Genomic DNA, 72,089 nt, shown 5'->3' with positions numbered 1-72,089 from the left:
GAGCATCCTGCAGTGTCGATCGTGAGCGCAAGAGGCTTCCTCGACTGCAGGTGATGACATCCCGAGCCCGAGCTCGGGTTGCCCTCCAACATCGACCGCGAGCCCAAGAGGCTCCCTCAACCGCAAGTGATGATGTCTCGGGCCCGAGCTCAGGGTGCCTTGTAGCATTGACTGTGAGCCCAAGAGGCTCCCTCAACCATAGGTGATAATGTCCCGGGCCTGAGCTTAGAGCACCCTGCACCATTGACCACGAGCCCAAGAGGCTCCTTCGACCGTAGGTGATGACATCTCGAGCCCAAGCTTAGGGCGCCTTGCAGTGTCGACCACGAGTCGAAGAGGCTCCCTCGACTGCAGGTATAAGGATGTTCCGGGCCCGAGCTTGGGGCGCCCTGCTGCATCGACCGCAAGCCCAAGAAGCTCCCTCGACCGTAGGTATCCGAGCATAAGGCGCCCTACAACATCGACTGTGAGCCCAAGAGGCTCTCTCGACCGTTGGTAATGACGTCCTGGGCCCAAGCTTGAGGCGCCCTGCAATGTAGACCGCGAGCCAAAGAGGCTCCCTCGACCGCAGGTATAATGACATCTCGGACCCAAGTTTAGGGCACCCTGCAGTGTTGACCACGAGCCGAAGAGGCTTTCTCGACCGCAGGTACAATGACGCCCCGATCCGAGCTTGGGGTGACGTGCAGCGTCGACCGTAAACCGAAGAGGCTCCCTTGACCGCAGGTAATGATATCTCGGGCCTGAGTTCGGGGTGCCCTGCAGTGTCGCCCACGAGCCGAAGAAGCTCCCTCGACCACAGGTACAATGACGCCCCAACTCGAGCTCGGGGCACCCTACAGCGTCGATCGCGGGCCGAAGAGGCCCCTTCGACCGCAGGTACAATGACACTCCGACTCGAACTCGGGGCGCCCTGCAGTGTCGACCGCGAGCCGAAGAGGCTCCCTCAGCCACAGGTACAATGATGCCCCGACCCGAGCTTGGGGCATCCTGCAGAAGAGGCTTCTTTGACTGCAAGAATATGCAATGACGCCTTGGCCTGAGCTCGGGGCGCCCTGCTGCGTCGACCGCAAGCCGAAGAGACTCCCTCGACCTTAGAAAAAATTTTAGGGTGCGTCTACCTTAGTTCAAACGCCCAAGTTAAAGCCTAAAAAGATCTACAAGGCCAAAGGCCGAGTACAAAATGTGCCGACCTTGAGGTCGGATTGAATGCAAAAATGGTCGAGTACAAAAAAGCCTAAGTGGCCGACCTGATAAGTATGACAAGAAAAGAAAAAAAAAAAACAGGACGATCGACAACTCGATTACTTCCTTCGCTCGAGCTAAATAACGACTCGAACTCGACAGTCGGAGGGTGAATGATGGGAGGCAAAATTGGATCGTTCTACTCTAGCGTGAGGCCACCCAATTCCTGCCAAGCAGACCTCAGAGCCGAGCAGGCCAGACCTCAGTCCCGCTAAGACCTCAGAGCCACGAAATATTGCTTGCTGGCCATGCCATAACATGTCAACCAAAGACCATGCCTTGCTGCCCTAGCCATGTTTGCTGCCAAGAGCCATACTCTGCCACACCTGCCAACATTATGTCGTGCACAAAGACTGCCCAAACCATATATCTCATGCGAGCCCTGGCACAATGGCAGATTATTGTTATTATTATTATTATGAACTTTCTCTAATGGCGGATTCATCTGCTTCTCGATTAAAGCATTCTACACTAGCACTCCTCAATACTTGATGGGGGGCAAAATGGATCGTCCTGCTCACAACATGAGACCACCCAATTTCAGCCAAATAGACATCAGCACCGAGCAGGCCAGACCTCGGTGCCGCCGAGCACCAGTCCGACTCCGGACCTTACAAAAGGCCGAGCTGACCTCAGCCAAACATCTCCGCTCGGGGCATCCTGCAGGATCGACCAAGAGCCGAAGAGGCCCCGTTGACCGCAGGTATCTACAATGATGCCCCTCGAGCCGGGCTCAGGGCACCCTGCAGGATCGACCAAGAGCCGAAGAGGCTCCGTCGACCGCAAGTATCCACAATGATGCCCCGGCCCAAGCTCGGGGCCTCCTACCGAGTTGACTTCAGAGCCGAGGAGGTTGGGCCAACCTTAGGGTCCTCCGAGCCGACCTCACCAAATGTATGTCGCGGCCTCCCAAGTCGGCCCAACCTCAATGCTCATCAAGCTGACTTCACCAAGTAAAGGTTGCGGCCTCCAAGCGAGTCCGATCTTGCCTACGGCCGTATACACGTGAGCGCCTATGCGCGCTCCTACGCCCGCATATATGGCCGTACATTACAACCTTACTGTGTCATGCTTTGCTTGCTGGCCACTCTACGACATGACAACCAGGGGCCATACCTTGCTGCCAAGGGCCATATCCTGGTAACATTTGCAACGCCATACTGTGCACAGAAACAGCTCGAAACCTGTGCCTTAAGCAAGCTGGGGCCACACGCCACCTGGGCACCTCCGCAGGGACTATAAATAGCCTCATCAGGTAACGCCTAAGGATTTTTGGCTGGACCATCTAAGATCCACTCTAACTTAATCATCGGAGGACTCTCACCGAAATCTCACCGGCAAGACTTTATGCAGGTCCGCGGTGCGCAGGAAGCGGCATCCCTACTCCATCTCGATTGGTAGCTCCCCCGACTCCTCCGGCAAGGTTACCCTCGGGCCGAATTTAAACCATAACAATACTGATTCAGAAGACACTCTTTTCACCTAAAAGATACATGAGTTTAATTCTTTTACAAACTCACAGGAAGATGGCAGTCACTAACTGATTCCATCCAGGTCGAAGCTTCGCTGAGAGATTTCTTCATGCTGGATCGGCTCCGTCGAGAGCACGCAAACTGCAGTAGCTCTTAAAATTTTCACAGTTGTGCTCAAGGTAAACCAAATATTTCTTGTGAATGGGCAGTTTAAGAAGAGGAAGGCAATTTGCATGTCCGGCCAGACTTAATTTATTCACTAAGTTATACCATATGAACTCTATTCTTCAATACCAACCAGACGCAGATCTTCCCCTTGACAGATGCTTGCTTTCCACGTAGCATTGCACAATGGAAACATTGCAAAGGTTAAAAAAAAAAATGAAATAATAATATTATAATGAAAAAAAGCAGCAGTAATCTTGTTGGAAAAGCTTGAGCTCCGTCTGAGCTCGGAGGATACAGACATCTTATTCCCCTCTCTCATTCAAGGTTAGCCTTTGTACCCTTTCTCTTTACGTAGAAGTTGTCCTATAAAATAATTCATATGGCTGACCAAAGATCAACAGAATCCCCAGTAAAACCGCAGCTATGAAGCATTTTTTTGACCTCCCTTCCCAAGCTCCAACAAGGTGAATGCCTGCAGAGATAAATCTCAGTGAGCATGAATGAGCCTGTGGTCCTCTCCGTGCCTACACTGTGATGGCTGGTGGGCTCGTGGTTCTCTCGCAAAAACACCTTGGCTGGCTCATGTTCATGCCGTTTTGCTAACCGAAACATTTAAAATTTCTTGAAACAACAGCACAAATATTTCTTTTAAATTCCAAACGACGTTTTGCTTAAGTATGCTGCAAATTTACATGACAACGGTTATTGTAATATTTGATGGTAAATTGAGAATTTGGGCGTTGTCCTCACGAGAGATGGATGCAGTGCTTGACGCAATCACCTACAGACCATCTCCATTAGCATGTCAACGTGTGATCAGAACATTGTGAGGAGATTGTCCGATTCATTTGTTTTGATTCTACTTTCTTGTCCTACAACGGGAACAACTCATGTGAGGCAGCAATGTAGAGTTCTAGGCATATTGCTCGTAACTCTCATATATTTTTTTTTTTTTGCTGAAAACGGGTATTCATACAGTACGTGTGTGAATACATCCAATAAAGTCAAAAAAGACTAACTCACGGAGAGCCAGTGGCAGCTCCCCCTCCCCCACCCAAAAAGTATACCCTGAGTGATGAGCCGCAAAGGCAGCCACCCAGTCGGCTGCCCCATTGGCTTCTCTGAATACATGCTTGGCCTGGATGGCCACCCCAACCCCACACATCATCCCTATATCCCGAACCAAGGGGTGGTCTGGGCCCTCACCCCTCAGCTCCTCCTGGATCCAGCTGATAACTGTGGCTGAGTCGCCCTCCAAGACAATCGCCTCGGCCTGCAGTACCTGCCTCGCATAGCGAAGACCCGCCCAGGCAGCTCGTAGCTCTGCCCCGGGGACCGACGTGCCGAAAACCTGACAGCCTCCTGCTGCCACCACTCTGGAATGCGAATCCCGTATCACGAAACCCGCACCTCCTCGCGCACCTGCATCCATGACCGATCCGTCGAAGTTGACCTTGAGGAAACTCGGGGGTGGGGGTTCCCAGGTGAAAAACACCTGCTGAGGAGCTGCCGGAGCAGAGAGGGAACCCCAGGTGTCCCGAGCTATCAGAGGTCCATCTGAAGAAGGTCTGATCTCCAATGCCTGGGCTCGCGCGAACTCCGCAACAAACCTCGGTGACACCCTGCGCTCACCGAAGGTGCGGGCGTTCCTCGCCAGCCAGATCTGATGTGCTGTGCAGGTCGCTCGGATAGCCTCCTGGCCTGTCCGAGGCCGGGCCAGCCACTGCTGCATCATCTGCACAAACTGAGGCCTCCCACACCAAACCTCCTGCGGGAATCCTGCCCACAGCCATGCCGACCTCGCCCACGTACACTGGAAAAGCACGTGGTCGATCGACTCCTCAACACCACATGTCCCGCACTCCGCAGGGATCCCCCAAGCTCGCCTGCTCAGCACTGCTCTCGTCGGGAGGCGGTCCCATGCCACCTTCCATAAGAAAAGTGCCGCCCTCGGGTGAAGCCCCGACCTCCAGATCCAAGTGTAGTCCAGCCCCGGCTCGTGCTCCTGCAGAATAACACCGGCGAGATCTCTCAGACTGACCCTGGACCGGCAAGAGGTGCCCCAAACCCTGACATCAGGCCCCCCCAACCTGGCACCGGGAGGGACCGGATCCTCTCAGCTAGGTATCCTCCGAACAGCTGACATAGCCTAGCGTCATCCCATGCTGACTCCCCTGGGGAAAGAAGATCGAAGACCCGCAACCCCTCCGCTGCCTCGGCATCAAACATGGTCGGCCAGCACCTCAATGGAACAGTATCCACCCATGGGTCCGCAGTCACATCAATGCTCCGCCCATCACCAATCAGCCACCTGGTATTTGCTGACACAGTCGGCAAATACCTCCCAATCTCACGCCACATGAAGGAGACTCGTCGCGCCCTCCGGGCCGCCTCTGAGCCCCCACGGCCATATCTGGCTGCCATCACCTGACTCCACAGCCCGTGTGGCTCTAACAAAAACCGAGCTGCATGCCGAGCAATGAAAAGCTCGCGCCGCTCCAGAAGGGACTGTATCCCGAGGCCGCCCTCACTAGTAGGTCGGCATACATGCTCCCAGGCCACCAAGTGCACCCCGTGGCCTCCGCCATATGACCCCCACAGGAAACATCGCAGCAGTCGCTCGATCCTCAGCAGGGTCGTCTTCGGAACCACGGTGTTGGCCATGAGGTATACTGGCATGGACCCCAACACCGATCTAATCAAGGTCAGTCTCCCCATCATAGACAGGGAGGCCGCTCTCCAACCCTCCAACCTGCTCTCCACCCGCTGCACCAGATAGGAGCACTCTGCCATCCGCAGTCTGCGACCTGTGATAGGAACTCCCAGGTAGGTCAATGTCTCCTCCTGCTGAGGTATCTGTAGAATCTCACGGATCTCCTGTCTGACCCTGCTCTCTGTACTCGGGCTGAAGTGGACTGCTGACTTGTGGAAGTTAACTCTCTGACCTGACGCCGCACAATAATCCGCGACTACTCTCCGAAGTACCCGCGCATCAGAAACCCGCGCCCTGGCCAAAAGAAGGCAATCATCAGCGAAAAGTAAATGGGAAAGAGGACTAGCCCCCGGGGCGGGAACATAGGCCTCAAGCTCTCTGCGGGCACACACCCTCTGCAAATCACGAGACAAAATGTCAGCACAAAGAATAAACAAATAAGGTGATAGAGGACATCCCTGACGCAGCCCCATGGTGGACTCGAAGAAAGGGGAAGGCGTGCCGTTGACCAAGATAGAAAACCTTGGACCCCTGACACACCCCATGATCCAACTGATCCACTGTCTGTGGAAGCCAAACGCCTCGAGTACCTGCTGAAGAAATCTCCATCTGATCCTGTCGTAAGCTCTCTCCATATCCAGCTTAATGGCCATCAAGCTACGCCGCTTCGATGCTCGCTGCAGATCCCACATCATCTCCTGGGCCAACAGAACATTATGGGAGATGTTTCTGCCGGCTATAAAGGCCCCCTGCTCCGGACTGATAATGCCAGACAGTAAGGGCTTCATCCTACGGACCATTATTCTAGCCACAACCTTATACAAGGTTGTGCACAAACTAATGGGTCTGAAGTGGCCGGGCTCCGCCGCCCCCTGACGCTTCGGAATGAGTGTGATGAAGGTAGCCTTCCAGTCATCCGGCATCCTCTCCTGAGAGAAGAAGCACTGAATAGCCTCTACCACTGCTATCCGAATGATACCCCAATACTGTCGGAAGAAGAACGGGGGGAACCCATCCGGACCCGGGGCCTTGTCTGGAGCCAAAGCCCAGACTGCCTCCTGACCTCCTGTGCGGACACTGGTCGGACCAGGGCTGCGTTCTCAATATCCTCGATCCTCGCATCCAACCTCAAGGGATGGTCGCTGTCGCCGGGCTCCTCATCCGCCGTCCATCTGTCGCGGAAGAAGTCCAACAAGACCTGGCGAATGGCAGGCTCGCCTTCCACCCGATATCCAGACCCGTCCCGCAGCGAGTGGATAGTGCTACGCTGCCTACGGATAATCGTAGACCGGTGGAAGAAACTAGTATTGCGGTCACCCTCATGTACCCACTGAACCCGATATTTCTGTCGCCAGAAGATCTCGTGCTGCCGTAGCAGTGAGTGGTGGGTCGCTAGAAGCCCCCGGAGATCACCCATCTCATCCACCGAGAGCTCACCCTCTAGGTCTTCCTTCCGCTGCAACTCAGAGATCGCGGTCTCTACCCCCTCTACTCTCCGAAAGATGTCACCCACAGTCTCACGGTTCCACCGCCGAAGGCGCCTCTTAGCCAATTCTAGTTTGCGCGATACCCGGTGCATGGCATCTCCACGTACCGGGATGCGCCAAGCCTCACGGACAATGTCCCAGGACTGGGGGTATGATAGCCAAACCTTCTCAAAACGGAAGGGGCTATGATGATTGGGGCCCGATGATGTGGAGATCAGCAGGGGGCAATGGTCTGAGGCAATCCGAGGTAGGTGACTAACCCTGCAAGTGGGGAAACGAAGGATCCAGTCCGGAGACGCAAAGGCCCTATCTAGACGCTCCCAAACCCTAGCACTGCCGAGCTGATTATTGCACCAGGTAAAGTGAGGTCCAGAGAAACCTAAGTCCACCAGGCCAGTACGTGACACAAAATCGCGAAACTCCCTCCTGTCCGCTCTATCCATAAAGGCTGCCCCGCCCCTCTTGTCGCCCGAGCTCAAGATGCAATTAAAGTCACCAACTACAACTGTCGGGACACCCTGGGCAGTAAGGCTGGCGATCTCCTGCCAGAGGACTCTCCTGACCCTATAATCCGTGCTCGCGTACACCCCACACATAACCCATGGGGCAGCATCCGGCGCCGAAGTGACCATAACTACCTGCTGGGGGCAGTTGTGGAAAACATCAAAGGTCGCCACCCCTCGCCTCCACAATAGCAAGATACCTCCCGACAGCCCTCGGGAATCGACTGCGTATGACTCCCAGTCCCTCCCCAAACGCCGTCTCAAACGTACAAGCCCCTCACCAGATAGCCGGGTCTCGCTAATGAAGCAGATCTCCGGACAATGAACTTGCACTAACCGTTTGAAGGATGACATGAAGGACGGCTTGGCCGCCCCCCTACAATTCCAGGCTAGGATCCTCATGGATCACAGTCCACGTAGTCGGCCTCTGACCCATCCTCCCCCGGGGCTGCGGGGCCAGCCTCAAGTGTGCTACCTGGGCCCTCCCGCAGCTCAGCAGGTGCGACCTGCATGACTGCCGCCCTAATGCGCTGCACAGCAGTCGTGTGGTCAGTGTCCTCTCCCGTCACCATCGGTGCGGCCTGACCCCCCTGCGAAGGCGGCACGATGTAGTCCCTAGCCTCGCTCCCACTGGGCGCGTCCTCCCGCTGCTCATCTTCGGCCGGAGGCCAAGGGCCAAACCGAAAGACGCCATCATGGTCAGTGCCCACCCGCACGTCCCCAGGCAGAACCCCACTCGTCACACCCAAAGTGAGAGGAGCATGATCGCCGTGTGCGGGGGGACCCGGCTCCGAAGCTACTTCCTGATGAGGACGCGTAAACCGGAAAGGCCCGGCTAGCTCCTCGCTCGGGCCCTGCCATGCTAGTCCAGACCGACCCCCCAGGCCCATATGTGAGTGGGCCTGTGGGCCCGAAGAAATGTGGCCCAAGGGAGCAACCGCGGGCTGGGCCTGAGGGCCCAGCTCCCGCGATACCTCGGCTGACCGCGCGGCCTCTTGGCCGCGCGCATCATCGCGCGGGCCCAGCAAATCCTGGGCCCGCACGATCGCGTCACCGGGCGCTTTCAGCGCGCCCGGCGCGTCCCCTAGCTCCGACGCGCTGCTGGCGCAGAGCGCGCCAACAGCTCGGGCCGCGCCGGTGACATGGGCCGCGCCCGCGTCGCGGATCGCGCCCCGGCCCGCCCCCACCGGCCTGCGACCCCGGCGCCCGGCCCCGTGGGCCCGGCCGCGCTGGGTGGGCTCGGTTGGGTTCCCTCGGCCCACAGGAACGAGGGCCAGTTGGGCCTCTCGCCCGGTACCCCCCGATGGGCCAAGGCCCGCCTGCGGCCTGGGCCGCTTCTGGGTTTTGGCCCGGCCTGTGGCAGCTCGGCTGGGCTCGGGATCGGCCCCGATCGGAGCCTTGCCGAGTCGTCGGCTCGGTCCCGGGTCCCCCGACTCGGCCAACAGGTCGTCAGCCGAGTCCACCAGGAAGGGGCCGAGGGAGATGTCCCGGTGGCCATCCCCCCCAACGGCGAGTGGGGACCGGCGGCGAGCCACCTTCGCCGGCTTCTGCCAGCCCTCGGAGTCCACCGGGGACGCCGGCGTAGCCGGTCGAGGCGCCGGGGACAGCGGCCGGGTCGAGGGCAACTCGGGCCCCTGGTGCGCCTCGGTCGTCTTCCCCGGCCGCGACGGCCGATCCTCCCGCGAGGCTCGTTGCCGAGTCGCCACCATCCAGGGACCGTAGATCGGTCCCTGTGCGCTCACCCCGACGCCCGGAGCTGGCTGGGCAGACCCGCCCCCCGGGTCCACCGCAGCCGCCGAAGCCGAAGCCGTTGCCGAACCGGTGCTCCCCTCAGCGCTAGCAGTCGCCGGCGAGCGGCAAGCCGCTGCCTGGTGGCCCAAACGCCCACACCGGGAGCACACCGGGGCATTTTCGAAGACGAAGGGCTGCCATCGCACCTTCGTCTTCCCCTGGATCAACACTCCCGGCCGCAGAGGTTTGGTGGTGTCAACCACCACCCTGACCCGAGCGAAGCCCATCGCCTGCCTCTGTTCGGTGAAACTGTCCAGGGCAACCGGCCGTCCCGCCCGAGCAGCTATGCAGAAAATGGTCGGCGTCGACCAATATTCCGGCGGCAGGCGAGGCAAACGGAGCCACACCGTTGCCGTCTGCACGGCCTCTTCACCGGGTTCGAAGTCCGGCACCCAAGGGGTCATGGCGAGCAATTGCCCAGCCACCACCCACGGCCCCTGGCTCAGCGCCCGGTCCCGGTCCTCCGTCGACCGGAACCTCAGGGCGAGGTAGCCGTCCGCAAGCGGGACGGCCACCACCTCTGTCAGCTTTGTCCGGGCGGCGACCTCCTTCGCCACCCACTCGGCTGGGACACGGCGTCCGAAGCTCCGGACCACCGCTGCCCGCCCTTCCCATTCGAGCCGCGCCGCCGCGATCGGCTCCTCCGGAGGATGCAGCACCTCCGGGAAACAGCGGCTCAGCCGCTCGATCTCCGCGGCCGTGGGCCATTGAGTCACCCACGGCCCCGGCCTCGTCCAGGCTCCAGAGCTCTTACCACTGCCTCTCGCCGCTCCCTCCGTTGCCGTCCCGGTCGACTGCTTCTCCCTCCGATCCATGGGCGCCCTGCAAGGAAGAAGACAGTAAGAAATCGCTGTTCCGTCGAGCTGTTAGCAGATCCCGTCGCAAGTCCCGCCACCCGGATGGACGGCCGGCCTCCCGCGACGCTGGAAACCACTTCGCCTAGGCCGGCGTTGACACCGACGGGGAGTTCTCCGGCGGAAACTATCCGTTGGAAGTTTCCCCAGAGCACTGTTCCGTTGGAACTTCTTTTGATGCCTCGAACTTTTCCACATCGTAACTCTCATATTAGCAAAGCAAAAATCATTATAAGAAAAGGAGGGGATTGCTGAGGACCACATGCCTACGCTTGCTTATTTAATTCCTTCTTTTTTTCCCATGCATACGTCAATTCTGCTGCTCAAACTCATGACGCAATACGACACCGCATGGGACTTCCCCACGCTTAACAACATGCAGATATATATATATATTATGTTTTTACTTTCTTTTTTTGCAAAAAATGGTACCTAGACACTAATCGTTTTAGTGATATAAAGAACAATACGATGTGTTTTCTTTGTTATTACCACCATCATTTAGCAAGGTTCTTAGATATAATTCATTTGCTCAAGTAAATGGGTAGACGACATCCTTCATTTGAGCACCACCGGACCCATGCTGGCTTTCTGTGTTTTGATCTTATATGCTGATGTAGGCAAGCATAATTATGCACAAGAAAATGGAGTGGTTATATAGGAATTAGTGTAACACAAGAACAAACTGCCTCTTATATGCCACCTCATCAGCTCTAAAAAGGTCATAGTATATATATCATTTGTGTTATAAAATTTTTCCCTCCCTTCGATCGTAAACATGCTTTTTGATTTCAAAAGTCGAGTGTTAATAATTAGTAATTACCCAAGTATTCTAGTCTAATTTAGCTGGCAAAACAATAGCATATCTTTTGAGATCATCTGCTATTGAGATCTCCACCATCAATCACAATAGCATAATGTTGTCGAATTGTGGGATAAAGAAAAAATTTGTAAAATTGTCTCTATGGCTGGAACACCCCTATTCCTGGATGAGTGGACTGAATCATCAACCAGGAAAGGTCTTGCCCGAGTTTGTGGGCTCATCAATACAATGAAGAGAGCAACTCGGATCCGGGTGAAGGACAATTTCATATGGCCGCAATTCATCTATGAGGAGCTATCGGATATCAATTATTTCTGTGGTCATATTGGAAAAATCTTGGAATCCTATGGTTGTGCTCTGATCCAGGAGGCTAGATACGTGTATGGACGCTGGATCCGTGCAACCAGGGTACTTGTTTCATCATCGATGACTCAGGAGTGTTAGATATATGCCCTAGAAGCCAATCTGGCTGACACATTGTTAATTCTAGGGACATAATTTTGTACTTGACTATTTATTATTGAATAAATAAAAGGCATCTTTTCATTCATATTATTTATGTGTCTATGAATCGTCCAAGAAATTAATAAGATGATGATGCATATTCTCAAGAGTTGAGAATTTGAGCCATGTATCATTGGTGATTAATTTCTAAATGCTCCTGATCAATAGATCATCACGAGGACGGTGATCGATCCGATCAGTGCACAGATCACTTTCCTTCTGGATGGACGAGACTTGAGTCCACAGTGTAGGGACACTGAAGTGATAGTGCAGGTGCTTGTTAGAGAACAAGAGTACTGAGCGTGATCAAGACAAGAAGTCACTTGGATGTCTATCCACTCGTCAGTGACTTGCTTGATGTTGCAGTAGTATGACTGGTCCTTTGACCTGCGGTGCTTCAGCTACTCACAGTGAGGTTATTGTAGTTTGACACACGTATACATGGTCTCTAGTCATATGGGTCCTTGTAGTGTAGATTGGCTGCAGTAAGTTCACTGTAGGAGTAGGGTATGCACTTACATGGAATCTATCGACCTTGATAGAAGAGGAGTGATCCTACGTGATTTGTTAGACTGAGTTCTAAGACCTTGGCCAGGGCAGTAATATAAAGTGGAGAAAGAGTTTTCTACTATCGAACTCGAGTCGAATAAATCTTGACATATGACAGACGAAGGGGTTTGACGAGTTATCCATGACCTCCGTCCTGTAGGGATCCACGATAGTAGGACTGTATCACACGATAACTGCACCTAGAGGTTCATCATTCTATTCTACTGGATAGCCACTACATGCTGCTAGGTGTCACTGGTGGATGGTGGGACTCACAGGGATTATCTCGATGATCGATAAACCCTAAAGAGTAGAGTTGGAATCGTTCCAATCCATTGAAAGGAGTTTTCAATGATATTGTGATAGAGATCATAATATATCTCACTACCAGTCAGAGTAGAACCTATGGGATCACACACACTAGAAGTAATGACCGATCCGATGGTTGAATCGTGATTAGGAATCACAAGTAATCAATTTGATTGATAATAAGTTGAAGAAGGAACAAAGGGAATTGATTAATTGGACTTAAAACAAGAGTCCTACTTGAAGTAGGATTCATAGAGTCCTAATTGGATTAGGACTAGAAATCCTACTTGGACTGAGATTCCTACTTGGACTGGAAATCCTATTTGGAGTAGGACTAGGAGTCCTACTTGGAGTAGGATTCATAGAGTCCTAATTGGATTAGGACAGGAATACTACTTGGACTGGAATTCCTACTTGGACTGGGAATCCTATTAGGAGTAGGACTAGAATTTCTACTTGGAGTAGGATTCCTATAATCCTAATTAGATTAGGAGTTTTGAATTAAATTTGGATTCCTACTTAGAGTAGGATTCCTAGAGTCCTAATCGGATTTGGACTTCGAATTCAAATTAGAGTCCTAATTGGATTAGGACTAGAATTAAACAAGTCCTAATTGGATTAGGATTTCTTAAGTCCCAATTAATTATTAATCCAATGAATCAAGATGGCTCCTAATTAGATTAGGATTGAAGAGTTCAATTGAGTCATGGTTCATTCAAGTTCTAATTGGATTAGGACTAGCATAGATTGAACCCAATTGATTCATGATTTGGACTAAACCAAATAGGAGCCCTAGATGCTATTTAAGAGGAGGCTTGGGGGCTGACCTAATTTCATAAGAAGCTCTCCCCTTGTGGCCGTATGCCCCCTTTTCTCCTCTCCTCTTGGATCAGCCGCAAGCAAGAAAGAAAATGATCCATGGTGGTCTCCTTCTTCCTCCTCCGTTTGGGATTCAACGCAAGGAAAGGAAAGGCTGCATCTAGCTTTTTGGATCTTCTTCCTTGATCCTTTCATCTTCTTCCTCCTCCCTCTAGCATTCAAGAGTTGAAAGAAAGGGAGGTGATCAGCCATCAAAACCAATCTTTGCAAGGGAGCTAGCACCCCGGGGAGATTAGAGCGATTGTATCGGTCCTCTGCTTCATGTGGATACCCGTAGAGGCCGGGCACTTGAACGGCTTCAAGCGAACCTTCATCCTAAACCACGAATTTCAGTTTGCGGTGATCATCTACCCGCACAAGGTGAAGATCTGATCTTCCTAAAGTTATTAAAAGTTTTTAATCCTTATCTATCTACGAACGGTTTTGAACAACGTTCATGCGATGAACAGTTGATCCCGCGCATGCCTCTTCCGCTGCATCTGAATTTTTTTAAATTTCAGCGGCATGATCGGGGTTTTCTAACAAGGAGGCCAGACGTTCACCCCCTTTGAACCTTACCGGTGACCAGTCTTCAACAACATGCGTGGATGCAACCACGAAAGACTATGAAAAAGCCCCAACCTTGGCCTCGCAAGCTAGAGTTGACAATACCCAATCAAAGGTATATAGATCCTGATATGCTCCATTGATGAGTGATGATTCTGAGGAGCAGGCAGCACATCCAATGGAGAACATAATAGTGCCAGCAACCGTAGTGCCATTTTTTGGTACAAGGGTGGTAAAGGAGAAAAGGAAGAGGTCTCCACCAAAAAATCAAGAGATCTGTCGTGCTTCTGGATCAGAATCTCCACCTCAAATAAAAGTACTGCTGTTCGAGAAATCTAGTAACCACAGAGTTGATCACACACAATATTCTTCCACTACAATAGTTTCAAAGATGCAAAATATTTGCAAAGAAGTGTGGAGACCGATAGGGATGCTGACCACAAGTGTTGTTGCGCCACAGCATGAAATAACTAAAGTCCATACAGGCAAACTATAATCTAAGGTTGAATCAGCCAGCACCTCTGATCCGAGCAATTCTTCCCAATTCCATGAAACTTATGTTATACAATCGCAACATAAGCTTCAAAGCATTGCTGAACTTGAAAATGGCATTAAGGTCTCACACCCTGAGGGGAAGGAGCACCTAATGAAAAGCAATGCTGTGAAGTCTGAAGGCACTTCAAGTATGACTCATGGTGTGACTGAAAAGGATTCGGTTGCACTAAACATCAACTACTTATGAAGATTCTGACATAGAATTGTAGGGATGCAACAAAGCCTCCATTTGCAAATTATACAAGATATCTAATCTAGCAATATAATCTAGATACATGTTGTTCTTTGGAGACTAGACTTTCATGTTAAGCCCTAAAACGAGTACATAGAGTAGTAGGTATGTTATGGAATATCTATATGATTCCTGCTCATGACCGCTCAGAGGCATAATAGTAATATGGTGCAAAGATCTAGGCAGTATCCACTTCACACATGTAAATAAACAAGCTGCTTTCGAAGTAACATCCCAAGATCAAAGACCGACATGGATCTTGGGGGCTATCTATGCAAGTGTCACGCCCCGAACCCAACACCCGGGGTCCGGTACGCGACCGGCCGCATGAGCCCTAGAGCAGTGCCCTAAAGATCATGCAAGGCCTATGATTAACAAAAATTCTAATAAATCCACAATTAATCTAGTAATTCAAATAGAGCAGTCCGACATGTCCAAAATAAACAAATTAGTTCATTTACAAGCTCTTCAAATGTTCATCGACATCAAAGAAGGATAAACAACTAACTAACTAATGACTCTGGTGCTCGCACTCTGCGCCCATCCCATCCAAATCTAAGCATCCTGCAACTCTGATAAAAAGAAAGAAGAAAAGGGGGTGAGCTTTACAGCCCAGTAAGAATCCCTACACATCCACACCAACACAATAATGATAAAAATCTGAAAACCACGACAAGTCAAAGTACATATCATGAAGTCATAAACCGGCTATCAAAGCTCAAATAATCGATACATGTATGTATATCAAACATCAATAAAAGTCCAGCCACACAAGAAATCTATAGCATATGATAGCTCATAAACATGTATTATAGTTTCAATGTCTTTTCTTCAACTTGATCCGGATTAATTATCTTTCCGACTTTGGGTCAAATCTCAGTCACATTTCTCAGCCTGTGGTGGGGCAACCAAATTATCACATTTTCAGCCTGTGGCAGGGCCTGCACATTATAGTTCCACATTTCTAGCCTGTGATGGGGCCTACCAAAGTATCACATTTTCAGCCTGTGGCGGGGCCTGCACATTATAGTTCCACATTTCTAGCCTGTGAGGGGGCCTACCAAAGTATCACATTTTCAGCCTGTGGCGGGGCCTGCACATTATAGTTCCACATTTCTAGCCTGTGAGGGGGCCTACCAAAGTACCACATTTTTCAGCCTGTGACGGGGCCTGCCATAATAACAAGATAAACCCAAAGTCCCTTTTCATACAATCCAGTTTACATCCACACATCAATTCCTTTATATTTATTTCCGGCTTTAAACTAACCACGGTCACGTTTCCAGCCCGTGACGGGGCAACCAATATCACATAGTTAGTTTAGAGCACCACATCCATCAGTCCAATTATGTAGGTGTAAGTTATGCGCATGCATGCATCCATCATTATACCAATCACAAGCAAAGACGATCAAAATACAATTTAAATATAAAAACCATTTTGCTTTGTCTGGATCATAGCATATCAAACATATATATAGTGCAAAATATTTATATCATGTAGGATTGGCGTACAAGGATTCTTACTGAAATTGTAGACTGACTCAAACACAGTCCGAATCACAACCTACGCGCTGGGGTGCTGAGTCCCCTGATCAAAACCTCCTGGCTCTGCCGACTCTTCCTCTACAACATCAATTACAAATCACAAACTAAATCATTTAATATTTAAATATTCCAAACCATAATTGATATTTACTATGGGGTTCATAACCAGATCTCCAAACATCTCAATCTCTCCAAGTCTAGGGCAGTCGGGGTGGCCCGACTCCCACCCTTGTACCACCGGCCCATGTCGTCGCCAGCCGTGGCCGCTGCCACGCCGGCGACGATGGCCGGTCCCGATGAAAAGACCAAAAAAAGGGTGGATGATAGAGAAGGGTTCTTCCTCCACCTCTTTGGTCCAAGGGCAACAGCCGGGGTGGCTGTGCCCTCACCTCCCCACCCTCGGCCACCATTGGCCGAACCATCGCCGGCCGCCCCTGCTGCAGTCGCCGGCGATGGTAACCGGCTAAGAGAAAGAGAGAGGAAGAAGTCTCTTCCTCTTCTTCTTTTTCTTCTTCTCTTATTATTATTATTATATTATTATTTTTCCTCCTTTTTCTTCTTCTTCTTCTTCTCCTTCTTCTTCTTTCCAACCGACACAGACCCCTCCCCCTTCCTCCATTTCTTCCACGGAAAGGCCACCGTGATGGTGGCTCGGCCCCCAACCGACGACACCCAGCCGCCGTCGCCGCCGCCGGTGGCCAACCGACGAGGGGAAGAGGAGGAGAGGATGGGATCACGAGGAAGAAGACCCCGGATCCATCTCTCCCCTTCTCCAATAAACCCTAGAAATCCCAAAATAATTCTCTCACAGTCCCGACCGACCACAATGCCATGGTTCTCGGCCAATCCCGGCGGCCAGCGGCCGGCGGCAAGATCCGAAAAGAGAAGCCGAAACAGGGTACCCCTGTTTCGGATCCTTCTCCGACGATCTCACCGGCCAAATCCCCATCAACACCGCCCGAAAAGCTAGCAAATGAAACGCAAAGGAAGGATTCACGCTTACCTCAGTCCGATGGGTGTTCCGGCGACTTTTCCGGCGAGGAATCGGAGGAGAAACCGCGAGTAAACCGGATCAACGCGCACGGCTCCAAGATCTCTTCTTGTGGGGATCTTCACCGAAGGAAAGAGGTTGCCCTGCGGCCGGCCGGATCCTCTCTCCGGCGCTCGTCTCATCCGGCGATCAACCCCCCTAACGCTTCCGCCGCCCTCTCTCCCGCACCCCTCTCTACCACGATCGTGCCTAGGGCACGATCTTAAAAGGGAGATGGGCCCGGTCTTTTCGGGCCGGCCCGTCTCTCTTTCTTTTTTTTTTTTTTTTTTCATGGGTATTACAGCAAGAACCTATACACTTGAACGTAGAGGCGTCTAGATGGAAGTTGAGTCGGTTATGTCCATGGGGCTTCCCTTAGTCATAATAGGAGATTTCAATTGCATTTTGAATGCTGAAGATATAAAAAGGGAGAGCCTTTTCATGTGACAGGGACATCTATGAATTTAGATCACCCTTTTTTCGAACAACCCTCATTGATCTGGGTTATTAGGGACTGAACTTCACCTAGTGTAATAACTGTCAAGGCATGGCTAGAGTTTGAGAAAGAATTAACCATACATTTGCTTCAGATCAATGGTTGCACTATTTTCTAGAATCTAAAGTATCTTACCTCACCAGATTCATCTCTGATCATTGCTCCATTCTATTATCAGCATCGGATAGCAATTTACGTAAGAAAGTGCCATTCCGATTTGAAAAATTATGGCTGCATTGTGAAGGCATTAATAAAGTAGCGTGACAAGTGTGGTGTTGTGATGGCAATCATTCTCCAGGGGTTAGACTCTTCGTGCTGTTACACAAAATCCGAAAAGCCATCATGAAAAGAAAGCACCATATTGGTAATATTTTCATAAGGAGGCAATAATTTTATGATCAAATTTATCATCTTCGAATGTTGGAAGCATAGCAAGGTGGACTCAGAATGCAACATCACACACTTCTCCTGGCACTCTTGCAGGCTTACCACAAAAATCTCTATATGCAAGAGTTGTTGTGGAGGCAAAAATCATGAGCCACTTGGCTATATAAGGGGGACGCAAATCTATGATTCTTCCACAAATATATGATTCTTCAAAGAAGGTAGGATAGGATTTCAATGTTACAAAATGCTCAGGGTGATAAGGTGGAGGATCTGAATGAAATTGACACTATTTTGAAAACCTCTTTCAACAAAGATGGACTAGACAAATGAATGTGAAGGAAATGGGCATTCCCACAATTTCTTCTATTGTCTCAGAGGAACAAAATAACAACCTCACAAAATATGTGACAGTGGAAGAAATTTAAAAAGTTGTCAGAAGTATGCACTCTGATAAGGCCTCAGGACCAGATGGTTACCCGACTTTCTTCTATCAACATTTCTAGCAAATAATCATAAAGAGGTAATACAAGCTATTCAATACTTCTTTGACTATTGCATGATGCCAGAGTCTTAGAAGAAAACATATATAACTCTCATCCCCAAGAAGAGTAGCCCTATGACAACTAGCAACTATCGGCCAATAAGCTTATATAAAGTATTGACTCAATTTGAAATCCATCCTAAATTCATTTTCTGGATTGGAGCATGCATATCGGAGCCCCATTTTGCATTGCTTGTGAATGGATCTCCAACCCAATGGTTTCACCCATCTTGGGAACGTCGGGGGTGCCCATTATCACCATATCTATTCATTATTATCTCTAAGGTTCTTTCCAGATTCCTTAATTGTGCAATCCAAAGCAACATTATGAGAGCATAGCGATTGCCTAGAGGGGGGTCCAATGGTGTCACACATCCTTTTTGCTGATGACCGCTTACTTGTGTCTAAGGCCACAATGAAGGATGTGGGTTGCCTTAAAGCAATCATTGATGTATATTGCTCTATATCATGCCAAGATATCAACCTTTTGAAATCTCAGATTATGATCAGCCTGATTACCCCAACATCTATAAAAGTTCCAATTCAAAGAATTCTTATAATCAAGGAGAATATTGGAGTTTGGAAATATCTTGGAATTCCTTTATCCAAACAGTCCTTTCAAGTCAGTAGCTTGTACCTTTATTGGGGAAAAGATGACTACCAAGATTGCACATTGGCAGTGGAAGGCTCTATCAATGGTAGGTAGAGCAACCTTGCTTTATTCGGTGGTCTCATCCATTCCTCTATATTGCTTGTTTAAGAAGAAAAGGGGATTCGTCCCCATAGGAGGTATTGTTTGTTTTGGGGCAGGTAGAAGCCTCCCTCACGGTTTTATCCTTCAAAAGGCACCTCCTGAGGAAAGAAATTTTTGCCCCTCCATTTAAGGCACAATCCATTCCGCTACTCAACCGATGTGAGACTAAGTCCCTAGCCCCCTCCACCCCCAACACTAGCCCTCCGAGCGGGAAAGATTCGTGCGGGGTCTATGGAAGGTCCACGCTCACCGCACCATCTATTAGAAAAGAAAAAGGGGATGCGTCCCTACAGGAGGTATTGTCTGCTTTGAGGCACGTAAAAGGTTCCCTCAGAGTTTTACCCTTCAAAAGGCGCCTCCTGAGGGAAGGGGTTTTTGCTCCTCCATTTAAGGCACAATCATTTCCTCTACTCAACCGATGTAGGACTAAGTTCCTGGCCCCCTCCACCCCCCACACTGCTTATCTTGTATCCATGCGCCGATAGGGTTCCTAAATAAATTAGAAAGAGTATATCAGGCCTTTTTTGAGGGGCATGATTAGACCAAAAGAAGTTACATCTTATAGCCGGGGAAACCATATGTCAGCCTAGCAGTCAAGGAGGATTGGGAATCTCTTCTTTACACACCAAGAGGAAAGCTTTTTAATGTAAACTGACTGCTCAACTTACTATGAATCCCAACTCCCTCTGGGGCCAAAGTTGTCCCACCCAAATATCAGTTCAATGGGCCTTGGTCATTTTACTCCAAACCCCAACACTGTTCACTAATGTGGAAAAAATCTGTGATCACGGGCATGTCATTCAGAACCAAGTAATTTTGGGCACTCAATTGATGTTCTTAATGACTCTTGGATATCTACCATTAATTCCAATTACACAACGGCCTACGAATATCAATATGAACTACCCAAATGCTGATTTGCGAGTTAGTTATTTGATAACACCTTCCAGATGCTGGAATCTGGACATGCTGTCTGATTTGCTCCAATCTGAAATGATGAACCAGATATATAGCGTGCCTCTTGCGCATGAAGACTGGTCTGATCAGCTAGTATGGGGCAGCAACGTATTCAGCCATACACCCTCAAAGATATATACTCAAGAAACCACAGTTGGAATCTAATCCCTGTCCAACTTGGTTATGGTCTATGAGGGTCAAATACTTTTGGTGGAAATTGCTTTGGAATAGATTGCCTTGTAAAGAGCTTCCAACCAGAAGAGGAATAATTGACCCTGCACACACATTACGTAACCTCTGTCAAAAACACTATAGAAGATTGCAATCGTGTGTTATTTAAATGCTCCTTTGCAGTGAGTTCTTGGAACCAGCTGAGATGTGCGTCGGCAATTGACTCTGTGCCAACTTCTTTGTCGGGCTTGGTTATTTATTTGATGTCTGCAACCGGGGTAGAGGAGGAGCACCGGTCATTGTTGGATATGCTTACTTGGCTGATTTGGTCGGCTCGAAATGAACGGATCTTTCAAAATATCACTCAGTCCCCTCCACAACTTGTGAGAAGGGCCTTCACCTACCTCAGTCATAAAGAAGTTGATGCAAATCAAAGCATCTATAAGATTCCGTCAGGGAACTGGAATAGGATAGCAGGTTGCTGCTGAATATCGGCTTCACTTCGAATCACAGAACCTTGTGGCTACCCCCTCTCTCTTAGTTATTTTAAATACTTTAAAATACTTTTTCATGAGAAGCCTCTTTTAGAAGAGCTCTTCGAGAGAGAACATTGGTTTCCAAAAAGATACGGTATTTCTAAAACATGATGTATCTTCGCAACCTCTTCGGTATTCCAGATAGAATTAGACTCTTCCGGGATTAATTCAATTCGATCTCTCTCTTTCTCATTGGTATTCTATCTCTCAAAAGTTTCTTCTACAGATAGAGAGTTCTTCCATCCTTCAATTTTCTACTTTCTATCTTTTTTTTATTTTCTGGGCATTTGATGGAGTCGGTCGAGTTAAACCACCACCGCGAACGTGCTCATTAGAGGAGGTTCGAGCTAAGTCGGGTTGTTATACTTGGAGGACGAAATAGTCATAAACCTGTATGTAGGGGCCAAATCACGTTCTTATGGCAGTATATATCACACGCCTCAATCCAGACAAGCACTTTTCAATCTTCTGATTTTATTCTAGTAGATTATTCCTTTATAATACTTATATAAAATAAAGATATAGCAATTTTTATGCAAAATATTTCCAGCAGTAATATTATGGATTGCTAATTATTCTTTGGGTAGGTCATTAAAGCTACCACAGGAAGATATCCTCAAATGGAAATAAAACCTGCACCACTTCATTGCAGCCCACACTTATCGTCAAGCCAACAAAGCAGACACTTCATTGCTGATTTCATTGCAAAACTGACACTTCAAGAGGATTGTTCAAGATGATATTCACTGCAACCTATATTTCATTTTGCAGGTGGATGCTCAAGGTGCAATCCATAGGAGAATCAGATGACAGGGCTCGGGATGGTTTTGTGCGTTCTCATACCTGGGCGGAACATCTATACTATGCTTCAGATAGAATGTTTCACAGCTGCTATGTTGCTCTGAAATGTTATAATCTGATCTGGGTTATAATAGCTATCACCTGGGGTAAAGTAAGTGTTGTAACAAGATGCGTGTTGTATTCATATAAGCATACTGGATTGCCATGGATTCTGGTGAGTAATTATATTAAGCGTGTATGCAGAATAGTAGTGGAGAATTAGAGCTCTCTTAGGAGCATTCTCAACAGTTTTGGGTTGTAACATGTGTGAACTCTTATGTACGATGTATTATATTAATGAAAGCTTCAGCTCCTTCTGTTACCAAAAAAGAGAAAGAAAAAGCCCTACCGATTCCGGGCAGTTCAACTTTGGGAACCAACAGCTTTTTGAGCCTTCAATCATTGCATGCAAACGATCTTAAGCTCTAAATAAGTGAGGCAATAGCACAAGACTATCATTTCCCTATCCCTGCTTCTAAAACCACACAAAAATAAAAAAAAGGAGGAAAAATCCGAAGATGCCACCCATGCACCTTGGATGAAACAACTTTCTCGTGTACCCACCACCATCAATTCTCTTGTCCTCACAAGAACTATATATGCTTTCATAATTTTTTTCTGGCCATCCTTCTCCCATCTCCAGATTTAACGAAGAACTTTACCCACTAGCCGTGAACGTACGCACTACATGCGGTCAGTATGAGTCCAAAATGAAAGGATGCAGCGTTTCTCTGGGCATTTGATTACGATGGTAGGCCCGTTTGTGAGGCCACATTTTTAAAGTCTAGTCGGGAATCTTTGTCCTTTTTTGCCAATTATGATGGTTCGTACGGTGGGCCCAGGAGTCACCGACCCCATTTTGTGGCGAGCTTATCATCAAAAGCAACCGCACACGAACCGCATAAGATGGGAATCTATTTCCACATTCGGGGATTTTCTCCTATCAGCAATGATTACATCGTTGAATTCTATGTGATTGTTGATATGTTTTATTTAGAAAACAATCTTTCATTACGTGCCATGATGGTTTTCTCCTATCAAAGGAAACTAAAAACTAATGATGGTTTCGCGTGGCGAATGATGAAAAGGCCGCAAACCTTCCCAGAAACGGAATGGAATATTTTATAAGGGCAATCCATCCACGGCATTAGTTATTATAATTGGAGCAGGATATTTCCATATTGGGGAACTACTAAATTGACCATGTCAGTAGAATCTCTCTCACGTGGCATTACAGGTCAGTCCAGTCTTATCTGGTAGGTTAAACTTCTACTCCAGCACCGTTATTTATAATTTTTTTGTACATGCAAGGGGCCTAGTTGGATTTGTGAGAAAAGTTTACCTGTGTGATGCTTCACCTTTTTGCATCTACTTTCTTTTTTGAAAGAAATCAATTCGTATCCATTTCTTCTAATATATGTTGATTAGTTTGCTAATTTTTCAGATAATAGTGTCTCGAAGACAATTACCGCAGCTAATTAAGTTACTCGGGTAACATAAAAGGGAAATGGTGATACAATTTCTGGAATAAAAACTAAACATGGATTTTCTAATAAATGATCAAGAAAGGCGAGAGTTGATCATGCACTCTTCTTTTGTCTTTTTTTTATAAGAATAAAATGTAATTATTATATTTTCATATTGAAATGGAACCTTATCCAAGTACAAGTATCTCCCAGAGAGGCACCAACTAAAAGGATTGCCATCTTGTTTGCTTTACGCACAAAATTTGAAACACATCTTATTATGTTGTTCGAATAAAACTTAAGAGTCTTCTCTATTTATGCTTTATATGATTGCTAATATCAAACTAGTCTACCACTGATTTTTTTTTTTAGCCTACTTCAATTGGTAGACTTGACACGGATGTTTGGACATTTGTGTGTATGAATCTCACTATTGTTTAAAAAAAAAAGGAAAAAAAATTGGCCTTTCCATCATTATTTTAAAGCTATGCGTATCTAGTTTTATAAAAAAATTTAATTTTTTTTTTCTTTTAGCAAAATGCCAATCAGCTGGCATAATTATTTCTAGACCGTAAATTTCCATCCCAATAATAACAACAATTTTCTTGCCGGGCGACAAAAGCGTTGACACAACAATCGGATTTATGCCCAAGCTTGGATTAATTGTGAATTGTCAACATCGGTGATTGCGGTCTCCATGAATTTTCTCAGTACAATCTTATTTATTTTGGACTCGGCAATCACATAAAAGATTGATGAAGTACTAATCTGTAACAAGTATTTTCACAAAAATAAGTAAGAGAAACATCAACATGAACTCGTTCACCAAATCTTTTTAAGATTGCAGAGCTAAATGTGTCCCCACAACCGTGCTTCTTATCATCTAAAAGCTTGAACAGCTCCCTTCACTGGCTGGCTCAAACTGGAGCTTTTTAGTCACGGGTGGCACAAATCAGTTGCTCGGTACGACTCTGCTATCATTTCAAGGCAAGAGGAAATGCTGGCTTTCACCATACGTACAGCGGACAGCTGTGATGCATGCCTTGGGTCCTATTCGTGTTCCGTGCCTTTTCCGTGATCCTTTTGGTGTCCAAGCCGTCCCGGCTTTCCATCTCATGGGCCCCATTGATGATGTCTTGTATGGAGTCCAAGGGAGTAACCAGAGCTCTTACATTAAAAGGTGAAAAGTAGAAGCAACCGATCTATAGAAATGGCAACGATTGGGATGCCAAGAGCCAAAAATGATAAAATTATAATTTTTTTACATATAAATTATTTTTTTAATATGATTGAGAACAAATTTTATTATTGCTGTACCCGTTTCGGATCCATTACGAGTTAGAAAAAATCCATCCTATTAGGATCAGGTTAGGCCGTATACCTAATAGGGCAGAGTACGCCGCTCCAACCAATCTATTGTAGAATGCGCTCATTAATAGATCTCCGACTAGCAGAACTTCTAGAGATGTGCACATGCTATTGTTGATAGTCGGTCTATCAAACGAAGCATGTCAAAGTATCCAAGCACGTTGCTACCAAACAAAAAAGGTTCTCTAGATCCAGATTTGCCATTCCAATTTTGGTTTGTGATGGCAACTTGGTGTGTTCTTCAGTGACTTTCTCGACAGCTGTTTTGTTAGAGCTTTTGTCCGTTATCCTCAATTTGAGCATAACCACAAATTTTGTGTAGGTAGAATTGTAGGCGAGAATATATGAACTTAGATCAGCGGTAGCTCAATCATGGCCCCGACTCTTTCAACAAAAGGACCCCAATTTCATGTACAGATGTTATACAGAAGATTTGACAGATTACTAGACTAGATTCTTTTTGTATATTGTTGTTTGTCCACATTAAGTATAGATTCTAATTAACTTAAGGTTTCTTTTTATTATTGTTGCTGCTGCTGTCTGGTTGAGATTATTGGTCGTTAAAACGTCTTTCAGAAAAATGTACGGTTTATTAAAAACGCATGATTGCAATAATATCATTAAGAAAATAACATATGATATTTATATGGTAATTTCTCATGAATTGTTCAGATTTAACATGTGGCACGTGCCCACTTAAATAGAGGAAGACCCACATTAGATTAGACAACACGGTGGCTCATGCACCTTTGTATTCGGTGAACAAGATTGCACCTGCAATCCAACTGTGTAGGGGCTCATAAAGGTATATGGACCAAGTGTTTCAAGGTCCAGTATATGGACCAAACTTTATCCCAAAACATGGTTTCATGGATGAGGTTAAGTTACGTTGATGAGCTCATAAAGCTGCATTTTAAATCAAAACTAATAGGTTTAATTCAAAGATACAACGAAAATAGTATACATGAGTGTTTGAAGTAGAGGTGAGTGCCATGGTTGCTTACGTGTTATATGTTTACATAAACTTCATATATATAGACATTTTATCTTTTGGTGTTTTATTTGTTCGGATCAATTATTGGAGGACTGTCAGTTGTTTCATCAAGATAGTGACAAAATTAACCATGACTTACATTTAAAGGAGCACCACCCGAAGCTCAAACATGGGACCTACTCCCCAAAATGATTGCAGGCTATTTAGAGGACTGATAGACGTACGTGCATGCCCTGTGTTACATAAGGACAATACTGGCAAATGATTTGGAAATAATAAATAATTTAATGATTTATATATAAACATCTATATCAATGGATCTCACGCATGAAATTATTATTGGCTATTATAATAGCTATAATGATCATTATTTGCCTTAAAAGTAATGTTCTATATTAAAAAAATAATTGTTGTAGTCCCTATTACGACGGTACTATAATAGAAGATAACATGCAATAATAATTAGCTTTTCAATCACTTTTATTGAAGAGATATTACTTTTGACCCTACAATATATTTAGTAAAAAGTTAATTTCAAAACCTAGAAAAAGATACTAGTAAATTAATAAATAATTATTATATTATAGTAGCTAATATCTTTTTCTCTAATTGTTATATATGTGACTTTGCAATGAGGTGCCAATGTCATTATAAATAAGTTGCTTGTTGCCCATCTTGCAAGCAGACTAACATTATTGGTTACTGTTGGGGGAAAAAGTGGATCACCTGAAGCATATGGTCAAGGCGCTGAAATTCGGTGGCGAGCATAACGACGGCAAGCATGCTCTCGACAGTCATGACCTCAGTGCGCCCGACCTCAGCGCGCTCGACCTCGGCATGAACGACCCCAGCGCTCACGACCTCAGCGCGCCCAACCTCGGCAAGCTTATCCTTGAAAGGCATGACCTCGGTAGGCACGGTCTCGGCTGAGTTAAGCTCGATTGACCTCAAGGCCGAGAAATACCTAGTCAAAGGGAGAAACCGACCCACTCCACCGAAAATCAAGTCCTCCATATCCGGGATCAAATCCCGCAATCTCTGCCTCAACGGCTGTCAACATTTGAATTCACGCAATTTCAACCGATTTGCCAGCTAGCCCGAAATCTCGGGCCGCTTACGGTAACTCATTTATTCGCACAATCACACCCGATTGCAGGTAACCACTACACCCCCTCCTATAAGAAGAGGGGGGAAGCTCTAGGGGGAGGATCTTCTCCCCGGGGCCGAAAATATCTCTCTGTTATCTTCATTAAATTCCTCCAAATCCCTCTCTAACTTAAGCATCGGAGAGCCTTCGCCGGAACCCCCAGCCAAAGACTTCTTGCAGGTCCGCCGGAGACAGCCGCCCGCCAATGCATTACAGCCGGAGCTCCTCCTTCTCGATCTGCGGTCACCCCCAGGTCCAATTTACAGCAACAGTTGGCGCTAGAGGAAGGGTCCGAGTTGTGATCATGAGACTAAGGAGCAGAGGAGCTCCAATGCCTCTAGGCATCATGTACCAAGCCCTGGCCACTCGATCCAGAATCCACCGCCGATGCCTCCGGCAGATCAAGCTCCGTGGATCCACCCAGAACAATTTGACATACTGGTGCAACAAGTTCAAGCGCTCACTGCGGCCGTTCAAGGCCTGCAGCAAGTAAGAGACTAGCATGTACTCCCTCCCCATGGGTGTAAGTCCTCAGGACGGCGCTTGCGATGTCGCTCTCCTGCAGAGCGTCGTCATCACCGAAGCTCCCACCGAGCTTGGTCCCCAAGCTGGGAGAGCTTGTTGCGCAGCCATTACCCTGAGAGCTCGTGCCGAAGTCTGACTCCTTGAGCACGGGAGCAACCATCTGAGGCGGGGCCTGCCCCATGCCGAGTTGCAACGAGAGCCCCGCCCAAGCTCGGCAGAAAAATCAAGGACTTGGAACGGCAGATACAGACGCTCCATGATCAAGCTAAAAGGAGGGAGCCCGAGGAGCGAGACCCAGAGCCCCCTTTATAGAGATCTAAAGAGTATTGAAACCCCTCATGGCCACATTGTAGTTACTTCCTTACCCTTGCAAAGTCTGACATAAAAAAGTTTGTGGATAATAAAAGCACTACGAACGTCTTGTTCCATGATGCCTTCCAATAGTTATAGAACAACTTGAAAAGATGAGCACCCCTCTGGCCTGCTTCACAGAAGCTCCTGTTCCAGCAGAAGGGGTTATCAGTCTGCTGATCACGGCTGCACGCGCGCCCCAAGAAAGTACTGTGAAGCTAAACTTTTTCATGGTCCAGGTCGGCTCGGCCTACAATACCATTCTTGGCCAACCAAGCACCCTCCAAGCTGTGATTCCTATCCGCCACCCGCTCATGCGGTTCTCCGCAGGCCGAGCTTAACACGGAGAAGAAGATGCTCCCAATATAGCTCATATATCCTACATGTTGACGACTTCTTAGCCTCGGGAGGCAGCAGCGCAGCCCAGAGCTTAACGCATGCCGCCTAACAGTCTCCAACGACTCTTAGCCGGTGCTGAGCCAAGTTCTGAGGGACTTCGAAGCTTAGGAGCCATCAAAATATCTCCAAAAAGTACGGGATGTTACTTTGGCTTTAAATAATTTCAATAATTTACCTATTTATAGGTCGGAGAATGCAAAAGATGATCTATGGGTATCTCCATCTCCAACGTCGTCCTGATCTGAGTGGGGACGCACGATCGCCAACGGACGAGGCTCGTCGCCTGCGGGTATCTCCATCTCCAACGTCGCGCCGCTTCGAGTGGGGGCGCACGATAGCCAACGGACGAGGTCCGTCTCCTGTATGTATCTCCAATAATGCCCCGACCAAGTTTGGGATGACCCGCTGAGTCGACCACGTGCTAAGGCTCCTTCGACCTCGGGTGTCACACCTCTTAGCAAGTGCAGAAGAGGGACAATCGATTTCCTTCAATTTTTCCCAACTTGCTTGTGTGCGGCACTAGGAATTATCCCATACTAACCCCTAGTCAGCCTCCCCACTAGAAGATAGCCCATACTTAGCTTCTAATAAGGCCCTCGGCTAGCCAACCATACTCATGCACAACCCAACATATATAAGGGGAAAGGGATGTGTATTTCTTCCTAAGAATACAAGAATGTGCCCTCACAAGCCAAGGGGCTAGCTCAATACAAAACTCACGTATTCAGCCTATCTTTTCCCAAAAACCCCCTTTTTGGCTAACACTTAGCCCAGCCAAAGACCCTCTTTGGTCGTGGGATGCACCCGCCTCCTCCTAGGACCGAATGCCCTCCCTCTTTTGGCACATGAAATCCTCACCAAGCCACCCAAAGGAAATCCCCACAAAGACTGCACTCACCTCTGTTTGCTCCTTTCGGCCAGCACTTGGAACCCTCCCAAGTGGCCAAAATCCTCAGCCCAAAGTACCCACAGCAGCCTCCTGGATGCCTCCAACAGTGCCCGGCCAAGGACCTCCAGAAATGTCTCAATGCCTTGGCTAGAATCCTACCACAAGACCTCAGCCAAGTCCTCTCTCATGCATCCGGCTAGGGCCCTTTTATAGCCTTCCCTTAGCCGGCTGGTTGCAGCCTCCTCCAAGCTGAACCAATCCATGTGCCAGCCTCCTAGGCCTCCCATTGGTCCGTTTGGGGAGCACAAGGATTGTGCTTCTTTGGCGGTTGCAACCCCTTTAACCGCCTTGGGCAACCAAGAACCTGCCCAAGTGTGCTTTCTGCTGCCCCGCCTGGCAGCTGGGAGACAAAGGTATGGCGGCGCCCCAGCCAGGCCGGCAGCCCATGTGCGGCTGTCCCCTGCAGCCCTTGCCCGCCTACTGCACAGCCCGACCATCGGCCTGGCCGAGCGCCTGGCCCGCGCGCGCCCCGCGCGCTGCTGCGCCCGCTCGGCCAAGGTTCTGGCCTGTGCATCCGAAGATGGGCGTCGCCCGTGCCCACTGTCGCCACTATGCGCACGCCCTGCTGCGCAAGGCAGTGGCCCGCCCGGCCACTGCTCAGCCTGCCGCGCGCGCCCAGCGTGGCTAAGTGCCGTGCTACTGTGCTCCGCCCGTGCACAGCGCCCGACTGGTCTGCGCGCTCCCCGTGCGCGCCCGCGCGGCCCAGACAATGCCCGGCCATGCGCACTGCCCTGGCGCATAGTCCGGCCTGGGCTATCTTGGCCATTGCTCCACCGGGCGCGCGCCCGCGCATGGTCTTCCGACTGTCAGCCCACCATGCGCACGCGCCTGCACGCATGGGCCGACTGTGCGCGTCGCCCGCGTGAACACAATTTCCAACCTGGCCCTGCGCACGTCTGCGCGTGGCCTGTAGGATCTCCCGGCCATGCGCCCACCTACGCATGGACTTCCTGAGCGCGCCCCGCGCTCTGTCTGACTATGCGCGCCGCCTGCGCACGCACCTGCCCCCGCGCCCGGCCGAACGCAGGGGCCTGCTGTGCGCCACCTGCGCATAGTGCCCATCAGTACCTGCGCGCGCCGCCTGCACGCGCACCCGAACCATCCCGCCGTGCGCCTGGCCCGCGCCCGGCGGCCAAGTGTGCGCCCGCCTGCGCGCACTTCCTCCGCGCCTAGCCCAGCCGCGCGTGCGCCCAGCGCGCGGCCTACGCTTGGGCCAGTGCCCGCGCATGTCTGCCCGCATGCGCCCCGGTGCCCAGGCTGGAACCGGCCTGTCTCCAGTGCACAGGGTCGTTGCCTTGTGCGTCGCCTGCGCACAGTGCAGCGGCACTCGGCCTGGCCACGGCCGAATGCAGGCATGCCTCCTTCGCGCCCAAGGCCCGTCCTGCGTGCGCGCGCCTGCGCACGCCCCTGCGGTCAGCCAGGCTACGCGTGCCGCCTGCGCGCAGCCTGTGCACAGGCCGACCGCCTGTGCGTCTCATGCGCATCTGAGCCTTCCGCGTGCGCCCCTTCGCACGCCATCCGCGCTTGGCCCTGCGCATGGGCCAAGCCTGCGCACGCCCCGCGCGCGCTATGGGAGAGGGTGTGACATCGGGAGCTACTCGACGATGCCTCGGCCAAACTCGGGATGCCCTGACCAAGTTCGGGATGCCTCGACCAAGATCGGGATGCCCCGACCAAGTTCGGGATGAACCGCTGAGTCGACCGCGAACTAAGGCTCCCTCGACCTCGGGAACTACTCGGCAATGCCCCGACCAAGCTTGGGATGCCCCGACCAAGTTCAGGATGCCCCGACTGAGCTCGGGACGCCCCGCTGTGTCGACCACGAGCCAAGTCTCCCTCAACCTCAAGTCCTATCTAATGACGTCCAGACCGAGCTTGGGACGCCCCGTTTTGTTGACCGCGAGCCAAGTCTCCCTCAACATCGGGTACAACCTAATGACGTTCCGACTGAGCTCGGGACGTCCCACCGTGTCGACCGCGATCGGGACGTTCCTCGACCTCGGGTACAATCTAATGACATCCTGACCGAGCTTGGGATGCCCCGCCATGTTGACAGCGAGCCAAGTCTCCTTCAACCTCGGGTACAACCTAATGATGTCCCGATCGAGCTCGGGACACCCCGCTGTGTCTACTGCGAGCCAAGTTTTACTCGACCTTGAGTACCACTGAACGGAAATCCGACTATAGTTCGGAATGCCTAAGGAAGAAACTGCAGGTCGAAGGGCACCCAAGTTCCGACGGCCGAATAGCAGCCCGGCCTCGACCTGCACTACGACTAGGTTCGAGCCTAAGGACTTAGTGAAATTCTTGAAAAAATGCTAGAATTGCATTCAAAAGTGGACAACGCGCGAAGTCCTGCCCAAACAATTGAAGATAAAGGATTCACCGTGAACACAAGAGACAAGTTCAAAGATACACAAGAGGATTGAAGAAAATAAGTTCTTTATTGATGAAGAGCCCTGAGGCCAAATACAAAGACGCTGATTCTGAAGTCGGCCCGCCTAGCTAAACAATGGATCTAGCGGCCGACCTTCTTTACAAACAAAAACAAAGACAAAAGAGAAAGCAGCAAAACTTCATGTCGCTCTTGAAGTCGAGGCCTCAGAGCCGACCTCATCGCCTGCTGGAGGAGCTTCAGGAGCCGCTTCAGAGGCACACTCTGGCGCCACCTCGGTGGGAATCTCGCGGGGGGAATCTTGCAAGTAGCCTCAGGAGCTGCCTCGGTCTCGGCCTCAGGAGCCGCCTCGGTCTCGGCCTCGACAATTGCAGGGGCAGGACTCTCAGGAGAGCTGTCATCCTCCTCAGCCTCATCCGCGGCGGCCCCAAAAAGACGAGGCCGAAGATTGCTAAAGTCAAGCTTGGGGTAGAGCCTCCGCACTTGGGCCCGAAAGTCCTCGAAGCCGCAGATGAGCCCATCAACCGCCTCTTCCTTGAGCTCCTCTCGGTACTCGGCCGACTCGCAGAAGATTTACACCACGTTCCAAGCGTCCTCAACAGCCTTCTTCTCTCGAGCCTCGAGCTGCTCGATTTTCAGGCGGAGGATCCCCACATCGTATTTTTGCCCAGCGAGCTCAGACTAGGCGTCGGCCAGGCGCGCCTCGGCAGCACGGAGAGTCGACCTGGTGAGGGCATGTGAGGCTTCCTCCTTCTCAAGGCGCTCGGCCTTGAGTTTAAGCTCGGATTCGAGGGCCTCCGCCCTCATGGTGGATTCCTTCCACCTGACCTCGCCCTCAACGAGCTTCTTCTCTGCAACCTCCCGTCCTCTCTGGCTCCTCCAAAACTGGCCCTGATAGTTAGCCACCGTGGAGTCTATCACGTCAATTTCATGGAGGTGCTGAAACGAAAAGGAAAAGAGGTTAGCTGAAATTGAAAACTTGGAAGGATACGAAAGTGCAAGTATGAGAAAAACCTACTCGGACGGCACTACAGTAGGCCTGATCAACAAACTTGCTGACCCCACCGGCTTTAATCTCGGCTCGGTCACTTGGAAGCAGTGCATAGCGGATGACCTCACGAGCGACTTCGGCGTTATGAAGGGTCGAGTCGTCTTCGTAGATCGACCACTCGGGGCAGTAGAGCCTCCTCTCAGGGCGATCTTCAACCCTTGAAGAGCTCGGGAGGTCGGATCTCGAGGAGCTCGGCCAAGGAGCATGGGAAGAGCTCGGGACCTCGAGGCCGCTACCCGACTCGGGTCCCGAACGCCGCAAACGAATAACCATGCGGACTTCAGAAGAGCCCGCGGATGGGTCAGCACAGGCCGATGGTTCCTCTACGACCTCGGAGGGGATTGCGCGCTCGACAGGAGTTGCACGCTCAGCAGGGGGAACCTCTTCCAATCTAGGCTCCCCTACCTTCTTCCGGCTGTTCTTCCGAACGAGCTGGGGGGCCTCAGCCTCAAGATCCTCAACCTCCACCGGAGCAGAGGTCGAGGCCAGCCTAAGCCTCTACTTGGGCATGGGCCGAGCTCCGCCTGCCTTGGCCGCCCTCTTATTATACTTAGCGAGAAGAGCCTCGTTGCTGGACACCATCCTTGCGATCTCTGAAAAAGGAAAAAAATTTTCAAGTCTCAGACTAGCTCCAAAAAGAGAAAAAAGTACAGAAAAGTGGAAGAAAAATGAAGGACGATGAAATGAAGGGAGGAGCAGTACAACCGCCCTTACCCTCAGAGCATGCCGAGCTCAGGCCGATGTTCACCAAAGTCTCCTTGCTCAGATGGTCGTTCCGAAGGATGTCCCCCTCCAAACCGCAAAGAGCATCAAGAATTTTCTGCTCATTCATGTTGAGTTCGGGGGTCTTGTTATTGGCCTTGAGACGTAGCAGGTCCCACGATGGATCGAACCCCCACGGGCGCTCGGAGGAAAGAGAAAAAAAATTCTTCCTCCACCCACGAATGGAGGAAGGAGCACCTCGGAAGAATGGCCGACCTCCCCAAAGGGCAAAGTACAACCATCCTCCATCCACGGGGTTCGATTTCAGCATGAAACACCCGCAGAAGACATTCACCGAGGTCGGTATTCCATGAGCCAGATATAAAGACAAGAAGCTGATAATCATCCTCCACAAGTTTGGAGCGAGCTGTGCTGGAACGAGACGATACATCGTGAGCAACTCGTTCACAAACTCGTGCAGGGAGCATCTCAGACCAGCCCGAAGTGTCTCCTAGTACACTCCAATCCGACCTGGGGTGGGTCTCGTGACCCGATCCTCTGGCCCCGCGAGCTCGAGAGTGAACCCGCGTGGAAAGGAAAACTGGGCCCGAATCATGCCCAGTTCCTCCTCAGTCAGGTTTGACCCAACTCCGTCCGGGTCGTGGCCTACCTCCGGCTCGACCTCCTTCCTACCAGAAGGAGCCCCAGCAGAAGATAGGCGCCGCCCGACATTTGTCCCGCTCGTGAATTCAACAAAAGAGTGAGAGAGAGAGAGAGAGAGGAAGGAAGATGAAGAAGAAAAAGCAAGCCCCCGAGCAGGCGTGAGTGGGATTCCTACCGTGGTCCTTGCCGAAAGCACCGACGGCTAGAAGTGGGAAGCTAAGAAGAACCTCCAGAAAATACCCAGAGGCACCTTTGGGGGAGATTGGACCATAGTCGAAGGAAAGCAAAATGAAAAAAGAAAAAAGCAAAGGCAATGACTATGGCGGCCAAATGAAGGTCTTTAGAGATGGATTGGGGTTTATATAGACCCTCCTAATGGATCGGATCGACAGGAGCACGCCGCGCCTCCCGTCCAGATCACGCCATGTATCAGCCTCGGAGATCGGCCCAGCGTATCAACCTGGATCGTCGCTTTAAAGGCGGAATCGGAGCAGCCGTCTCTTCGATTATTGGAGTCCCATTATGAAGCCACAGCACAAATCACCTCGAAAGACAGAAAGCCGCCTCGCGCCTTCATTAAAAACATCCAGAAGCGCCTTTTCCCCTCCTTTCGAAACAACAAAAATGATTGGAAGCCGCCTAAATCTCATCAGCACGATAGAATTAGCTACTTCCTTTGTCTGAGCTCGAAAATGGCTCGAACTCGGAAGTCGAAAGGTAGTGTTGGGGAAAAAAGTGGATCACCCGGAGCACATGGTCAAGGCACCAAAATCCGGTGGTGAGCGTAACGATGGCAAGCATGCTCTCGCAGTCGTGACCTCAGCACGCCCGACCTCAGTGCACCCGACCTCGGCATGAACGATCCCAGCGCTCACGACCTCAGCGCGCTCGACCTTGGTAGGCCTGTCCTCGGAAGGCATGACCTCGGCAGGCATGGTCTCGGCTGAGTTAAGCTCGATTGACCTCAAGGCCAAGAAAGACCCAGTCAAAGGGAGAAACTGACCCCCACTCCATCAAAAATCAAGTCCTCCGTATCCGGAATCAAATCCCACAATCTCCGCCTCAACGACTGTCAACATTTGAATTCACGCAATCTCGATCAATGACCAGCTAGCCCGAAATGTCGGGCCGTTTACGGTAACTCATTTATTTGCACAATCACACCCGATTGCAGGTAACCGCTACACCCCCTTCTATAAAAAAAGGGGGAAAGCTCTAGGGGGAGGATCTTCTCTCCGGGGCCGAAAAACATCTCTCCATTATCTCCATTAAATTCCTCCAAATTTCTCTCTGACTTAAGCATCGGAGGGCCTTCGTCGGAACCCTCGGCCAAAGGATTCTTGTAGGTCCGCCGGAGACAGCCGCCCGCCATCGCATCACAGCTAGAGTTCCTCCTTCTCGGTCTGCGGTCACCTCCGAGTCCAATTTCCAACAACAATTACCATGTTTATGTTGGAAAAAATAAGTCATCAAGATTTCCAAAAAATACTGTTTCCCATTTTCACTATGGTTTTCAAAAAAAATCCATCATTTGGATATTAACATTTTCTTATTTTAATTTTTAGAGAGAGAGAGAGAGAGAGAGGAGAAGATTACTCTACAAATACTGTTGCTCATGTTATTTTTTATTTTTTGAGTCTTTCTAAACACACATTAGCATCAAAGAATACTATTTTACCATGAACCTTAGGCCAAACTATAGAGCAAATCTTGCCATCATTTACATTTAAGAAAAAAAAGACTCAAAAAACAATGCATACATACATACATATATACATATATTTATATATATGGTGCTTTGTCGAAGGTGGTAGAGGTAAGTATATTTTGTTCAATGGTGAAACAATATCTTTATTCCATATTTGAAATGCTAGAAGAAGTGGAATGGGTGCTCTGTCATGAAAATTATAATTATTTTTTTGAGAAAGAATAGCTGATAAATATCGAAAATGTATACTTATGTGGATTCGTTAGTCGAAAATTATTTTTTTGGTCTCTATCACGTTGAGACCGTAGGGTGGAAAAGATGGCTTTCTCCCCCTTTTTTTTTACCCAAAAAAAAGAAAACCCTTCTCGTAGCCGCCAACCAAAGCTCTTCTTTCTCTTTGACCCTTCCGCCATCTATTCCCAAGATGTTAGGCATCCCTCCTCATGCATTTAATTATGCTTGAAAGTTGTGGAATTTGTAGTCTTTAAGTTCGCTGGAAAGACACTTAGTTATTCGATGTTTACTTGGATAATTGAAGCTTGTTTGACTACTAGTTTCAATGCAAATTTATGGAAGGTTGGTGCTTCTTTTTGGAAGCTGGCTTTTGAGATTTCAAAGGGTGAATAAGAGTAAAAAAATACAGATTGGTGTGCTGGAATTTATAGCTGTTACTTTCATTGTATTTCTGTGTCTCTTCGGTGACTTGGAGAGCTTGATACTATATTCTCTTCAATTTTTCAGCAGCCTTTCCTCTCTCTTGTTTGGAGCTTTTGTGTAGCTTCTTTCTTCACTTGTTAAAGTTTCATTTTTGCCTACAAATTTCTTGTCATTTTTGTGAAACATTCGTGTCTCTTGTAAAATTAGTAAAATTGGACCTCGGTCCGTGGGCATACCTCAATTGAGGAACCACGTAAAAATCTTTTATGTTCTTGTTTTGTGTATTATTCTCTTCATTGATCTGCACTTGTAGGGAACCATTTTTTCCAACACAGGAATCAGTTCGCTACGTGTTTCCACACTCTTCAGCTGCAACACTGGTGCGAGCTAGCTCTGGCTCCCCCCGCCACGGCCTCCAGCCCACCTCTTACGCCTGTAGCCGCTGCCTTGATGCCACGCCCTCATCCATACTCCAGTTGTTGGACTTTGTTTCGACGCTGAACATTAACAAATGCTTCTCACAATGAACGAGAGAGAAGGGGGTGGGGGTATACACAGTTTGTTTATTGTTTGACGTTTGGGTTTGTCAAATTCAAAAACTAGAGATGACCTATTTCTTTGAGACAATAAGCATCTAGTACCAACTAGGTTTTAGCCTCTGCAAAACTTTTTTATAGAGCAATTTACTAATTGCCACAAGAAATGTTTTTCCATTCAAAAAATGCTTTAGTAACTCAACAAATGTCGTTTACCAAGTCGCTTAGCTGATGTTGTATATTCTCCTTGTTCTCTTTGATTGGGTCACTTGAAGCATGCCATTTAATGAAGCAAAATGATTGATGACACTCGGCTAACTTTTTTGAGTGATTCTTGTTGGGGAGAAAAATAGACCACCCCACAAATACAATTAAAGCACCCAAATGCGACAGCAAGGCCGAACTCATCCAGGCCGAGCTCATGCAGGCCGAGCCGAGCTCAGAAGGCCGAGCTCATCATCCACATGCTGCAGCCATGACCTGCAGCAGTTTCATCCAGGCCGAGCTCATGCAGGCTGAGCCGAGCTCAGAAGACCGAGACCAGAAGGCTGCCGAGCTCAGAAGGCTGTCGAGCTCATTCAGGCCGAGCTCATGCAGGCTGCCGAGCTCAGAAAGCTGCCGAGCTCATGCAGGCTGCCAAGCTCAGAAAGCCGAGACAGAAGACCGAGACCAAAAGGCCTAGCTCAGAAGACCGAGCACAGAAGACTGCCGAGCTCATTCAGGCCGAGCTCATTTAGGCCGAGCTCATGCTGGCTGCCGAGCTCAGAAGGCCGAGCTGACCTCAGAAGGCCGACCTCATCGTCCACATGTTGCGGCCATGCCCTGCAGCAGCCTCACTGCACCATGTTTTACTTGCGGGCCACGCCACAACATATCAATCAGGGACCATACCCTGCTACGACTGTCAACGCCTCACCATTCCCAAAAATGGACTGCACTGCGCGCCACAAGCAAGCTCTGGCTGCACGCCATCTCCTTCCATGATGGGAACAGGCCATCCACGGCAACTCATTACTTCCACGCCCACGTCGAATCATGACGGTAACCCATTAATTCGTCCAGTCACATCATAGGTAACCCTGGCACTCCTCCCTCTAAAAGGGAAGCTTCTCCCTCTAAAAAGGGGCTTCTTCCTTCCAAGGGAGGGCTTCGGACTTTTACATACAGTCCATCTCCTTCTCCAAAATTAAGCCCTCCTCTGACTTAAGCATCGGAGGGCCGGCGCCAGAAACCCCGGCCACCGGCTTGTTGCAGATCCCCCGGAGGACGCCGCCCGCCGACGGACCACCACCCGCCACTCTTGCCGGAGCTCCTCCTCCTCGGTCCGCGGCTGCCCCCGGGTCCAATTTCCAGCAACAGTTGGCGCTAGAGGAAGGGCCCAAGTTGCGGCCATGAAACTAAGGAGCAGAGGAGTCTTTAATGCCTCTCGGCATCATGCTCCAAGTCCCGAACGCTCAGTCTAGAATTCGCCACCAAGATCTCCGGTAGATCAAGTTCCACAAGTCCAACCCGAGCAGTTCGACGCGCTGATGCAGCAAGTCCAAGCACTAGCCATTGCAGTCCAAAGCCTGCAACAAGTGGAGGCCCCTCCTGTGCCACCTCCATGGGTTTACGTCAAGCGGAGGAAGAAACTTTCACCCGAGCCATCTTAAATCAGGCATAGCTCCTGCTGCAACGACGTGGAACGTGGGGTGAACCAGTAAGAAGTAGTAGCCCGAGTCTTACGCCAACGAGTTGGAGGGGAAGAAAAATAAAAGCTGAGGTCTGGAGGAGGAGAGTTATGAAGCTTTAAAATGGGATTATAAGCCTATGTGGTAAAGGGTACAGCCCCATTAAATCTCATTGCCCTTCAAACTCTTCTGTCTTCCGGCAGCAAGTAAGAAACCAGCATATACTCCCTCCTCACGGGTGTAAGTCCTCAGGACGGCGCCTGCGACGTTGCTTTCCTTCAGAGCGTCGTCATCACCGAAGGCCCCGCCGAGCTCATGCAGGCCGAGCCGAGCTCAGAAGGCCGAGCTCGTCATCCACATGCTGCAGCCACGATCTGCAGCAGTCTCATCCAGGCCGAGCTCATGCAGGCCAAGCCGAGCTCAGAAGGCCAAGCTTATGCAGGCCGAGTCGAGCTCAGAAAGCCGAGCTCGTCATCCACATGCTGCAGCCACGACCTGTAGCAGTCTCATCCAGGCCGAGCTCATGCAAAAGGCCGAGCTCAGAAGGCTGCCAAGGTCAGAATGCTGAGCTCAAAAGGCTGCTGAGCTTAGAAAGCTACCGAGCTTAGAAGGCCGCCGAGCACAGAAGGCCGAGCTCCGCAGGCTGCCGAGCTCAGAAGGCTGCCGAGCTCATAAGCCCGAGCGCAGAACACCTCTCCTAGAAAATCGAGCCAAAGAAAGCTGGTGCTAAGCCAAGTTGAGGGACTTCGAAGTTCGGAAGCCATCAAAATGTCTCCAAAAGGTACAGGATGTCACTTTGGCTTTAAATAATTTTAATATTTTACCTATCTCCAGGTCGGAGAATGCAAAAGACGACCTACGGGTATCTCTATCTCCAACGTCGCCCCGCTCCAGGTGGGAACGCACGATCGCCAACAGACAAGGCCATCTCCGGTCTCCATCTCCATCTCCCTCAAAGACCCCGACTAAGTTCGGGATGCCCCGAGTGTCGATAGTGCGTTTCCAGACCCCTCGACCTTAAGAAACGTCGCAGGTCGACAGTACGTTTCCAGACCCCTCGATCTTGCGCACGATCCCTCGACTAAGGTCGAGATGCCCCGCTGAGTCGACAGTGAGCCCAAGCTCCCTCGGCCTCGGAAAGACGGGGTAGTACCTTTGCGGCCCTCCGTAGTGCTCGATATCGACAACGGGGTAGTACCTTCGCGGCCCCCCATAGCGCCTCCTCGACTAAGGTCGAGATGCCCCGTGTGTCGACAGTGCGTTCCCAGACCCCTCGACCTCAGAAAGTGTCGCAGGTCGACAGTGCGTTTCCAGACCCCTCGACCTTGCGCACGATCCCTCGACTAAGGTCGAGATGCCCCGCTGAGTCAATAGTGAGCCCAAGCTCCCTCGGCCTCGGAAAGACGGGATAGTACCTTTGCGGCCCTCCGTGGCGCTCGACATCGACAATGGGGTAGTACCTTCGCGGCCTCCCGTAGCGTCTCCTCGACTAAGGTCGAGATGCCCCGTGTGTCGACAGTACTTTCCCAGACCTCTCGACCTCGGAAAGCGTCGCAGATCGATAGTGCGTTCCCAAACCCCTCGACATTGCGCACGATTTCTCAACTAAGGTCAAGAAGCCCCGATAAGTCGACAGCGAGCCCAAGCTCCCTCGATCTCGAGAAGACGGGATAGTACCTTTGCGGCCCTCAGTGGCGCCCGACAACGACAACGGGGTAGTACTTACGCGGACCTCCGAGGCATTCAACGATATTCGACGACATTCAACGTCATTCGACACCTCCTACGACGTCACGCCCCGATCTGAGTGGGGACACCCAGCTGAGTCGACCACAAGCCAAGGAAGGCTGCTGAGTCGACCTGAAGCATTTAACTCCAACTGCATGAGAGGTACACCCTACATGGCACACACATCTCCATATATATTTGGCTATATTATAGGATGATCGATAACTGGACTACTTCCTTCGCCCGAGCCAAAAAGCGGCTCGAACTCGAAAGTCGGGGTTAGTGTTGGGGAGAAAAATGGACCACCCCACAAATACAATTAAAGCACCCAAATGCGACAGCAAGGCCGAGCTCATCCAGGCCGAGCCGAGCTCAGAAGGCCGAGCTCATGCAGGCCGAGCCGAGCTCAGAAGGCCGAGCTCGTCATCCACATGCTGCAGCCACGACCTGCAGCAGTCTCATCCAGGCCGAGCTCATGCAGGCTGAGCCGAGCTCAGAAGGCCGAGACCAGAAGGCTGCCGAGCTCAGAAGGCTGCCGAGCTCATTCAGGCCAAGCTCATGCAGGCTGCCGAGCTCCGAAAGCTGTTGAGCTCATGCAGGCTGCCGAGCTCAAAAGGCCGAGACCAAAAGGCCTAGCTCAGAAGGCCGAGCACAGAAGGCTGCTGAACTCATTCAGGCCGAGATCATGCGAGCTGCCGAGCTCAGAAAACTGCCGAGCTCAAAAGGCCGAGCTGACCTCAGAAGGCCGACCTCGTCGTCCACATGCTGCGGCCATGCCCTGCAGCAGCCTCACCGACCATGCTTTACTTGCCGGCCACGCCACGACGTATCAACCAGGGACCATACCCTGCTATGACTGTCAACGCCTCACCATTCCCAAAAATGAACTGCACTGCGCGCCACAAGCAAGCTCTGGCTGCACGCCATCTCTTCCCATGATGGGAACGGGCCATCCACGCAACTCATTACTTCCACGCCCACGTCGAATCGTGACGGTAACCCATTAATTCGTCCAGTCACATCACAGGTAACCCTGGCACTCCTCCTATAAAAGGAAAGTTTCTCCCTCTAAAAAGAGGCTTCTTCCTCCCAAGGGAGGGTTTCGGACTTTTATATACAGTTCATCTCCTTCTCCAAAATTAAGCCCCCCTCTGACTTAAGCATCAGAGGGCCGGCGCCGGAAATCCCGGCCACCGGCTTGTTGCAGATCCCCCGGAGGATGCCGCCCACCGACGGACCGCCACCCGCCACTCTCGCCGGAGCTCCTCCTCCTCAGTTTGCGGCCGCCCCCGGGTCCAATTTCCAGCAACAATTCTTTACCCTAGCATTGCTTTTTCTCATAGCCTCCAGTTGGTCTTTAGAAACTATCATTGTAATTAACAACCCAGGACCTAATCTAAAAAAACTAACTAGAAGATATTATTTGGATTTCTTGACTCTATATAACTATCCAAGATCTATTTGATGCATAACCAATATGAGACTAAACACACACATAATATTTCATAATTCAAGAAAAAATCAAAAGCTCAAAATTTGGATAAGAAATAAAAGAATTAAAAATATGAGTTTTAAAAATATTTATAAATTTATTTGTTTTCAAATAAGTACAATAAATCATAGCAAAAAACATCACCGCTAGCAACGATATATTACTCAATAACAATTCATCAATAAAGTCTAAAATTCATGTACAAGTTAAGAATAATTGCATAATTTTAGATCAATTTATATTTAGAGAATAATTCGAAAAATTATTTCACTAAGAAAAAAAACAAGAAGCATTTAGGTTTTTTAGATGATTTGGAGAATATTGTCACTATGCTATATATATATATATATATATATATATATATATATACAATGTCATAAAGTGACAAGGGTACTAGAGGAGGATGTTGGATTATGAACAATGCAATGATGTTAGCACGCACCTAGGGAGCACGGTGCACTGATAGCTCAGTGGTAACCCCTCCTTCTCCATTTATATTCGAGAAATATTGTAATACATATCGGGCACTGGATCTTACCTGCCTCCTTTATTCCTTTCTTGGAATAGCAATTGTCTTGTGACAGCTTAAACAACTTTTCATCCATCTAGGAGGAAAGCTAAGGCGAATAGATGGAAAATTCTTATGCCATTGCCGAGTGGCATGAGAGGATGATGTAACTCATAATAGTTGGGTGGGATAGAAAGGACAAGGAAGAAGGGGTGTGAGGATGATTTGTGTAACTACACGTACACCAAAGATGGATTGCCTCCTCGTTTCTACATCATGAATCGTTGGAGTATGGGGGGAATAGCTTGCGGTCGAACGAGGAGTACCCCGCCAAATTTGCAACGCCTGAATTCCGGATCCCGCTGGGCTGTGCCATGATCTAGAGCTGGACCTCACCGGTCCGACACCGAATCGGAGGGGATCCCAACTCGGGTCTCCAGCCGGGACGCGTCCACATCTGCAAAGCGGGTGCACCCGGGTCGCTGTCCGTAATCTGGACAGCGACTGTCGGCATCTTGAGCACCACACACGTGTCATTCCAATGGTCCCATCTCAATTGATGGGGAAGGCTTGTGGGCCCAATTTCCACTTTCCGTATCTTTTCAAGATCTGCAGGTGTTTTTTAATAAGTAAATATCAAAATCAATGTCTTAAAATATAAAATAATGTTAATTTATTATATCGGTCAACATTTTGATATCTAGATTTTTTTTATATATTAATCAAGATCTTAAAATGTTTCAGTATTTTTGCTTAAGATGGTCCTGTGGTTCATTATGGAAGCGGGGTAAGCCTATTTTTTTCTTTTTTTAGTACAATCATTGTTTGCATTATTCTAATGCAAGTTCAGCCCACGAAATCAAGAGGAAAAAAATGGTGTAAAAAATTCGAGATTATCAAGATTTATAGGACCACCAATTTTGCCTTGAAGATGCTTTGAGATGCACGATCACCTGTGATCATGCGCCATGGGGCATCTCAAAGCACCATCAGGTGGTAGCGCGTGGACGAAAGACGGTGATGGTCCCGAACCGGATCCTTGGGGGCCTAAGATATTCGGGTTTAGAAATCTTAGTTTAGGAGGCTAAGATACGAGGCTTTAGAAATAGGATATGCTAACCTGGCATATGGTTTTTGACCGCTACGCACGGTTATGCAATTATGCAAACATTAACTTTGTTTTCTACTTTAACATTTATTTCTTCTTCTTTTTGGGTACATTTAGGGGTGGCAAAATATGACCCGACCCGCCAATCCGACCCGTGTTCGACCCGCCATAAACAGATTTGGGTTTGGCCTAAACAGGTTCGGGTCGTAAACAGGTCGACCCGTTTAACCTGTTTATTAATTGGGTCGGATACGGGTTTTAGATGTCTGACCCGTTTAAACCGTTTAATCCGTTTAACTGTTGGGCAGGTTAAACAGGTCTAAACAGGTTAAATGGGTTAAACATGTTAAACGGGTTAAACAGGTTAAACAGGTCTAAACAGGTTAAACGGGTCTAAACAGGTCGGGTTGGGCAGGTTAAACAGGTTAGGTTGGACAAATTAAACAGGTCTAAACATGTTAAACGGGTCAGGTTGGGCAAACAGGTTAAACAGATCGGGTCGGGTTGGGTAAACAGGTTACCTGTTTATTAAACAGGTTAAACGGGTCGGGTCGGGTTACCTGTTTAATAAACAGGTCAGGTTCAGGTTTGTAATTCCTGACCCGTTTAATAAACAGGTCGGGTTCAGATTTATAGTTTTCTGACCCGACCTGTATTTGACCCGACCTGTTTATGCCTGACCCGACCCGATTGCCACCCCTAGGTACATTCGGAGGGTCATGCTGACCCCAAAAGAAAATAAAATAATGGAGCACAGTTCTTTTCAGTTCTTACAGTAGGAGGTATATATTTGATACAATGAAGATTTGATTCAACTTTTATACCCTCTATGCTGCTGCCTGACATTGTTAACTTATCAAGTAAAGCAAACCTGCTATCTTCGCATCTAAAATGTTCTGAAGCGTAGTTGGAATAGGATCCATTTGAACAATATCTATGTCTTCATCCCACGCTTTGAATACAAGTAGAACCTGCTTCCATTGTACTAAATCCTCTAAGATAGGGTGTCCGGCATATTTACATAAAGGAGGAGAATTAATCCAGGATTATAATGGTGCTCAAATCTCCTTCAAGCCAAACCTACTGCATTTTAAGATGGATCACTGGCAACCTGATCCCTGCCCAAGCACCTATAATCTGAGCAAATGGCAGAGAGTAGGAATTAAGATGGATCTTACACAAGAAAATACACTTTCAGTAACCACTTTCGGCAACTAAATAAATAATGGTCGCTGCAAATAAATCTATTTGCGACCAACATCCTTGTTAGTTACTGAATGATTGTCCTACACCGACTAAATGCATATTTGGTCGCGGAAAATCAAAACCAAGTTGGCGGGATGGAGGTAAAACGTTTGGCGACTAAAGTTTGGTCGCTGAAAATAAGGCTATCTACGACCAACATTCTTATTAGTTACGGAATAATTATCCTATACCGACTAAATGCATATTTAGTCACGGAAAAGCAAAACCAAATTGGCGGGTTGGGGGTAAAATTTTTAGCGACTACATTTTGGTCCCTAAAGGTTCCCCTCCAGTGACTAAAAAAAATTTAGTCGCGAAAAGTATGCATGTAGGTGAATTCTGCTTTAACTTTTTTTTTTTGGTACCCAAACAAACCCTAATTCCCTATTCCTCTATTTAGCTTTAACTTTTTTTTTTGGTAAATTCTGCTTTAACTCTGCCTTCACCCGTCGCCTTCACCCATCGCGTTCGCCCGTTCGCCCGTCGCCTCTCCGTTCGCCGGTTCGCCTGTTCGCCCGTTGCCTCTCCGTTCGCCCGTTCGCCCAGCGTCGGCGTTTCAAGGTATGTACTCCTCCGTTATTTGATTTAGCAGAGGCCGGGAGGGAGAGGGAGAGGAAGAGGGAGAGGGAGAGGTGGGGGTCCTCCGTTGTTTGATTTAGCAGAGGCCGGGAGGGAGAGGGAGAGGGAGAGGTGGGGGTCGTTGGGGGGCTTCTCGTCCTTCGCCGCCGCCGCAGCCATCGCAGCCACTGCGGAGGGCTTCTCCTCCTTCGCCGCCTCCTTCGCCGCCGCCGTAGCCACCGCAGGGCTTCTCCTCCTTCGCTGCCACCACAGCCACCGCGGCCCCCGCAGGGCTTCTCATCCTTCGCCGCCGCCGCAGGGCTTCGCCAGGTCCATTCCGGTCAGGCCGGCAGGGAGAGAGAGCGAGGAGGCGAAGGGGATTTGGGGCGAGGGCCTTTTCTTGGGCTGGCAGGGAAAGAGAGCGAGGAGGGATTTGGGGACAATAGTTTTGTTTTGGGTGGAGAGAAAGAGAGGGGAGGGATTTGGTTGGCTTTCATCCCTTCACTTTTTTGGTTTTGGTCTTGGTTTTCCTTCCCTCACGTTACTCCTGATCCAGATGGGCCATCAGGAAGAAAGACAGGGGGATTGGAGATGGACTTCTTAGAGGGTGGAGATTCTTTTAATTGTTTGGGTTGGATGGTTGCCGTGCTGTAATGTAGCTTGGGTATCGAAGGGGAGATGGGAGATGGGAGATGGGAGATGGGAGATGGTGGGATGGGATTTCTTTCAAACTAATTATTTTTCCATTCTTCTATTCAAAGATTATATTAAACTGAAGAGGCTTCTTGTCTATCTTTGTTAGATTCATGCATCTTTGTTGAAATAGTATACTTGACGGCTATCTATTTTCATATCATTTTTTTAACTATTTTATACTTATTAAAATTTATTATTATTATAATTAAAAAAAAAGAAAAGGCCTCATTCACTGAATTTGTCTTAGGCCCCCAAATGTATTGGGCCGCCCCTAGTTTTCTGCTGCAAGTTTTTTTTGCAGGGTATAAAAATAAATCTATAAACTAATCAATCTAACTTGATGAAGTACTTTGTAGGTCAGTCAAAATGGACAAGAGTTGGATGACAATAAAAAATAGAATGAAGAGTAGATTATAGAGAAGGGGTGAAGTCCTTTATTGAATTTGTGGTGGCAAATTTAGGCTCAGCAAATGATATTTGGTGTCCTTGTGTCGAGTGCATGAATGACAAAAAACAAAGCATTCAAATTGTCAAGATTCATTTGATGTTGAAAGGAATCTCGCCTTCTTACAAGACTTGGGTGCAACATGGAGAATCTGTTCACGTGGATCAATCTTGTGTTTCAAATGATGCTAACTGTGACAATGGTGGAGGTGTTGAGGATAGAATGGCTGGGGATGGCACCGATGATAAGGACGAATTGTCTAATATGCTGGAAGCTGTTTACATGGGCGCTTTCATGAATGGCGATATTGACAAATTGCCTAATAACTTGGGGAGGGAGGATGCACAGAATTTTGATAAGTTGTTCGATGATGCTCAACAACCCGTTTATCCTAGTTGCAAAACTTTTACAGTATTATCATTCGTTATTAAGATGCTTCATATTAAGGTGTACAACCAGTGGAGCAATTCCTCTTTTGACATGAACATGAAGGTATACAAGGAAATTCTATCGGAGTGTGATAAGTCTGTTCCATGGACCCTTTATGAAGTCAAGAAATTTTTACGAGATTTGGGTTTGGGATATGTGCTAATTCATGCATGCAAATATGATTGTGCTCTTTTTTGGAAGGAGAATGCGAACCTGGAGAAATGCCCTATATGTGATGAGCCTAGATATAAGCTGAATGATGGTAACGGTAAGAAGATCCCTCATAAAATTTCCGGTACTTTCCCCTGGCACCGAAATTGAAGCGCTTATTTGAGGATGATAGTGTTATTTTGATGATTAACAAGCAATTATCTAGAGTATGTTATAAGTTAAATCGATACTTCATTTATAAGTCTATTACTCTCAGTATATTTGTATAAATTGATATAGATACATTTCATTGTTTATATGAATGAATCTAACCTTGAGATGCAGCAAAGTGTGGATTGAGTCGACCCCAAGGTTGATTAGGTCGACCCCGGCACATCAAGAAAGCATTTGGCACACTTCTGCAAAAATGGCACAGATAAACAGTAAGTTGGGTCGACACAAGGAAAGCATGAGTCGACCCAAACCTCAAGCCTCTCAAAGACTCAGAAAAATGGTTCTCTGGAAATACTGAGAGGGTCGACCCAAGATGAAGTTGAGTCGACCCAAGCTTGAGTCGACCCAAACAGTGAGAGGGTCGACCCAAAGACAATGACAGAATACATGACAGAAAAGGTTCTCTGGAAACCCTGAGAGGGTCGACCCAAGTAAAAGTTGAGTCGACCCAACTGAACCTTGAGTCGACCCAAAGAAATGTTGAGTCGACCCAAGTGAAGGAAGGCTGAAATGCAAGGTTCTGTGGTTCTGAGAGGGCCGACCCAAGAAAAGTTTGAGCTGACCCAAATCTGATGAACAGTGGTTTGGGTCGACCCAAGAAAAGTTTGGGTCGACCCAAGCATGGGCAGAAGCATAACGGCTAGTTGTGCAGAAGTGCTTTTTGGACTCCCAACGGCTATAAACGGCTAGTTTCTTCAATCCAACGGTCAGGAAGGACTATTTGGAGGTTGGAGAAGTATTTAAGAGGGAGTATTCATCAGAGGAAGGAAGCTTGGGAAAATACATCAAGTGCATTCAAGAGAAAACCCTAGCAAGGCAAGCTTCATCCAAGTGCTTCATTCAAGAGTCAAAAGAAAGTGGTTGAGCAGATTCCAAGAGTCATTAAGAGCTCCATCCATCCTTGAAGAGTGAAGCATCCTTGATAAAGAAGAGAGAAGACACATCAAGCGATAACTATTCTCTAAACTCTTCTTTGTAGATTATATTGTTATATTTGCTCATCTAGGAGCTTAAATCTTCTTACTTCTTTTATTAATCACCTTGTTGTAAGGTTTGTTGGTAAGCCCGTAAAACCAACGTAGGTTGTTGGTCAACCCGCAAAACCAATATAGGTTGTTGGTAATCCCGTAAAACCAACGTAGGTTGTTGGTCAACCCGCAAAACCAACGTAGGTTGTTGGTAATCCCGTAAAACCAACGTAGGTTGTTGGTAAGCCCGTAAAACCAACGTAGGTTGTTGGTGAACCCGTAAAACCAATTGTATAGGTTCGTTGGTGAGCCCGTAAAACCAACATAGGTTTTTGGTGATCCCGGAAAACCAAAATGTAAAGGTTTTTGGATTGTAAGCCCGGAAAACAATCCAACTGTAATCCGCGGGATTATAGTGAATTCCCAAGGGGTCGCTTGGGGAGTGGACGTAGGTGCTAAGGAGAGCACCGAACCACTATACTTCTTGTTGTTTGTATTGTGATTTGTTTAATTTCACTAACTCATCATTTAACATAAGTAAGAGAGTTAAAATTAAGAGAAACCAATTCACCCCCCCCCCCCTCCTGGCTTGTCACCTTGGGCAACAAGTGGTATCAGAGCAAGGTGCTCCAATAGTAATTATTGATCTCACAATCAAGAGTTAAAGATCATGACAACCCAAGTGGGATGTTCTATGAGTGAGGGACAATTAATTGATAGACCTCCACTATTTAATGGTATAAACTACACACATTGGAAAGCACGCATGCGCATTTTCATTCAAGCACATGACTACAATTTATGGAGTATTATAGTGAATGGGCTACATACCAATGCTAATCATGATAAGAAAATGGCTCAGCAAAATGCAAAAGCCATGAATATTCTATATTGTGCATTGGATGATAGTGAACTTAATAACATATCTTTTTGCATGACTGCTAAGGAAATATGGAGTATGCTTGAAGTTAAATATGAATGCACTAACATTTTTAGTGAATTTGAAACTAGCTCCGAAGAAGTAGAGCAGCAAACTGAAATTAAAAATCCTTGCTTTATGGCACATGAAGATAAGGTATGTATTGGAACACAAAGTGATTTCTCATTCCAAGATAAAGTACATGCTGAAACTCAATCTGATTTTACATTTGATGAACTTCATGATGCTTTTTCTGATCTATACTTAGAATATAAGAAGCTTAGTTTAAAGAATAAAAAGCTAAATCAGAAAAATCTATCTCTTGCTGAAAGCTATGATATAACTCAGAAAAATAATAAATTACTTTCAGAAGACAATGAAAGGCTAACTAAAGAAGTTAACAAATTTAAGCCTATAGTTGAAAAATTTACTATCAGCTCTGAAAAACTAAACTTAATGATAAATAATCAAAGAGCTGAATTTGAAAAGGCTGGATTAGGATATCAATCTTGGTACACACAAAAATTCCTTAATGACATATGTGTTAAATCCTCCACTATCTATCATAAAACGGATTCTAATTTATCTGATGAACCTAATGAACAAAAACAGAAAATTAAAAATCCATCATCTACTTATATTAAATCGATGTTTGTTAAATTTAATAAGAGTATGCAGAAATACATTCCTTATAATCCTAAAATCTGCAAGCCTATGGACAAAATAGCTATTAAGAAAATATGGGTTCCAAAAGGAACAATAATAGCTAACCTACAAGGACCCAAAAGAGCTTGGGTTCCTAAGTTGAAAATCTGAATATTTTCTATAGGTGTGTCTAGCACTCAAGGCTCCAACAAAAGATGTTAATTTAGACATTGGGTGCTCTAGACATATATTAGAGAATGAAACTTAAAATATACTTAAGAAAAGTAATTGAAATGAAAAGAATAATGAAATTAGTAATCCTTGCATCTCATCATTCTCTTTGCCTTAGTATCTAATTAAAATATAAATTGCAGGTATTAATCAATTTTGTGATATAGGTAATATTTTTAAAAACATAATCAAATCACTTCATTTTATAGTATGCTTTACTTACTGCTGGATAAGTTGCTAAATGATTAATCAATTTATTAAGAATAACTCTATGAATTCTCTATATGCTTGATTGAGAGTTTTTATCAATGGTATTATCTTTTATTGATCATAGACATGAGAATGTATACTTGGTATGACTTTAAATATATGCACTATGAATACCAAGATTAAAGAAACCACTTTTGGCATATAAAATCAACTCATACTAGTATATACTTAATCTCAAAAGACCTTGTCATTGGCTTACTTAAATTAATTTCTACAAGGTCAAAGTTTGCTATGCATGTCATCTAGAAAAACAAACTAGAATCATTTCGAAATCTGAAAACATTGTTTCCACCTCTTAGTCTTTGAAAATTCTCCATAAGAACTTATTTGGATCTCTAGGATAGTGAGCCTAGGAGATAAGCTTCTTGACTTTGTAATTATGAATGATTTTTCAAAGCTAACGTTGGTTTTATTCTTGGCACTTAAATTGAAATATTTTCTGCTTTGGCACAAACTTACAAAAGGTTTCAAATGAAAAAGGTTTGCAAACTGTGAAAGTATCATGGCACAGTTTTGAAAACCAATTTGTTAATAAAGTTTGCACAGAAAACGGTATTGAATACAATTGTTTTTGCACCAAGAATACTATTACATATAGGGGTTATAAAAATATAAAAATAGAATCTTTGTTGTGTAAGGACAATGCTTTGTGATAGCAGTTGATTAATGTTATCATCACAGCTTGTCATATTATAAGGTTTCTATTAAATCTATTTTTGAAGAAAACCCCATGTGAACTCATGAAAAACAGAAAATCAAATGGTGCATACCTTCATTTTTTTTTTAGTTATACATGTTATGTTCTCAAGAATGAAATATATGCCAAATCTGATAAAACAAGTGTTTCTTTGGATATTACTCTCTAAGCAATGCATATAGAATATTCAATGAAAAGATACCAGTTGTAGAAATGTCAATTCATATTATTCTTATTAAAACTAGATCTTTTATTGATAATATAGTTTGTCATTTTTGCTTCTATTTAAAAGACATTAAGAAGAATGAACAAGATGATAATTGGTTAAGTTAAACTAAATCATTTTGAAAGGGATAAAATTTGAAATCTTATTGAAGAATCTGAAAACTTTTTATATTTGGAACAAAACTGAGTTTTTCAGAAACACACTAAATTAAGAAGAATTTATGATTACTAAAAGAATTAATCAGAAAAGATGAAATAGATCTTGATGAAATCTTTGCATAATTAGAAGCCAAAGATAACCACTTTCATTTGATTGTTTTATGAGACTTGTATTTTGTCAAATGAATGTGTAGAATGAACTTCTGTGTGGTTATATTATTAAAATTTTTATGTAAAAATAACCATCTATATTTGAAAAATATTCATTACAAACATGATAAAATACTATTTGATTTAGAACAAGCACCAAGAGCATGATATGAATGATTAAATAACTTTTTGATAGAAAGTAATAGTGATAAAACTATGTATCAAAAAGAAAAATTCTGATATCATAATTGCTCAAATATATATTGATGATATTATTTGTGGTGCTACTAATGAAGCTTTATGTAAAGTTTTTTTTTTTTTTAAGCTCATGCAGGGTGAGTTCGAAATGAGTAAAATGGATGAACTAATCTTTCCTCTCAAACTCCAAATTAAGACAAATAAGAAAGGGGATCTTCATTGGCCAAAGTAAGTTCACAAGAATATTCTTACAGAAGTTTGGCATGAAGAAAGGTATATCTATGACCCCATATTGTAGAGTTTAAAAATAATGAGCAAGGTAATTTTATTGTTTGAAGCTGTATTACCATATCATGCAGCTTGTAGGCCAAATTGTATGCTCATTTTGTGCTTATATGCAAAACTAATTCTAATGAATCACATCTAATTGATATCAAAAGATTCATAAAAATCTGTTAAGATAATAAAACTAAGTACTCCAATCTTAGGTAAAAGCAAAACAAGTATAATATATTCAGCACATTTATAAGAATTATGTGAGCATTCTTTTGGAAGAGATAAAATCCGTAATTAATTACAGAAAAAGTTTGAAGTGAACATTTTAACCCTTCTATATTGCTCATCATAGGGATGGTGCCAATGGAGAGGCTAGTGGTAGTACCCAGCACTATTTGACCCAACTATTCGGTGTAGGGCATATTAGGGACGGCACAAGAGGGAGGCTAGTGGTAGTACCTCGTGCCCCTTCCAACTCCACCGGATAGGGAGCAAATAGAATATAGAGCATAGAAAAGTAAAACCGAAAAACAAATGAAGATAATCAAAATGTTCATTGAGTGGTTAAAGGAAGAAATTAAAAAAAAATTTGGAGAATAACTCAATATGATTCCTAGATGAAAACTACGGTTTAAGAAAAATAGAATTAATTTTGATGCTTTGGTTGTTTGCTCCGATACGCATATGAAACATATCTTCTTCTATCTTATAAGTATACTGAAATTGGTCTAAATGATGTGTTTTTCAATGATCTTGATTGCAAATAAATGGTTCTAAACATATGATATTATTTTGATATTAAAAAGATTTATGGTGCTTCATATATACATTGCTGAAAAACTATGACTAAGAAATTAATATTTTGAATATACACTCCTACATAATTAAATGCTTCTATCATTAAAAAGAAAAGCTGTTTTTAAGAAGAGAGTTAATGATCCTAAAGCTTAAAATATTTCAACTCACTTCAATAATTCTTATAGGAAAGAAAATATAATTACTTTTGAAAGAAATTTGAGCTTCAAAAGAATTATTTTCTTATTAATATTTCCATACATATTCAAAAAAAAAATTAAGAGGAAATATAATTTATTCTTGAAAGATTAAAAAGAGTGATTGCTATAAATTTTGAAAAATTCTAGATCACTCTACATTCTTGATATTATAGAAGAACAAAAAAAAAAGGTTTGAAAAAAAATGCATCTTTTGAGGGGGAGCTTTAAATACTCAATCTCTTTATTGAAAATTATCTTCAAACTCTAAACTCTCAAATGGATGATTAATTAAGGGGAAGAAAGAAAATTTCAGAGTGAGAGATCATATAGAACTTAATCGTATAAATTCGCATCTAAAGATGAGACAAAGAATACTAAATGTAAAGTGGTATTAAACTTTGTGCTTCATTGAATATCTTTTGAAAGTTGGATTTCCATCTGTATTCATCGGTAAATCATTTATTTCTGAAAATTTAATTGAAAAGGATTCTATCTGTCTTAGTTTCGAAAATTTATCTTGGAATCTACTTATGAGTTCTTATTGGCTTGCACTTTAGTATTTCAATCCTGAGCCAATTCATTTTAATTGATTTTGATGCTATGATCTTTAAAGGAGTAAAAGAAAGTCTTTAAGAGAGCTCTAAAAAAAATTTCAAAGTCTTGAATTTTATGTATCCTACACTGCATAAATTCATGTTTTGGTATCTATGCCCCAATACTTTTATATCATGAAAGAACTTTGAAGTCATTAAGAATTAAGGATTCAACATAATCTTATATTTTTCGAGTATATAAGTTTTGATCTTTATTTGCTCTTATACTATACTCTGAAAATTAATTAGATTGCTCTCATCTTGCTATATACTTAATATATATATATATATAAATATAAAGGTATTGAATTTTCATTCGTGCCTTCTTTGAATATTATTCTTGATACTCCTTGAAATAACTTGAAAAAGATTCCATCTACACTTGATTTGAAAAATATCTTTGGAATCTACATTTAGAGATCTCTTTTGGCTCACATCTTAAATGTCTCATTTCTAAAGCCAAACACATAGAAATAAGATATCATTTTATTAGGGATCATGTGCAAAATGGAAACATATGTATTGAGCATATATGTACTGAAAAATAATTAGCTGACATATTCACAAAATTCTTGAGTGAAGATAGAGTCTGCACGCTAAGGAGGAAATTAGGCATTTGTGATCCTTTTTATTGAAGAGATATAAAAAGGGAGCAAGCAGTCTCATGATACATTCCTCCCATTTCTAAAAACCCATGAAACATGAGTCAAACTTGTAATCTATAGATTCCTTACTCATGTATCATTGTCCCAGAAAGAATTTATAAGGATTGGAAGCAAGAAAAATTTTTAGAAGCAAAAAGGAAGAGAAAAGAAAAATTCTGCACTTGGGTCGACCCAACCCAGAATAGGGTCGACCCAACGTTGAGTCGACCCAAGAAATTTCTTGAGTCGACCCAACGTCGGGACCCCACTGTTAAAAGGGGGACCCGTGAACTTCTAGGGCACTGTTTACCCTTTGTCCTCTTCCGAAAACCTTATTCCCCACTCTCCAATCTCCTCCAATCATCTCCAAACACTAGATTACTTCAAGATCTTGGAGAAATGGGACCCAAGAGAGCCGTAGCCAAGCGATCCGGGAGAGCCTCACGGATCCAACGTGCGGAAAGAGAAGCTACAGAGCCGACCTCCCCGTGCCACGTACACTAGGAGGATGAGGACTAGATCACAGCCATTAGATACTCCCTAGGCTGATATTAGCATTTCTGTTTAGAGCCTAGGATATGTATCTAGTTCTCATATGTATTTTGTGTTTATCATGTATCTTTAAACTTTGACTGAGGAACATTGTATTTGCTTTTGTTTTTGACATGAATGTACTAAAATGTTTCTATTTTGATCAATGAAGTTTGAATGTTTGTTATTTATTGTGTCTTTTCCCATGCACCTATTTGATGATAACAAAAAGGGGGAGAAGTAAAGAAAGAGTAATAGGGGGAGAAGTAAAGATAGAGCAATAAGAAGAGAAGTAAAGAAAGAAAGAGAAATAACTTGTAAAACAAATTGAAAATCATATACATCCAAGGGGGAGCAATTTGTAACAATGAAAATGATCAAATCAAATATTTCTATCAAATTTCAGAATTTGGCACATAGAATTTCAGAATTTGGCACGCACCTTTCACACCTCGATACATAACCTGAAACTCATGTTTTATCTCAAATTTTTGGAGTTTCATCTTTAAAGAATTAAAAATGAAAGGGGGAGCAATTCAAAAAGTCAAATTGGCAACATTTGAATGATATAGGGGGAGACTTCACTCTTATATTTTGAAAAGCTGAATTTCAGCAAGTTAAGCCCTTTTAAAACTAATTTTAAGATAAGTATCAATAGGCTCATACTCTTTATTTTGTAATCATTAAAAAGGGGGAGATTGAGGATGATAGTGTTATTTTGATGATTAACAAGCAATTATCTAGAGTATGTTATAAGTTAAATCGATACTTCATTTATAAGTCTATTACTCTCAGTATATTTGTATAAATTGATATAGATACATTTCATTGTTTATATGAATGAATCTAACCTTGAGATGCAGCAAAGTGTGGATTGAATCGACCCCAAGGTTGATTGGGTCGACCCCGGCACATCAAGAAAGCATTTGGCACACTTCTGCAAAAATGGCACAGATGAACAGTAAGTTGGGTCGACCCAAGGAAAGCATGAGTCGACCCAAACCTCAAGCCTCTCAAAGACTCAGAAAAATGGTTCTCTGGAAATACTGAGAGGGTCGACCCAAGATGAAGTTGAGTCGACCCAAGTTTGAGTCGACCCAAACAGTGAGAGGGTCGACCCAAAGACAATGACAGAATACATGACAGAAAAGGTTCTCTGAAAACCCTGAGAGGGTCGACCCAAGTAAAAGTTGAGTCGACCCAACTGAACCTTGATGTTGGGAACCAGCCCATGCCGCTGATATTTCAAAAAATTTTCAGATGGCAGCGGAATCGGCATGCACGGGTTCGACGTTCATCGCATGAACGTTGTTTCGAGACCTTTCGTAATTAGGTAAGAATTAAAACTTTTAAAACTAATAGGAAGATCAAATCTTCACCTTGCGCGGGTAGATGATCACCGCAAATCTGAATTCGTGGTTTTGGAAGAGGGTTCGCTTGAAGCCGTTCAAACGTCCGGCCTCTACGGGTATCCACACGAAGCAGGATCCGATCCAAGCTCTCTATCTCACCGGGGTGCTAGCTCCCTTGCAGAGATAGCTTTTGATGGCTGATCTCCTCTCTTTCAATCAACCCTTGATTGCACTTGAGAGGAGGAAGAAGAAGGAGGAACTCAAGGATGAAGAACACAGCTTCTGCAGCCTTCTTTCTTTTCCCTGCGTTGGAGGAAGGATTGGAGGAAGAGGATGACGCCAACGCTTGGACTTTGCTCTCCCTTTGCTTGCGGCTGAACCAAGAGAGGAGAGGGTCTGGTGGCGGCAGCAAGAGGAGGAAGAGAGCTCACACCTAGGGCGCCGGCCCTAGGTCCCTTTTTATAAGCATCAAGGGCTCCTACAAGTTAGGAGCCCTTGACAGCCTTCTTTCTTTAGAGCGCCGGCCACCTTCTCTCTTCTTGTCGCCCTAAGCAATTGGAGAGGGGCTGATGCCCCTCTTAGTTGGTTAACCTAATCCTCTTCCAAAGAGGATTAGGTGCCTCTCTCATGGTTTCATCCTAATCTAATTAGGATTAGCCAATTTGGGTTCAATCTATGCTAGTCCCAATCCAATTAGGACTTGAATGAATCATGACTCAATTGAACTCTTCAATCCTAATCCAATTAGGAGTCATGTTGATTCATTAGATTATTAATTAGACTTAAAGAATCCTAATCCAATTAGGATGTATTTAATTTTAGTCCTAATCCAATTAGGACTCTAATTTGAATCCAAAGTCCTAATCCGATTAGGACTCTAGGAATCCTACTCCAAGTAGGAATCCAATTTTGATTCAAAACTCCTAATCTCATTAGGATTGAGGAATCCTATTCCAAGTAGGAATCCCAGTCCTACTCCAACTAGAATTTCCAGTCCTAATCCAATTAGAACTCTAGGTATCCTACCCGAAGTAGGATTCTTGTTTCAAGTCCAATTAATTAATTCCCTTTGTTCCTTCTTCAACTTCTTATCAATCAAATTGATTACTCGTGATTCCTAATCACGATTTCAACCATCGGATCGGTCAATACTTCTAGTGTGTGTGACCCCATAGGTTCTATTCTGACTAGTAGTGAGATATATTGTGATCTCTATCACTATATCATTGAAAACTCCTTTCAATGGGTTGGAACGATTCCAACTCAACTCATTAGGGTTTATCGATCATCAAGATGATCCCTATGAGTCCCACCATCCACCAGTGACACCTAGCAGCATGTAGTGGCTACCCAGTAGAATGGAATGATGAACCTCTAGGTGCAGTTAACATGTGATACAATCCTACTATCGTGGATCCCTACAGGACGGAGGTCATGGACAACTCGTCAAACCCCATCGTCTGTCATATGTCAAGATTTATTCGACTTGAGTTCGATAGTGGAAAACTCTTTTTCACTTTATATTACTGCCCTGGCCAAGGTCTTAGAACTCAGTCTAACAAATCACATAGGATCACTCCTTTTCTATCAAGGTCGATAGATTCCTTATAGGTGCATACCCTACTCCTACAGTGAACCTACTGCAGCCAATCTACACTGCATGGACCCATATGGCTAGAGACCATGTATATGTGCAGTCAAACTACAATAACCTCACTGTGAGTAGCCGAAGCACCGCAGGTCAAAGGACCAGTCACACTACTGCAACATCAAGCAAGTCACTGACGAGTGGATAGACATCCAAGTGACTTCTTGTCTTGGTCACGCTCAGTACCCTTGTTCTCTAACAAGCACCTGCACTATCACTTCAGTGTCCCTACACTGTGGACTCAAGTCTCGTCCATCCAGAAGGAAAGTGATCTGTGCACTGATCGGATCGATCACCGTCCTCGTGATGATCCATTGGTCAGGAGCATTTAGAAATTAATCACCAATGATACATGGCTCAAATTCTCAACTCTTGAGAATATGTATCATCATCTTATTAATTTCTTGGACGATTCATAGACACATAAACAATATGAATGAAAAGATGCCTTTTATTTATTCAATAATAAATAGTGAAGTACAAAATTATATCCCTAGAATCAACAATGTGTCAGCCAAATTGGCTTCTAGGGCATACATCTAACAATCTCCCACTTGCACTAAAGTCAATTGGTCATATATCTTAGGCCCATCTTCTCAAGGTGGGCTTCAGTCTTTTGCTGACTCAGCTGCTTAGTGAACGGGTCTGCCACGTTATCCGCGGAGTCTACTCTCTGCACCTCTACATATTTCTTCTCCACATAGTCGCGTATGAGGTGAAAGCGCCGCTCTATATGCTTAGACTTCTGATGAGACCTTGGCTCCTTAGCAAGGGCTATGGCGCCATTATTATCGCAGTAGAGTGTCATGGCATCTGATGTCATCACATCCAACTCTGCAATGAATTTCTTGAACCAGAAGCCTTCCTTAGCAGCTTCAGAGGCGGCGATGTATTCAGCTTCCATAGTAGAATCAGCAATGATCGGTTGTTTAGAACTCTTCCAATTCACCGCACCACCATTGCACAAGAACACATATCCAGATGTTGACTTTCTGTCATCGACATCAGTCATGAAGTCTGAATCTGTGTACCCTTCTACCTTTAACTCTGATGATCCTCCAAAAACCAAGAATAAATCTTTAGTTCTTCTCAAGTACTTAAGAATATTCTTCACAGCTGTCCAGTGTTCTTCACCTGGATTCGACTGATATCTGCTTGTGACACTCACAGCAAGAGCTATATCAGGTCGTGTACATAGCATGGCATACATGAGGCTTCCTATTGCCGATGCATAAGGAATCTTGCTCATGCGTTGAATCTCTTCAGATGTGTTGGGGCACATCTTCTTGGAGAGATGAATTCCATGCCTTAGGGGTAAGAGACCCCTCTTGGAGTTTTCCATGCTGAACCTCTTCAGCACCTCCTCTATGTACATCTTCTGTGAAAGGCCAAGCATCCTTTTAGATCTATCTCTATAGACCTTTATTCCCAAAATATAGGATGCTTCCCCAAGGTCTTTCATGGAGAATTCTTTTGACAACCAGACCTTGACCGAGGTTAGCATGGGAATATCATTCCCAATCAGGAGAATGTCATCTACGTACAGTACGAGAAAAACGACAGCACTCCCACTAACCTTTTTGTAAACACACGGTTCCTCTTCGTTTTTGATGAAATCAAACGTTTTGATTGCGTCATCGAAACGAGTGTTCCAACTCCGAGATGCTTGCTTTAGTCCATAGATGGACCTTTGCAGCTTGCAGACCTTGTGATCTCCATCACTGGAAGTGAAACCCAAAGGCTGTTCCATATAGATATCTTCATCAAGATATCCATTCAGGAAAGCAGTTTTCACATCCATCTGCCAGATTTCATAATCATGAAATGCTGCAATGGCAAGCAATGTTCGGATGGATTTTAACATGGCTACAGGTGAAAAGGTCTCCTGATAGTCAATGCCTTCGCGCTGACTATACCCTTTTGCCACAAGCCTTGCCTTATAGGTCTCTACCTCTCCATCCGAACCTATTTTTCTTTTGTAGATCCATTTGCATCCAATAGGTACAATACCTTCTGGTGGGTCTACTAAGGTCCAGACTTGGTTGGAACGCATGGAGTCTAACTCTGACTTCATTGCTTCCAGCCATTTCTCGGAATCGATATCAGATATCGCCTCGTTGTAGGTTTTGGGATCCTGTATGTGATCCCTATCTCCCACTAGGAACATTTCCTCGGTATCCTCTTCTAGTATACCTAAGTATCTATCGGGAGGATGGGAGACCCTACTAGATCTACGAGGTGGTCGAGGGACATCGTGTACTGGCTCTTTATGAATGGGTTCAATAGGATCCATGACTCGTTGCTTTTCAGAGACTTTCTCTTCAAGCTCAATTTTCCTCCCACTGCCTCTATCAAGGATAAACTGATTTTCCAAGAAGATGGCATGACGGCTCACAAACACATTGTGATCCTCTGAGACGTAAAAATTGTATCCTAATGACTCTTTAGGATATCCTATAAAACGAGCACTTATGGTCCTAGCCTCTAACTTGCCCGCCTGTAGTCTCTTGACGTGGGCCGGACATCCCCAAATCTTGAGATGACCCAGACTTGGTTTCTTACCATGCCATATCTCATACGGTGTGGTAGGAACGGATTTAGAGGGAACTCTATTCAACAAATAAATTGCTGTGAGTAAGGCTTCTCCCCAAAGGAACATAGGTAGATCAGTGAAGCTCATCATGGACCTGACCATATCCAATAGGGTCCGATTCCTTCTCTCTGACACCCCATTGAGTTGAGGTGTACCCGGAGGTGTCCATTGTGAGACTATGTCGTTTTCTTTGAGATAGTCCCGGAATTCCCCAATAAGGTATTCTCCTCCTCGATCTGATCGAAGAGCCTTAAGAGGTTTTCCAGTTTGTTTTTCTACTTCATTCTTGAACTCTTTGAACTTTTCAAAAGACTCAGACTTGTGTCTCATAAGATACACATACCCATACCGCGAATAATCATCGGTAAAGGTAATGAAGTAAGAATAACGTCCCCTGGCTAGCACATCGAATGGGCCACATATATCTGTATGTACTAGGGTAAGTATTTCAGTGGTCCTCTCCCCATGTCCTACAAAGGGCAGTCTAGCCATTTTTCCTTGAAGACAGGACTCGCAAACTGGATATGACTCGGAAGTCAATGAGCCTAAAAGCCCAACTTTATCCATTTTGTTCATTCTGTCCTCTCCAATATGGCCAAGCCTGAGGTGCCACAAATATCTTTGGTTTATCTCATCTCTGGATCTTTTGGATCCTTTGGCACTCACATCTTGCTCGGTAACATTCACAGATACATCCATATGTAAATGATAGAGACTGTCAATCATGAAACCACGTGCGACTATTTTATTTCTCAAATAAATAGAACAGCAGTCTTTGTCAAATGTAAAAACATGACCTTCCTGTGCTAGACATGAAACAGAAATCAAATTTCTGCTAGCAGCAGGTACATAATAGCAGTCTCTAAGTACTAAACTAAATCCAGACGGTAGTCGCAGATGGTAGGTGCCCACAGCCACAGCAGCAACTTTTGCCCCGTTGCCAACCCGAAGGGTTACCGCACCTTCCGCCAGCCTTCTACTTTCCTTTAGACCCTGCATGGTAGTGCACAAATGAGCACTAGAACCAGAATCTATAACCCAACTAGAAGTAGAAGAAACCGTTAGATTAGTTTCAATAATGAGCAAGTCTATACCTTCTGAAGGTGTGTCACCTTTCTTGTTCTTCAGGCTCTCGAGGTATGAAGGACAGTTTCTCTTCCAGTGGCCTTCGACATTGCAGTGGAAACATTTTCCTTTGTCGTTAGCTTTTTTCTTTTGAACTTCTTTCTTTGGCTTCTTGTCTTTCTTCTGCTTCTTAGCAGGCTTCTTTTTCTTCCAAGTAGACTTTCTCTTGGAACCAGAAGTCAACTCAGCAGCAAGGACATTGCCCCTTGAACCTTTCAAGGCTCCCTCAGCAGTTACCAACATGTTTATGAGTTCAGTCTTAGTGCATTCAATCTTATTCATGTGGTAGTTTACTATAAACTGACCAAATGAATCAGGAAGGGATTGAAGGATCAGATCTACTTGCAATTCCTTGTGCATGTCCATACCGAGCTTCTCAAGCTCCTCTAGGTCCTTGATCATGGTCAGACCGTGATCATGGACAGACTGCCCTTCGCGCATTTTCGCTTTGAAAAGTCTTTTGGACACTTCAAAACGAGCTGTGCGACTTTGCTCACCATACAACTCTTGCAGGTGTGCTAGTATGTCCCTAGCAGTCTTCATACTTTCATGCTGGCATTGGAGTTCATTAGACATGGATGCCATCATATAGCATTTTACTCTAATGTCATCATCCAACCACTTTTTATGCATCTCACGCTGAACATCAGTAGGACGTGTTGGTAGTGTGGGGATATCTGAATCGAGTATGTAGCCTATCTTCTCACAGTCCAAAACTATTTTGAGATTTCTAAGCCAGTCTTTGTAATTGGTTCCGGTCAGTCGGTTGGTCTCAAGAATACGGGTCAAAGGGTTTGAAGCCGACATTGTATCTACAGAGAGTAAAGATTCTAGTTAGACTTTTGTACTTGATCTTAATTTGTTCTAAGGTCTTTTAGAACAAATGTAACTCCCACTATTTTCTCGAATCCCTCACACTCTCCTGGTAGGGAAACGAAAATCCCACACGACTAGGGTTTCTAATGGGTACTGCGATCCCACCGATTTACATGCCACCTCACCTAACAGTTATTGGTGACACATAGATGGATGAGTGTACAACTCTTGTACAATGCTTCTCAAGCATGTTGCAGTGCAACTTGGTCTCTAAGCCATGAAGACCTCACCTAACAGTTATTGGCCCCATCGCTTAGTTAAGTCAGACCCACCGTATAACCGTAGGAATAAAGTCGTCATTGGGTCCTCACCTAACAGTTATTGGTGCCCAACCCCATCTTTACCCTACAACATCTCATGTCTATAGAGAGGTCCAACCCCCCGATGCAACTTGACCACTGTATCCAGCCGAGACAAATCAACATCAGAAAGGCCTTAGCAGCTCTACTACAGTGGAAGACCTATTGACTTAATATTGGTTAATCAGGTCTTAGTGTTTGCAACTTGAGCCCTTCATAAGAAGTAATCGAACAATTGGCCAGGTAAGCAGGTGGGAGGCTCCCCTTACTCAGAGAGTAAGGTCCTAATTAAGTAACCACCTTTCATGCTTTCCTAGACACCAATTAGATCAATTAATCTAATATGACTTGCTCATGTCGGTTCACTCTCGACTTGATTGAGGAGGTTTTGATTTAGGTCTCAATTGGGTTTGCTACATCACATTGTAAACCTATCTACCCGACTCGCATTCACATCTCATGCAAACGGTACATCACAGGCAGTTATAATCGCAGCATCAAATAAAGTTAAACTTTAAATAGGTGATGATCATGGATTCTAATTAGGTCGTATTACAAGCACATGCACATCAATCGATCAAGTGGTCTTCAACTCTTGAATTGGTTCCAAGCCTCCTTGATTCGATCCTTGATCAACTCTTGATCCCATCGCCATCAACCGCTTAGATCACCTTTCATCTCATGCCTTTGCTTCAACTTGATCGTTGATGTACATCACATCACAGAAATACAACCAGATGTAAAATAAAAATAAAAATAAATTACATCTCCTTTTAGGAGGCACGCAGGCCTCTCAAAACATCAAACAAGATGCATGCAAGCATCTGAAAAATTACATGACATCGCAGATCACATCGCAGGTCATTACATTTGATACCAAAAGGGTTTGAATCCTATGATCATCACCGTATGCAACAATTATAATTTTCAGATCTGAAAACTAACTAATTGTATCATGACATAGGTCGCTGATCATGCTAATCATGATTCTAAACTTTGTAATCCCATTAACAATGCATTTAGAATCATCTTTTTATCACATAAAAATCAGCATGCAAAAAAATCAGCACCCCTGAAAAATCTGCATGCAGAATTTTTCAGCATGCATGATCATTCAATTTTCAGATCTAATATGCCTTTAGATATTTAATTCTTACCTTAATCTACGAAGCCTAGGCTCTGATACCACTGTTGGGAACCCACCCATGCCGCTGATATTTCAAAAATTTTTCAGATGGCAGCGGAATCGGCATGCACGGGTTCGACGTTCATCGCATGAACGTTGTTTCGAGACCTTTCGTAATTAGGTAAGAATTAAAACTTTTAAAACTAATAGGAAGATCAAATCTTCACCTTGCGCGGGTAGATGATCACCGCAAATCTGAATTCGTGGTTTTGGAAGAGGGTTCGCTTGAAGCCGTTCAAACGTCCGGCCTCTACGGGTATCCACACGAAGCAGGATCCGATCCAAGCTCTCTATCTCACCGGGGTGCTAGCTCCCTTGCAGAGATAGCTTTTGATGGCTGATCTCCTCTCTTTCAATCAACCCTTGATTGCACTTGAGAGAAGGAAGAAGAAGGAGGAACTCAAGGATGAAGAACACAGCTTCTGCAGCCTTCTTTCTTTTCCCTGCGTTGGAAGAAGGATTGGAGGAAGAGGATGACGCCAACGCTTGGACTTTGCTCTCCCTTTGCTTGCGGCTGAACCAAGAGAGGAGAGGGGCTGGTGGCGGCAGCAAGAGGAGGAAGAGAGCTCACACCTAGGGCGCCGGCCCTAGGTCCCTTTTTATAAGCATCAAGGGCTCCTACAAGTTAGGAGCCCTTGACAGCCTTCTTTCTTTGGAGCGCCGGCCACCTTCTCTCTTCTTGTCACCCTAAGCAATTGGAGAGGGGCTGATGCCCCTCTTAGTTGGTTAACCTAATCCTCTTCCAAAGAGGATTAGGTGCCTCTCTCATGGTTTCATCCTAATCTAATTAGGATTAGCCAATTTGGGTTCAATCTATGCTAGTCCCAATCCAATTAGGACTTGAATGAATCATGACTCAATTGAACTCTTCAATCCTAATCCAATTAGGAGTCATGTTGATTCATTAGATTATTAATTAGACTTAAGGAATCCTAATCCAATTAAGATGTATTTAATTTTAGTCCTAATCCAATTAGGACTCTAATTTGAATCCAAAGTCCTAATCCGATTAGGACTCTAGGAATCCTACTCCAAGTAGGAATCCAATTTTGATTCAAAACTCCTAATCTCATTAGGATTGAGGAATCCTATTCCAAGTAGGAATCCCAGTCCTACTCCAACTAGGATTTCCAGTCCTAATCCAATTAGAACTCTAGGTATCCTACCCGAAGTAGGATTCTTGTTTCAAGTCCAATTAATTAATTCCCTTTGTTCCTTCTTCAACTTCTTATCAATCAAATTGATTACTCGTGATTCCTAATCACGATTTCAACCATCGGATCGGTCAATACTTCTAGTGTGTATGACCCCATAGGTTCTATTCTGACTGGTAGTGAGATATATTGTGATCTCTATCACTATATCATTGAAAACTCCTTTCAATGGGTTGGAACGATTCCAACTCAACTCATTAGGGTTTATCGATCATCAAGATGATCCCTATGAGTCCCACCATCCACCAGTGACACCTAGCAGCATGTAGTGGCTACCCAGCAGAATGGAATGATGAACCTCTAGGTGCAGTTAACATGTGATACAATCCTACTATCGTGGATCCCTACAGGACGGAGGTCATGGACAACTCGTCAAACCCCATCGTCTGTCATATGTCAAGATTTATTCGACTTGAGTTCGATAGTGGAAAACTCTTTTTCACTTTATATTACTGCCCTGGCCAAGGTCTTAGAACTCAGTCTAACAAATCACATAGGATCACTCCTTTTTTATCAAGGTCGATAGATTCCTTATAGGTGCATACCCTACTCCTACAGTGAACCTACTGCAGCCAATCTACACTGCATGGACCCATATGGCTAGAGACCATGTATGTGTGCAGTCAAACTACAATAACCTCACTGTGAGTAGCCGAAGCACCGCAGGTCAAAGGACCAGTCACACTACTGCAACATCAAGCAAGTCACTGACGAGTGGATAGACATCCAAGTGACTTCTTGTCTTGGTCACGCTCAGTACCCTTGTTCTCTAACAAGCACCTGCACTATCACTTCAGTGTCCCTACACTGTGGACTCAAGTCTCGTCCATCCAGAAGGAAAGTGATCTGTGCACTGATCGGATCGATCACCGTCCTCGTGATGATCCATTGATCAGGAGCATTTAGAAATTAATCACCAATGATACATGGCTCAAATTCTCAACTCTTGAGAATATGTATCATCATCTTATTAATTTCTTGGACGATTCATAGACACATAAACAATATGAATGAAAAGATGCCTTTTATTTATTCAATAATAAATAGTCAAGTACAAAATTATGTCCCTAGAATCAACAATGTGTCAGCCAAATTGGCTTCTAGGGCATACATCTAACACTTGAGTCGACCCAAAGAAATGTTGAGTCGACCCAAGTGAAGGAAGGCTGAAATGCAAGGTTCTGTGGTTCTGAGAGGGCCGACCCAAGAAAAGTTTGAGCTGACCCAAATCTGATGAACAGTGGTTTGGGTCGACCCAAGAAAAGTTTGGGTCGACCCAAGCACGGGCAGAAGCATAACGGCTAGTTGTGCAGAAGTGCTTTTTGGACTCCCAACGGCTATAAACGGCTAGTTTCTTCAATCCAACGGTCAGGAAGGACTATATGGAGGTTGGAGAAGTATTTAAGAGGGAGTATTCATCAAAGGAAGGAAGCTTGGGAAAATCCATCAAGTGCATTCAAGAGAAAACCCTAGCAAGGCAAGCTTCATCCAAGTGCTTCATTCAAGAGTCAAAAGAAAGTGGTTGAGCAGATTCCAAGAGTCATTAAGAGCTCCATCCACCCTTGAAGAGTGAAGCATCCTTGACAAAGAAGAGAGAAGACACATCAAGCGATAACTATTCTCTAAACTCTTCTTTGTAGATTATATTGTTATATTTGCTCATCTAGGAGCTTAAATCTTCTTACTTCTTTTATTAATCACCTTGTTGTAAGGTTTGTTGGTAAGCCCGTAAAACTAACGTAGGTTGTTGGTCAACCCGCAAAACCAACATAGGTTGTTGGTAATCCCGTAAAACCAACGTAGGTTGTTGGTCAACCCGCAAAACCAACATAGGTTGTTGGTAATCCCGTAAAACCAACGTAGGTTGTTGGTAAGCCCGTAAAACCAACGTAGGTTGTTGGTGAACCCGTAAAACCAATTGTATAGGTTCGTTGGTGAGCCCGTAAAACCAACATAGGTTTTTGATGATCCCGGAAAATCAAAGTGTAAAGGTTTTTGGATTGTGAGCCCGGAAAACAATCCAACTGTAATCCACGGGATTATAGTGAATTCCCAAGGGGTCGCTTGGGGAGTGGACGTAGGTGCTAAGGAGAGCACCGAACCACTATACTTCTTGTTGTTTGTATTGTGATTTGTTTAATTCCACTAACTCATCATTTAACATAAGTAAGAGAGTTAAAATTAAGAGAAACCAATTCACCCCCCCCCCCCCCCTCTTGGCTTGTCACCTTGGGCAACATTATTTTTGTCCCCGAAAATAGCTGTAGATATGAGATGGCACAAGGAGAAGCGAGTGGATGACGAAACATCAAGACATCCGGCTGATGAGAAGGAATGGAAGAACTTTGATCGGCAACATCCTGAGTTTTCCAAGGATCTACGAAATGTGAGGTTAGGGCTAGCCACCGATGGTTTCAATCCTTTTGAAAATATGAGCACATCTTACAATATGTGGCCCGTTATCGTGATGCCTTATAATCTTCCACCTTGGAAGTGTATGAAAGAGCAATTTTGTATGCTGTCATTGCTTATTCCCCAAAAAACGGCTCCCGGTAAAGAAATAGATGTTTACTTGAGGCCATTAATTGATGAGTTGAAAGAGCTTTGGAAGGATGGCGTGCAAACTTATGATGCCTCTAGTGGAAGTACATTTAGAATGCGTGCTGCTCTTATGTGGACCATTAATGACTTTACTGCATATAGTAACATGTCTGGATGGCCAACAAAAGGTTATTTGGCTTGTCCCATTTGTAACGAAGATGCTTCATCAGAACATTTGAGGAGTAAGATTGGCTATATGGGTGCGAGGCGTTTCTTGCATGAGAACCACATATGGCGAAAGAGTAAGCTCTTTAATGGTAAAAGTGAGGACAGGTCAAGGCCATGAGAGTTCACGGGAGAAGAGATCTTGGAGCAAATTAATTCAGGCACATACAAGCCGTTGGGCAAGCATCCAAGCATTAATAAGAAAAGAAAAAGGGGCAAAGATGATGACACGATTTGGGCCAAAAAAAGTATTTTGTTTGATCTTCCTGATTGGAAAACACTCAAGCTGCGTCACAACTTGGATGTTATGCACATAGAAAAGAACATTGCAGAAAATATTGTTGGGACATTACTAGGCATAGATGGGAAATGCAAGGATACAGAAAAAGCACGCATGGATTTGGCAGATATGGGTATACAGAAGGAGTTACATGGGCAAACCGATCTTATGAGAAGCCTCCAACATTGTACACATTGTCCCCGCAAGAGAGACAAGGGTTTGTGATTTTTTAAATTCGATTAAGTTTTCAGATGGCTATGCGGCAAACATCTCTAGCTGTGTAAGTACTCAAGGTGGTAAATTATCGGGTCTGAAAAGTCATGACTATCATATTCTTTTGCAACGCCTTCTTCTAGTTGGAATGCGTGGGTACCTCAACAAAGAACTTAATACTGCATTATTTCAGATAGGCAATTTCTTTAAGCAATTGTGCTCCAAGGCATTAAAAATAGCTGATTTGAAAAAATTAGAGGACCAAATTGTTCTTATTCTTTGCAAGCTTGAGAAGATTTTCTCTCCTGCCTTCTTTGATGTCATGGTTCATCTAGCTATTGACTTGCCTCGCGAGGCTATTCTTGGAGGGCCAGTGCAATATCGATGGATGTATCCAATTGAAAGGTAATTGTTTGCAACCTATAGTAGGAATAGTAATCATGTATATTATTGTACATGTAAGAATTTTTCTATTAGCATTGAGCTATAATTTATCGTAGGTTACTCGGAGTTCTAAAAGGATTTGTTGCCAACCGAGCTCACCCAGAAGGTTCTATCGCTGAGGCTTATATTTTTAAAGAGAGTACAACATTTTGCTCAATGTACCTCGATGGAATCGAAACAGTGTTTATCAGAGAAGAAAGGAATGATGACGGTGGTGATCGTGGCACGGGGTTAGCAGTCTTCACTCAAAGTGCCCGACCATTTGGGTTAATCCGAAGGGGATCTGATGTGCCGATCAATGAACTCGAGATGGCTGAATGGTTTGTCTTATACAATAGTTCAGAAGTGGATCAATATCGAGAATATGTTTTTTTAACTTGCTTATTAAGGTTCAGCTATTATATATTTAGTTGTTTTAGACTTATATGTTACTTATACGTTACGGAATGTCGAATAGGGAACACAAGAACTACATACAAGGTGAGAGTGAAGTTGACATCACAAACAGACAACGTAAAGATTTTCCAAGTTGTTCAAAGATCGCGTAAGCAAAATTAATTAACATGTAGGCACCTTGAGTTATCCTTGTATTTGAAAGTGAAGTAACATATTATGTCACTTTTTTGTTATAAATGACTCAACTTCGAAACCAGCGATCACCGGAAGCTACTGATGAATTATGGTCATTGGCCAACGGTCCTCGTCCGATAGTCAACATATATTCAGGGTGCTTTTGTAATGGTGTCCGATTCCATACCATCAAACGTGACAACCACCGTAAAAGCCAGAATAGTGGGTTAGTTGTTGAAGGGGACCTCGAAGGGCAACCGATTGACTTCTACGGTTACTTGTGCAAAGTTTGGGAATTAACATATATGTTCGGACAACGAGTCGTCTTGTTCCAATGCGAATGGTTCAACACTGGAAGTAAAAAAAACTTTCTACATTGATGCGCATTGCACTAGCATTGATACAAGAAGTCGGTGGTACAAAGATGATTCTTTTGTACTACCGAGTCAAGTGCAGCAAGTATTCTATATTAATGACACTGCAGAGAGACATGGCAATTGGAAAGTTGTCCAAAGATTCAAGCATCGAGGTATATGGGATGTACCACATATGAGTGATTTAGAACCCAATGATGTTGAAGAAACCATTGTTCTCAATCATGCGTTCCAACAAGATGAAACCAATGACGTTGAACCAATTTCCATTGAAGAGCCAACCACAATGGATTTGCGTAGATATCATATTGATGCTGAAATTATTCAAGAGGAGGTCATTTTGCAGTGCCGTGGGCGAGATCAAGCCGGGAGAAGTGTCGATGAAGTAATGGAGGAGCCTAGCGATGAAAAAGAAGACATTGATAGTGACAGTGATACATATCTAGATTTAGAGCCATGATATATTTCTCTAATTTTCTATCTATAGAAAAGTTGAACATTTTTATCTTACATGCTTCTATTTTTTATGTTAATGAAAATCATCCATTTTTAACTTACATGCTTCTATTTTTTATGGAGAGTGTGATTTACTTTTTACTTCATATTTCTTTATGGCTGAATGTAATGTATCTATCTGGTTTTTATTGTGAAAGATGCACAAAGTAGGTAAAAAATTTGTGAAGCCTGGGTGCTTGTCCCAGAAGCTGACGGGATACGAAAGGCAAAGGCAAAAAAGGATTGAAATGAACTCAATGAGATTAGAGGCTCTTGGCATACCGGGCATGTCCAAGGCATTGTTTGGTTCAAATCAGAATGGTAATGAAGGACCGAACAAGATTAGCAATGGCGATGATAATGAAGAGTATCTGCCATCTGATAATGAAGGACTGAATTCTTCTAGAGATGCTGAACTTGTGCCCGTGATGGCTGCCCAACCTACTCTGCTCCCCACCTTTTCTACCCAACAAACCCACGAGCTTTTAAGTCCACCTATTATTGCCAACAGCGTGGGTGAGAAAACTCATCTTTCTGAATCTTGTTATTGCTAAGATATTCTTGGTAAAATGATGGCATTTCAGTGGTTTTGTGTTTTTTCTTTTTTGCGTTCTCTTTGTCTATCACTAGCAGGTTTGTCTTATGGCCTAAAGTATTTAAGTATTTTAGCAGGTTCATCATCAAAGCGCGTGCGGGATAAGACAGTTGGGGAAGGAATTGATAAGCTCATTGCCCAGAATGGCGGAGAAAAGCTCTCTGTTCCAGTACTTGATGAGTGGAATGCTTTATGTGGTATTAATGCCCCAAAGGTAGCCAATCTATTGGGGGTGTATATTAGGAGAATGTGTCCAATTAAGGGCATACCGACGTGGCGGCAAGTAGACGAGGCTACTCAATCTGCTATCATACAATCTGTCCTTGTAATTATTTATTGCACAATATTTTTTTAGGTACTTGTAATAGTTGCATTGATCATACTACATAATGATTTTACTTATGTTTTTAGGACAAGTTCAAAATCTCGGATGATTATCATGGCAATCTAGTAGCTCAACAAGCTGTCCATAGAAAATGCTACAACATTCACAGAAATTGGAGGCACAATATGAAATTGAATTACAAGCATCTTAAGAACGTCTTACATGTGGACCCTTAAAGTCATCCATACGAACATGTGACTCAAGAGGATTGGCGCCACTTAATTGACGATGTGTGGAAAAGCAAAGAACACAAGGTAACTTACATATTTAGTGCTTCAGAGTTTATAAGTAAAATATTTGATCATAATGTTTTCTTTAGATTTTTAATTTATATTTTTTTTGAAGGTGAGAACAAAAGCTGGGAAAAAGAATAGGAAAAAGCTTGAGTACAATCATTGTTCAGGATCTCGGTCATTTGTTGCAACAATGACTATACAGGTAATATATTTTATTCTAGTTTGCTGCAAGTATATTTTTGGAATCCTTTTATGCAAGTAGATCTGTCAGTTATTTTAGTTTTCTTATTATGTAGTGGCTATATGCTAATCTAAATTACACTTTGCAGCCGGAGTTTAATGGTTCTGAAAATCTTGAATTTTCAGAATTCTATAAGAAAACGCATACTAAGAAGAACAAAGAGTGGATTGATCCTATTTGCGCCGTGAAACATGTAGGTATCTAAAATCTCAATAATCATTTAAATCAATTTCTGCTTTTGCAAGGTTATATACAATTAATTATGTTGTTACCTTTGCATTGACAGTCAAAGATGTTAAGCTTGCGAGAAGAATCTTCCCAGTCCGGTGTGCAATTAACATCAGAGGAGATGTCTAGGCAGACACTTGGAAAAAGGAAGAGATACATTCTTGGATTTGGGGATGGGCCGAAGCCCTCTTCATCTTCTTCCACACCTAGTCATGTGTTACAAGACCATGTTGGGGAGTTGCAGAAACTTAAAGCTGAGATGGAGGAGATGAAGATGGAGCGTGAGATAGAGCGTGAGGAGCTGCGGAGGCAATTGGAGCAGGAGAGGAGAGAGCGTGAGGAGGAAAAGAAAGAGTGAGAGGAAGAACAGAAGCAAATTGCACATCTTACAAGTTTGGTGACAGA

At 45.4% G+C, this 72,089-nt stretch overlaps 2 protein-coding genes and 1 long non-coding RNA gene across 3 annotated transcripts; 2 read left to right on the top strand and 1 right to left on the bottom strand.

Moving 5' to 3' along the window:
- Positions 1-6,562: 6,562 nt before the first annotated feature.
- Positions 6,563-7,990, bottom strand: LOC120110407. Its single transcript, XM_039125230.1, has one exon. It carries the CDS (start codon positions 7,988-7,990, stop codon positions 6,563-6,565), a length of 1,428 nt encoding a protein of 475 aa, XP_038981158.1.
- A 38,314-nt stretch (positions 7,991-46,304) lies between these two features.
- On the top strand, positions 46,305-67,744 carry LOC120110406. Its single transcript, XM_039125229.1, has 2 exons — positions 46,305-46,947; positions 67,119-67,744. Exons 1-2 carry the CDS (start codon positions 46,305-46,307, stop codon positions 67,742-67,744), a joined length of 1,269 nt encoding a protein of 422 aa, XP_038981157.1.
- Positions 67,745-71,221: 3,477 nt separating this feature from the next.
- On the top strand, positions 71,222-71,678 carry LOC120110360. The gene is made up of 3 exons (XR_005511294.1): positions 71,222-71,233; positions 71,325-71,417; positions 71,545-71,678. It is a non-coding gene; the product is annotated as an uncharacterized LOC120110360 (long non-coding RNA).
- Positions 71,679-72,089: the final 411 nt, after the last annotated feature.

This window comes from Phoenix dactylifera, chromosome 4, assembly GCF_009389715.1.
Source record: "Phoenix dactylifera cultivar Barhee BC4 chromosome 4, palm_55x_up_171113_PBpolish2nd_filt_p, whole genome shotgun sequence".
Taxonomy (NCBI): domain Eukaryota; kingdom Viridiplantae; phylum Streptophyta; class Magnoliopsida; order Arecales; family Arecaceae; genus Phoenix; species Phoenix dactylifera.
Note: the sequence above shows the minus strand (reverse complement) of the source record. Positions and strands in the feature narration are given on the sequence as shown.

What these genes read in the sequence shown, in the direction of transcription:
- LOC120110407 (XM_039125230.1), bottom strand. Translation starts at nt 7,990, where the DNA reads ATGAGGATCCTAGCCTGGAATTGTAGGGGGGCGGCCAAGCCGTCCTTC.
- LOC120110406 (XM_039125229.1), top strand. Translation starts at nt 46,305, where the DNA reads ATGAATGACAAAAAACAAAGCATTCAAATTGTCAAGATTCATTTGATG. An exon ending in TAAGCTGAATGATGGTAACG is followed by an intron (nt 46,948 to 67,118) that starts GTAAGAAGATCC and finishes CCCCGAAAATAG; the next exon opens with CTGTAGATATGAGATGGCAC.